This window comes from Myxine glutinosa, chromosome 5 (genome assembly GCF_964187855.1).
Source record: "Myxine glutinosa chromosome 5, kmMyxGlut1.1, whole genome shotgun sequence".
Taxonomy (NCBI): Eukaryota; Metazoa; Chordata; class Myxini; order Myxiniformes; family Myxinidae; genus Myxine; species Myxine glutinosa.
This window is the reverse complement of record NC_136265.1, coordinates 89582586-89654305: the sequence shown is the minus strand read 5'-3', so window position 1 is coordinate 89654305 and position 71720 is coordinate 89582586. Positions and strand designations below refer to the sequence as shown.

Here is a 71720-nt window from a genome sequence, read left to right as displayed (position 1 = left end):
TTCAATGCAGCAGAATTTTTTTTTGTGGGCTTCCCCAGATCTGTGCCTCGCTCGACACAATCCTGTCTCTGAGCTCTGCAGGCAGTTCCTTCGACCTCATGGCTTTGTTTTTGCTCTGATATGCATTGTCAGCTCTGAGACCTTATATAGACAGGTGTGCGCCTTTCCAAATCATGTCCAATCAATTGAATTTACCACAGGTAGTCTCCTATCAAGGTGTGGAAACATCTCAAAGATGATCAAGAGAAATGGGAGGCACCTGAGCTAAATTTCAAGTGTCATAGCAAAGGGTCTGAATACCTATGTCAATGTGATATTTCAGTCTTTTCTTTTTAATAAATTTGCAAAACTTTCTAAAATCCTGTTTTCTCTTTGTCATTATGGGATATCGAGTGGAGATTGATGAGGGAAAAAATGAATATAAATGATTTCAGCATAAGGCTGCAACATAACAAAATGTGAAAAATGTGAAGGGGTCTGAATACTTTCTGAATGCACTGTACATACAGACATACAGAAGGACAAACACTGTTCTGGACGGCTTTGCCCTATGGGCTAACCCGTAAAAAAACAGAAGAGTTGGTCCTCAGAAAGAAAATACACCAAGTCCTTCACAAGACTGTGTGTGGTAAGTATTCTATGAATATCATCTTGTTTTGTATTTATTTAATATGTGTCTCGACCGTCTAGTCATGTTTGTTGGACTCCACAACTCTCTCAATCCAACTCTCTGCGAATCCTGAACTCATTCCCTTCTTTCCCGCTCTTTTCCCCTCACACTCTTCCTTTTTATCTCTTCTTCATCCACCTGATTAAAGTTAATTTCTGCAAAACTCTTCCTCCACATTTCTAGCTTGGCTTGTTGGATTTCAAGCCTCTCCAGGAGGGGAGTTTTCAGTTACCCAGTTTCTTGTAGAACGCTCGCCAAGACGCTTAAGCACTCCAGCAAGCACTCCATTCGAATCCGCCGATAAGGAACGGCCGGCTTGGCAAGCTGCTTGGTAAGTGTCGACTTTAAATAAAAAGACAATGTCCAATGATTCATATATGATATCGGCTTGTTCTTGTCACCTAACAAACCCATCTACCAAGTTTTGTCAGATGTCCACAACTTGTTTAGATATCATGCTGTATCGTTTTTTGATTAAAAAATCAAATTTAAACCATAATTAATTAAATGTTTTGATTAAACCACAATCACTTAAAAATTCCTCGGATTCGGATGTTCCCCAAAATCGAATATTTTCTTCCTCGTCACATACCCAACGTCTCCACTAAGTTTGGCCCAAATCCGTCCACAACCTTTCGAGATATCATGCTACATATCGTTTTTGGCCTGTCACTCAATGGTGAAGAAGAATCGCATTAAATTTTCAAAATCATCTAATCCGGATCCGAATTAGAATCTTCACACCAAAATTGAATCAATTCTTCCGTGTCACACACCCGACCTATCCACCAAGTTTCGTCCGAATCCATCCACAACATTTTGAGATATCTTGTTCGCAGACAAACAGAAGTGTAAACACAAGCTCCCCTTCAGTGGCGCAGGTGAGTACAGCAGAACAAGTTCTTACTGTGACGTCGACATGTACAAAAGGCACTGTATTCTCTTTTTTCACTGTTTTTGATTGCTACCCTTCTGAAATTAATCATAGCCGGCGAAGCCGGTGTTGTGAATGAACGTGTATGTATTATGTTGAAAAGCCAGATTTTGCTGGATCCGTTGAGAATTTCGAAGCTTTGACGCACCAAATCGCTCCATGGAGGCCGCCATCTTGCGGATGCGGAAGTATGCATAAAAAAATTGCGAAAACGTTCAATAGGAGTTTGTTTCACCCGTCTTTTTTTGATTCACAATCTTATGCACCTCTAATTTGTAATTAAAATACTTTTATGTTAAAAAGCCAGATTTTGCTGAATCCTTTGAGAATTTCGAAGCTTTGACGCACCAAATCGCTCCATGGAGGCCGCCATCTTGCGCATGCGGAAGTATGCATAAAAAATTGAGAAAAAGTTCAACAGGAGTTTGTTTCACCCATCTTTGTTTGATTCACAATCTTATGCACCCCTAATTTGTAATTACAATACTTTAAGACCAACCTCGTTCCCCGGGCCCGCACGGGCCCTGGTTATCTTCAACGAAAATCGTCACCAAACACCGGAACCAATGAGATTCGAGCATTTGAAAAAATATTTCAAAAACCAAATCGCTCCATGGAGGCCGCCATTTTGCAGATGTGAAAGTATGCATAAAAATTTCTAAAAAGTTCAATAGGAGTTTGTTTCACCCGTCTTTTTTTGATTCACAATCTTATGCACCTCTAATTTGTAATTAAAATACTTTAAGACCAACCTCGTTCCCCGGGCCCGCTCGGGCTCTGGTTATCTTCAACGAAAATCGTCACCAAACACCGGAACCAATGAGATTCGAGCATTTGAAAAAATATTAAAAAAACCAAATCGCTCCATGGAGGCCGCCATCTTGCAGATGCGGAAGTATGCATAAAAAATTGCGAAAAAGTTCAATAGGAGTTTGTTTCACCTGTCTTTTTTGGATTCACAATCTTATGAACCTCTAATTTGTAATTAAAATACTTTAAGACCATCCTCGTTCCCCGGGCCCGCTCGGGCCCTGGTTATCTTCAACGAAAATCGTCACCAAACACCGGAACCAATGAGATTCGAGTATTTGAAAAAATATTTCAAAAAAGCTCATTACCGCGTTTCGAAGGCTGAAAACGGCGTCAAATATTCTAAAATTGACGAAGAATTATTTTTTAGAAATTTCGCGGCCGTATGGGGTAGTTTTTCATGGCCGGAAATATCCGAAATTGAGACGGAATTCACTGAATTAATCAAGAAGGAAATTTTATAAATCTGAATCTCATCCAGAATGCAAATGGTGTCATTTTGAACGAGGTATGGTACCTACTACACCTACCTACTACCAACTACCTAACCTACTGATGCCATAGTGATGGGTAAAATAGTGGCAAGAGGCTTTGGCTTCGCCGGCTCATTGCGGCTTTGCAGTCGGGTACTAGTAGCCGGCGAAGCCGGTGTTGTGAATGAACGCGTACGTATTATGTTGAAAAGCCAGATGTTGCTGGATCCTTTGAGAATTTCGATGCTTTGATGCACCAAATCACACCATGGAGGCCGCCATCTTGCAGATGCGGAAGTACCGTATGCATAAACAATTGCGAAAAAGTTCAATAGGAGTTTGTTTCACCCGTATTTTTTTGATTCACAATCCTATGCACTTCTAATTTGTAATTAAAATACTTTTACGTAGTGTGTTCAAAAAGTATCCGACCTTTATTTTTCGTGCGTAAAAAAAAAGAAGCTAGGGAGGCGTTGATTGGTGCACGTATGTAGGCGATCCTAATGCGCACGCATGAATTTTTTCCCACCTGCAGAAGCTGTCATTCGACGGCAGACTGCCGATGAGTGAGGACATGTAAGTGAGCGCCGTCGGATTTTCGTTTTTGACAAAATGACGGAAAAACCTGAACAACGCTACTGCATCAAATTTTGTGTTTTTTGGCCTCGGGGATGTTGAATGCTTCCATTGTGATGACTGTAACTTGGTTTCTGGGTCGTACCCATAAACCCAGGACTCATCGCCAGTGATCACTGTGTTGAGGAAGCTGGGATCGCTGTTCACAGTCTCCAGCATGTCCTGTGCGATCTCCAAACGGAGTTGCTTCTGCTCAATCGTTAGCAGCTTTGGTACGAACTTCGCTGAGATTCTCCTGAAGCCCAAATCCTCCTTCATAATGGAATGAACGGTGTTGAATCTTGCAGATCGTTTCCACTTGGGAATCGCCAAGCTTTACACAAAATTTGATACAGTAGCGTTGTTCAAGTCTTTCCGTCATTTTGTCAAAAACGAAAATCCGACGGCGCTCACTTACATGTCCTCACTTATCGGCGGTCTGCCGTCGAATGACAGCTTCTGCAGGTGGGAAAAAATTCATGCGTGCGCATTAGGATCGCCTACATACGTGCACCAATCAACGCCTCCCTAGCTTCTTTTTTTTTACGCACGAAAAATAAAGGTCGGATACTTTTTGAACACAGTAGTATGTTGAAAAGCCAGATTTTTCTGGATCCTTTGAGAATTTTGAAGCTTTGACGCACCAAATTGCTCCATGGAGGCCACCATCTTGCGGATGCGGAAGTATGCATAAAAATTGCGAAAAAGTTCAATAGGAGTTTGTTTCACCCGTCTTTTTTTGATTCACAATCTTATGCACCTCTAATTTGTAATTAAAATACTTTAAGACCATCCTCGTTCCCCGGGCCCGCTCGGGCCCTGGTTATCTTCAACGAAAATCGTCACCAAACACCGGAACCAATGAGATTCGAGCATTTGAAAAAATATTTCAAAAGAGCTTATTACCGGTACCGCGTTTCGGATGCTGAAAACGGCGTCAAATATTCTAAAATTGACGAAGAATTATTTTTTAGAAACCTCGCGGCCGTAGGGGATAGTTTTTCACGGCCGGAAATATCCGAAGTTGAGACGGAATTCACCGAATTAATCAAGAAGTAAATTTTATAAATTTTAATCTCATCCAGAATGAAAATGGTGTCATTTTGAACTAGGTACGGTACCTACTACACCTACCGACTACCAACTACCTAACCTACTGATGCCATAGTGATGGGTAAAATAATGGCAAGAGGCTTTGGCTTCGCCGGCTCATTGCGGCTTTGCAGTCGGGTACTAGTAGTACCATGAAACAATTCTGTTTAAAATTTGGTGCTTTTGTCCGGCCTGTAACGGTACCTTACGGAAAGGTATCTGGTCATATATAACAACCGGACACCCACCAATAAACAACAACAACCTTTCAGTGGCGTTGAACTCTGAAAATACCACTGATCTCTATACTAACTGGATTGGAGGCTCGACGCCAAATCAACGCTAATCGGCCCGTTCGCTGTGAAGTCACCGGAAGTAGCTTTGTCGCCATATTGGTTCCCCCACAAAATCTGCGTCCGTTATCAAAAGACAATGCCTGCGATATTTTATAAAATAATTTAATCGAAATTTCAACAAAACATTCGATTCAAATTGACTTTAGACAGCAAGTTCCTGTGAGGAAAGATGCCGTCCTGTACACATGTTGCTATTTTATATTCTGTAATTATAATTTATCATAATTTGGCAATATCCTGACATGTCTTGGAGGAGAATAACAAAAATATTTACTATGACCATGATGTTTCTCTGCCCAGAAGTATAACTCAGAAGTTTGTTTTCACTATACTCTTCTGATTCTGATTCTTTGATAAAAAAAACAAAACAAAAAAAAAACCACCTTTAGAGGCCATTTTTCCCCGCAAGCGGGGGTTGGCCTTTTTCGGGAACTGTGGTTGTTGTTGTTTTTCGGTCCCCTTTTTGAAGCAATGTTTTACGGCCGGATGCCCTTCCTGACGCCAACCCTTTTTGCCGCCTTTAACGACAAGCAGGGAATTACCAGTGAACTGGTACTCAAATTAGCCGACCTCGGAAGGATGACAGGCTGAGTCAACCCCCCTGGCGTTAATTCAGCGATTGACCGGGATTCGAACCCAGGATCCTAGGATCCTAAGCCGGCACCCTAGCCGCTAGCCCAACACCATGGACTCATCTGATTCTGATTCTGATTCTTTGATAAATGGAAGCAATTTATTTTCAATGGTACTCACTTCAGTAAGAATATTGTGCCATGTGGAATGAAAAAAACAAAACAAAACAAAACCAACACTTGACCACAAATATGGTACGTATACAAGTATTCACATACCAATTTATTTTGCAGATCCATGTTATTGAAGCAAGGAGGAAGCTTGTAAGCAAGGAGGAAGCGGACAACGCGGTAAGTTGTAAGAGTCTTTATTCAAGAGCTCCACTGTAACACTGGAGCGTTCCGGGCTGCGCGCCCGGTGTATATCCCGCGGCCACGCTTACCCCTCGGGCGTGGCCGCCGCCCACTTGGCGCGCGGAATGATGTCATCACGCCAGTGAGCTTTCGTGTCCGCCACCCCCCAGAATTCCCACGCACCTGGAGGGCCAGTTTGCGGGGCAAACGGATGACCCGGCCGAAGCGCCCTCTGGCGACTGGCGGCGTCCGGGGTGCAGGGATGCCAGCTGGGATGCCTCCGGCTGCACCCGGGATGGGTGCAGGCTCGGGGGGCGGCGTGCCGGTGGGGCTGGGCGGTGCCGGGGGTCCGCCCGCCGGGGGGCGGCCCCGACGCGGGGGCAGAGCCACCGGTGGTGGGTGGTCCACGTCGAGGTGGGCCGGCTTGAGGCGGTCTATGGAGACACGGTCAGGAGTGCCGCCGATGTCCAAGGTGAAATGTTTCACCCCGGTCTCCAGCACGCAGAAAGGCCCGTCATACGGGGGCCGCAGTGGTGTCCGGTGGGCGTCGTGCCGGACGAAGACGTACTCCGTGGTGCGAAGCTCCGTGGCGACGTGCGTAGGTGGGTGCCCGTGGTGCGCCGTGGGCACCGGGGCGAACCTCTGGGCAGTCTCCTGCAGCGCGGAGCGCTCCGTCGTTGACGCCAAAGGCACGGCCTCCGGCCACCGTGTGGTGCGGTCCATCATGGTCAGGACGTGGGTGAAACCCCGCGAGGGGGGCAGAGGTCCCACCAGGACCATGGTGCCGTGGAGTCGGGGAGGAACTCGCCCGGCACCCGCAGCGGTTGCCCGAAGACCAACTCCGCCGCGGATGCGCGCAGGTCGTCCTTGGGCGCCGTCCAGAGGCCCAGCAGCACCCAGGGGAGCCTGTCGACCCAGCCGCCGTCGCGGAGGGTCACCCGGAGCGCGGCCTTCAACGAGCGGTGGAACCGCTCGCACAGGCCGTTAGCCTGGGGGTGGTAGGCCGTGGTGCGGTGCAGCTGGACCCCGAGCCCCCGCGCGTCCGCCCCCCAGAGCTCCGAGGTGAATTGGGGGCCGCGGTCGGACGAGATGTCCGAGGGGGCGCCGAACCGGGCGACCCAGGTGGCGATGAACGCCTGCGCGACGTCCGCCACCATCGTTGACGCCAAAGGCACGGCCTCCGGCCACCGGGTGGTGCGGTCCATCATGGTCAGGACGTGGGTGAAACCCCGCGAGGGGGGCAGAGGTCCCACCAGGTCCACGTTAACGTGGTCAAACCGACGTTCCGGCACTGCAAACGGGGCCAATGGGGCCTGGGTGTGTCGGTGCACCTTTGCGCGCTGGCACGCGAGGCACGTCCTGGCCCAGCCGCGGACGGCCTTCCGGAGTCCATGCCAGACAAACTTGTCGGCGATCAACCTCTGGGAGGCCCTCGTGCCCGGGTGGGACAGGCTATGGATGGCGTCGAAAATCTGGCGCTGCCAGCCCAGGTGGCGATGAACACGATGAACATGATGGGGCACGATGGGGCGAGGCCGCCCGAGGGAGACGTCGCACCAGAGGGCCGTGCCCGCGCCGTTGAACGGCACCTCAGTGATGCGGAGGCCCATAACGGCGGTCCGCAAGGCCTGGACGTCGGGGTCGGCGGCTTGGTCCGCCGCCATCCGGGCATAGTCGATGCCGAGGTGGACCGCGTGGGCAACAGACCGGGAAAGGCAATCCGCCACCGGGTTGTCCTTCCCTGCGACGTGCCGGATGTCCATCGTGTATTCGGACACGGCCGAGAGGTGACGCTGCTGCCGGGCCGACCACGGCTCGGTGACCTTGCCCATCGCGAACACCAGTGGCTTGTGGTCGACGAAGGCCGTGAACGCACGGCCCTCGAGCAGATGGCGGAAGTGCCTGACCGCCAGGTGGAGCCCGAGCAACTCGCGGTCGAAGGTACTGTACCGGCATTCGGTCGGGCGAAGCTGCCGGCTGAAGAACGCCAGCGGTTGCCAAGCTCCACGCACCCATTCCTCGTGCACCGCGCCCACCGCGTCGTCCGAGGCGTCGGTGGTGAGGGCGATCGGTGCATCGGGCGCCGGGTGCGCGAGCATGGTGGCGTTAGCCAAGGCGAGCTTCGCGCCCACGAACGCCGCGTCCATCTGCTCGGGCCAGGTAACGTCACCTTTGCCCGGCTTCCCTCGGAGGGCCTCGTGCAGGGGGCGCAGGAGCTGGGCGATGCGGGGCAGGAACCGATGGTAAAAGTTTACCATGCCCAGGAACTCCTGGAGCCCCCTGATCGTGCGGGGGCACGGAAACCCCTTCACCGCCTCCACCTTGGCCGGCAGGGGGACGGCCCCGTGCCTGGTGACGCGGTGCCCCAAAAAGTCGATTTCAGTGACACCGAACCGGCACTTGGCGGGGTTCACGATCAGGCCGTGCTGGCCCAGGCGTTCGAAGAGCGTGCGGAGATGGTGGAGGTGCTCTTCGCGGGACGCGCTTGCGACGAGGATATCATCCAGATAGACATAGACGAAATCCAAGTCGCGCAAGACGCTGTCCATGAGGCGCTGGAACGCCTGAGCCGCATTCTTCAAACCGAAGGGCATCCAAAGAAATTCGAAAAGACCGAACGGCGTGATGACAGCCGTCTTCGGGATGTCCTCCGGCCTGACGGGGACCTGGTGGTAACCGCGTATGAGGTCCACCTTCGAGAAGAAGGACATATTCGCCAAGCGGGCAGAAAAGTCCTGAATATGGAGGACGGGGTAGCGGTCGGGGGTGGTGGCATCGTTGAGACGGCGGTAGTCCCCGCACGGTCGCCATCTCCCGCCGGGCTTGGGCACGATGTGGAGCGGCGACGCCCAAGCACTCTCGGAGCGCCGCACAATGCCGAGCCGCTCCAGTGTAGCAAACCCGGCTTTAGCAACCGCGAGCTTCGTCGGCTCGAGGCGGCGTGCCCGGGCGTAGACCGGTGGCCCAGCGGTGGGGATGTGATGTTCCACCCCATGCTTGACGGTCCCCGCCGAGAAGGTGGGCCTCGTGAGGGCCGGGAAACTGGCGAGGAGGCGGGTGAATTCCTCCGCTGCCGGAAGCGTGCAGATGAACCTGGCCGGAACCGAACCGCTCAGCAAGCCGCTCGGCGAGCCGCTCGTTGAGCCGCTCCATGAGCTGCTCAACGAGGCGGGCAGCGCGCAAGCGAGCAAGCTGAACGTCTCGGCCTGGACATGCCTTCTGTGCTTTACGTCCACCAAGAGGCCATTGGCACAAAGGAAGTCCGCGCCAAGCAGTGCCATAGGCACGTCGGCAGTCACGAACGACCATCGGAAAACCTGCCCTCCGAACCGCAAAGAAAGGCAGCATTTTCCGTATGTGCGATATGCGGCGTACCGTTGGCAGCAAGCAGAGCGGGACCCCGGCCCGCGGTCTGCTTGTCGGACGTACCGGCGGGAACGACACTCACCTGCGCTCCCGTGTCGCACAGGTAACGGCGCCCGGATAAGGTGTCCGTTATGTAGAGGAGGCTGTTTAATCGGCCGGCGCTCAGTGCCACTACCGAGGGCCGGCCCGGGCGTTTCCCGACCTGCCGAATGAGCACGGCGGGCGATATTGCCGGGCCTCGTGGCCGAACCTGGCGTGGAAATGGCACCAGGTTTGCGGCGAAGCCGGAGGCCGCGGTTTCCGTGGTGGTGGTGGGCGGGGTGTGGCAGCCGCCACGAGGCGCCCCTCGGAGTAAGGGTGGGCACCCGCAGGAGGTTCAGCGGCTATGCGGTGCGTCGCGTAGTAGGGGTGGGCACCCGCAGCAGTTTTGGGCTCGGGAGCCGCTACGGCCGCACCGAAACTCGCCTGCGTGTCCAAAGCCGCGTAGAACTTGTCGGCCTCGGCCGCGAGCGCTCGGGGTTCCGTTGTCGCAGAACCGGCCAACGTGAGGCGTACTCGTGCCGGCAGCTGGCGTCGAAATAATGCCCGGAATAGAGCGTTCGGGGTTTCGTCGCCCATGAGCGACAGCATATGGTCCATTCGGACCGACGGTCGCGTGTCACCGAGCTCGGGGAGGTCCAAGAGGCGATCGGCCCGTGCGTCCACCGTGAGGCCGAACGTGGTGAGGAGGAGACGCTTGATCGCCTCGTACCTGTCGTCGGCCGGTGGGTTCCTCAGGACTGACACGACGCGGGCGGCCTTGCCGGCCCCGTGGGAGGCGACCACGTGGCAGTCGCGTGTCTCGTCCGCCGTGATGCCTCGAAGCCTGAACTGGGCTTCGGCCTGCAGGAACCAGATCTCCACCTGAGCTTCCCAGAACTCGGGGAGCTTTATCGCTACCGCGTTGGTTGCCATGGCTGTGGCGGGTTCGGGTGGTCAGTGACGGCTGACCAGAACGTCGAGGTCACCAATGAAGCGCGGTGTTACGCGCGCTTCTTGTAAGCAAGGAGGAAGCGGACAACGCGGTAAGTTGTAAGAGTCTTTATTCAAGAGCTCCACTGTAACACTGGAGCGTTCCGGGCTGCGCGCCCGGTGTATATCCCGTGGCCACGCCTACCCCTCGGGCGTGGCCGCCGCCCACTTGGCATGCGGAATGATGTCATCACGCCAGTAAGCTTTCGTGTCCGCCACATTATGTTATCAGCCATGAAAAAGTTAATGCAGTCGTATTTCCTTTGCTTAAAATTTTTAAAGAATATTTAATTACTATTAATATTTAATATTAATATTATTTAATATTTAATTTAATTTATTTAATTATATTTAATTATTTCATTATTTAATATTTAATATTATTATTTATTACTAGCCGAAACCCATGGAACATCCACGGAAGGGAGGATGTGGTGTATGGATAGAGTGTACCATTATGGATGGCAGAGGGGATTTGCTTGTCCGAGTAAGAGTTAGGAAGAAAGATGAGAATGAAGAGTGTGTATATGAACAACGATCGCCGACCCCGGCACAAATGCATGCTCTGGATTGTCCACTCATTGGACGGCTTGCTTTCTCCTTCACCTGTCCAATCAGCGGACGGCTTGCTTCGCCTTCGCCCAGCAGACGCCAATACGATGGCGTCGTAAGATGGCGTCGTATCGGCAGTTAATCGGATGCTTTTGGGCTCCAACGTCGGCTAATTCAGATTTTTCGAGTATGGCTGTACGTGATAAACAAAGAGCGAGGTTCGTAGATCGTAAATCCATTAGTGCCGTGGGCATCGGGTCACTGGGTGCGGCGTAAAAGGGATAACAAAGTCGCGTCCTTACGCTATTATTATATAGATTAGAATATTTAATTTATTTAATATTTAATTAGAGGGAATTTAAAGAATTTAATTATCAGCATATTTCCTCCGAAAATTCCACCTTCCCACTATATTTTATTCCATTCCGAATTGATTTTAATCCGTTCCAGGGAAGAAAAAGCATTATTACAGGATTGATGAAATGCCATCGTGCGCTGCTTACCGCCCAATGGCTTCAAAAAATGAGCTTCCCTTCCTATCCAGTTAGTATTATATGGAGATCAGTGGAAAATACCAACGGGGGTGTATCCTCTAGCTTGGCTTGTGCAACCTTCTTTTTCCTCGTTTTTTTTTTTGGCGTTCGATATTTTTCTGTAGAATATATTTTAGCAAGATTATAGGGTGGAAACAATGACGTGTTAATACACATTGGTGGGAGTGAGATAACGATCAAGAGGGATTCGCGAGAAGCAACATAATATAAAAATGTTAGAGGAAGAAGAAGAGTCGTGCAGAGAACCGGTTTCCGGGCAGCGACAGAATCATTTTACACAAAGTGAGTTGTGAGTCGGGGAGTGTTGTGCCTGTGGAGATTTGGGGTTTTAAACATGTTCGTGAGGAGCGCTAAAGGTAGTGGTAGATTATAACATGTTTTTAACGAGATATGAGAGATCGACGATGGGTAACACCACGTGACTTGGGCCGCGATGTCCACAGAGGCGGATTCAGTGAATCATTATTTTCGGAGTTTAACTTGAGATTTAAGATATTCACAGATCGTGAAGTCAAAGTTGTTTGCTGTATCAAAGTTTATTGTACAACGTATTCTGTACGTATCGGGGCTCGAGAGAAACATTGGAGAACCGTTTCCGCACAAAGGGGAAGGTATTGGAGCAGATAAGGTATATATCTAGCTATACAGATGTTTCATATAGAGATATGAGGGTTTCTAGCAACACAGGTGTTTGAAATAGAGATATGAGGGTTTCGAGCTGTACAGGTGTTTCATATAGAGATATGAGGGTTTCGAGCTATAGTATACAGGTGTTTCATATAGAGATATGAGGGTTTCGAGCTATACAGGTGTTTCATATAGAGATATGAGGGTTTCTAGCTATACAGGTGTTTCATATAGAGATATGAGGGTTTCGAGCTATACAGGTGTTTCATATAGAGATATGAGGGTTTCGAGCTATAGTATACAGGTGTTTCATATAGAGATATGAGGGTTTCGAGCTATACGTGAATTTCAAATAGAGATATGAGGGTTTCTAGCTATACAGGTGTTTCATATAGAGATATGAGGGTTTCTCGCTTTACAGGTGTTTCAAGAAAAGATATGAGGGTTTCTAGCTGTACAGGTGTTTCATATAGAGATATGAGGGTTTCTAGCAACACAGGTGTTTGAAATAGAGATATGAGGGTTTCGAGCTGTACAGGTGTTTGAAATAGAGATATGAGGGTTTCGAGCTATGCAGGTGTTTCAAATAGAGATATGAGGGTTTCGAGCTATGCAGGTGTTTCAAATAGAGACATGAGGGTTTCTAGCAACACAGGTGTTTCAAATAGAGATATGAGGGTTTCGAGCTGTACAGGTGTTTCAAATAGAGATATGAGGGTTTCTAGCGACACAGGTGTTTCAAATAGAGATATGAGGGTTTCGAGCGATACAGGTGTTTCAAATAGAGATATGAGGGTTTTGAGCTATACAGGTGTTTCATATAGAGATATGAGGGTTTCTAGCTATACAGGTGTTTCAAATAGAGACATGAGGGTTTCTAGCTATACAGGTGTTTGAAATAGAGATATGAGGGTTTCGAGCTGTACAGCCACAGGTGTTTGAAATAGAGATATGAGGGTTTCGAGCTAGACAGGTGTTTCAAATAGAGACATGAGGGTTTCTAGCTATACAGGTGTTTGTAATAGAGATATGATTGTTTCGAGCAAAACAGGTGTTTCAAATAGAGATATGAGGGTTTTGAGCTATGCAGGTGTTTCAAATAGAGATATGAGGGTTTCTAGCTACACAGGTGTTTCAAATAGAGATATGAGGGTTTCGAGCTATACACGTGTTTCAAATAGAGATATGAGGGTTTTGAGCTATACAGGTGTTTCAAATAGAGATATGAGGGTTTCTAGCGACACAGGTGTTTCAAATAGAGATATGAGGGTTTCGAGCTATACAGGTGTTTCAAATAGAGATATGAGGGTTTCTCGCTATACAGGTGTTTCAAATAGAGACATGAGGGTTTCTAGCTATACAGGTGTTTCAAATAGAGACATGAGGGTTTCTAGCTATACAGGTGTTTGAAATAGAGATATGAGGGTTTCGAGCTGTACAGCCACAGGTGTTTGAAATAGAGATATGAGGGTTTCGAGCTAGACAGGTGTTTCAAATAGAGACATGAGGGTTTCTAGCTATACAGGTGTTTGTAATAGAGATATGATTGTTTCGAGCAAAACAGGTGTTTCAAATAGAGATATGAGGGTTTTGAGCTATGCAGGTGTTTCAAATAGAGATATGAGGGTTTCTAGCTACACAGGTGTTTCAAATAGAGATATGAGGGTTTCGAGCTATACACGTGTTTCAAATAGAGATATGAGGGTTTTGAGCTATACAGGTGTTTCAAATAGAGATATGAGGGTTTCTAGCGACACAGGTGTTTCAAATAGAGATATGAGGGTTTTGAGCTATACAGGTGTTTCAAATAGAGATATGAGGGTTTCTAGCGACACAGGTGTTTCAAATAGAGATATGAGGGTTTTGAGCTATACAGGTGTTTCATATAGAGATATGAGGGTTTCTAGCTATACAGGTGTTTCAAATAGAGACATGAGGGTTTCTAGCTATACAGGTGTTTGAAATAGAGATATGAGGGTTTCGAGCTGTACAGCCACAGGTGTTTGAAATAGAGATATGAGGGTTTCGAGCTATACAGGTGTTTCATATAGAGATATGAGGGTTTCTAGCTATACAGATGTTTCATATAGAGATATGAGGGTTTCGAGCTATACAGGTGTTTCATATATAGATATGAGGGTTTCTCGCTATACAGGTGTTTGAAATAGAGATATGAGGGTTTCTCGCTATACAGGTGTTTCAAATAGAGATATGAGGGTTTCTAGCTATACAGGTGTTTCAAAGAGAGATATGAGGGTTTCGAGCTATACAGGTGTTTCAAATAGAGATATGAGGGTTTCTAGCTACACAGGTGTTTCAAGAAGAGATATGAAGGTTTCTAGCTATAGTAGGTGTTTGAAATAGAGATATGAGGGTTTCGAGCTGTACAGCCACAGGTGTTTGAAATAGAGATATGAGGGTTTCGAGCTAGACAGGTGTTTCAAATAGAGACATGAGGGTTTCTAGCTATACAGGTGTTTGTAATAGAGATATGAGGGTTTCGAGCAAAACAGGTGTTTCAAATAGAGATATGAGGGTTTCTAGCTATACAGGTGTTTCAAATAGAGATATGAGGGTTTCTAGCTACACAGGTCTTTGAAATATAGATATGAGGGTTTCGAGCTATACAGGTGTTTCAAGAAGAGATATGAGGGTTTCGAGCTACACAGGTGTTTCAAATAGACATATGAGGGTTTCTAGCTATACAGGTGTTTCAAATAGAGATATGAGGGTTTCGAGCTACACAGGTGTTTCAAATAGAGATATGAGGGTTTCGAGCTATACAGGTGCTTCAAGAAGAGATATGAGGGTTTCGAGCTATACAGGTGTTTCAAATAGAGATATGAGGGTTTCTAGCTATACAGGTGTTTAAAATAGAGATATGAGGGTTTCGAGCTGTACAGGTGTTTCATATAGAGAAATGAGGGTCTCGAGCTACACAGGTGTTTCATATAGAGATATGAGGGTTTCGAGCTATACAGGTGTTTCATATAGAGATATGAGGGTTTCGAGCTCTTCAGGTGTTTGAAATAGAGATATGAGGGTTTCTAGCTATACAGGTGTTTCAAGAAGAGATATGAGGGTTTCGAGCGATACAGGTGTTTCAAGAAGAGATATGAGGGTTTCGAGCTATACAGGTGTTTGAAATAGAGATATGAGGGTTTCTAGCTTTTCAGGTGTCTGAAATAGAGATATGAGGGTTTTGAGCTATACAGGTGTTTCATATAGAGATATGAGGGTTTCGAGCTATACAGGTGTTTGAAATAGAGATATGAGGGTTTCGAGCTATACAGGTGTTTCAAATAGAGATATGAGGGTTTCTAGCTGTACAGGTGTTTCAAATAGAGATATGAGGGTTTCTAGGCATACAGGTGTTTCCAATAGAGATATGAGGGTTTTGAGCTGTACAGGTGTTTCAAATACAGATATGAGGGTTTTGAGCTATTCAGGTGTTTCCTATAGAGATATGAGGGTTTCGAGCTATACAGGTGTTTCCTCTAGAGATATGAGGATTTCTAGCTATACAGGTGTTTCAAATAGAGATATGAGGGTTTCTAGCTATACAGGTGTAGCTTGCTCGGCTCATTCTAGCTCACATTAGCTCGGCTTCATGCTGTGGAAACCAAAGCTTTCAGAATTGTTGGAATCTCCCGTGATGAAGCTAACTCCAAGGGCCTTTCACTCACTCACCGCAGGCAGGTTGGTGGTCTTTCCGTCTTCTCCCGACTCCTCTCTGGCCTTGCCCCCCAGCCCTGTCTGTGCTCTGTGTCCCCCAAATATTCCTTCAGGTCGCACAAGATCTGCCTGCAACCCTCTTATGGTTAAACTGCCAAAATCAAGACTTTCTGCTCACCTTCACTCATTCATTCCTCTTTTCTCCCGCCTCTGGAACAAACTCCCTCACTCTCTTCAATCCCACTGCACCCTCCAGGTCTTTAAAACAGCTGTTCACCACCATCTCTTATCCTCCCCCATCCAAAACCTTGATCTTTTCTACCCCCGCTAATTTCGGTCCCCTTGTGTTTTATACCTCTAACCTACCATGCCTCCTGCCCCCAAGCCCTCTCCCTCCCACACTTCTCTCTGCTCTCAAATGTTGTGGTTGTGTGCTTCCCCTTCTCTCCCCATCTTGTTTTCCGCTCCCTCTTTTTGTGTTTTGTTTGTCTGGTTGATTTGTTTGTGAAATAAATGTTAGCTCTTTCACGAGCCTCGATTCAGTATACAAAAAAAAGAAAAAAAAAAAGTTTTTCATGTGGCGAAACTGTCTGCATATCAGCATACCAGCATACCTGTGGCATGGATTAGGGGAGAGGCAGGTTAGTTGATACAGTAGGTTAGTTGATACAACCTTCCTCCTTGTCCTCAGAAATGAAACTTGTGTAAATGCTGCCCTCTGTTAGCTCGTTGCATTACATATCATTGGTAAGTAGGTCTAGAAGTTAGAGACAAAGAAAGGGTGTGATTCTCCAAAAAACCTGATTTGTGTCCTCCTGAGTAAAAACGCCAACAAAAGGTAAGATCATTTATTGTGATAATACGACATAGATTTCACAGGAGTTCTCAATGGTTGATTATACCTTGTGAAAGTGGCTTTCAGCATACGCTGCTTTAATTGCCAGGATAATACACATATGCATGTGGGCAACATGTGTTGCAAAAAACCCATGGATGGGTTAGATGATAGTCTGAGAAGGTTAGTTGATACGCATATCAACTAACCCAACCGACCTGTATCAACTAACCCATTCATTATTTTTTTTACAAGACAATGCTGTAGTCATTTGTAATTGGGCTTCATACACCATAATACATGTAGGCCGATATAGCCTACACTGCACATCTTTAGAATAAATGTTAGTTTCCCATAAATCGTACACTTTCTAAAATCCAATCTCACCCCTCCCCTCCAAATCTTCCCCATAACCCCTCCCCTCCAAATCTTCCCCATCACCCCTCCCCTCCAAATCTTCCCCATCACCCATCCCTTTCAAATCTCCCCCCTTGCCCCCTCCCTCCTAAACTACCCCCTCACCCCTCCCCGCCAAGACGCCCACTCGCCCTCCCCTCCTAGACTCCTGCCTCACCCCTCCCCTCCAAATCTCCCCCATATCCCATCCCTTTCAAATCCCTCCCCTTGTCCCTTCCCTCCCAAACTCCCCCCTCACCCCTCCCCTTCAAATCTCCCCACCCTCATTGCTTCTCAATTTCCCCCCTCTCACTCCCCCTCCTCAAAGCATCCTCCCCGCTTCTTCCCCCTTCCAACTCTCACCTCCATCTCCCCCAACCTTCTGCCTCGCTCTTCCCCCTGCTCAAATAACACCTCATTGTGCCTCACCCAATCACCATCAAACCTTTTGTCCGCCCCATCCTTCCCTTTCTCTGAGCTATTCTGAAATCTCTGACACACCTTCAACAGCTCTACCTACCTCTTCCACCTCTTCCACATCTTACCCTACCCCTCCTCCCCCCTGTTCTGTATCTGATGCTCCCCCTTCCTCTTCATTAACGGTATGGACACTCAAACATCCGGGGCCTTCGTTCAAACTTAACTGATCTCTCCATACAGGTTGCTTCTGTCAAACCAGACGTGATCTGCTTAACAGAAACCTTCCTCCTTTATGATGTCTCTGATTCCTTAGTATCTCTCCCGGGCTACTCCCTCCTCCGGTATGATAGACCTGAGCCTCGTCCTGGAGGCGGGGTTGCTGTCTTTATCAAAAACTCTCTTCCTCACTCGCCCTGCACTGCACTCTCTCCACCTCACCCCCAGGAATACCTCTGGCTACGGCTTCCCCTTCGCTCCCACCTCTTGTTCATATGTGTGTTGTACCGTCCACCAAACAGTGATGACTCCATCTACATCTCGCTGTCTGATAATATGGACCAACTTCTATCTACTCATCCCAACTCTCTCTTCCTCATATGTGGTGATTTCAACTGTCATCATGCCAGTTGGCTGGGTGTGGGTACCTCTCTCACCAGCCATGGCTCCTCAGCAAAGGACTTCTGCGACTCACTGGGACTGACACAATCTGTCAATTTCCCGACCCGGATCTCAGTCAACGGAACATCTTCTCTTCTGGACTTGGTTATGACTAACTTCCCTGAAAATGTCTGCTGCTCTTCTTCTGCTCCAATCGGATCATCTGATCATGTCCTTGTTAAAGTGGATATCTCTCTGACCATCCTCAGGGAGCCTGCTCAGCGTCGATGAGTCTGGCATTTCACTCAGGCCAACTGGCACGGTCTTCAAGCAGCCATCAATCATCTGGACTGGTCTCCCATCTCTACCACCTCTGACATCAACTCATCCTGGGAATTCTTCCAAAGTAAATTGCTCTCTCTCATGCACAGATTTATCCCATCTCGTCTTCAGTTGTCATACCCTTCCTCCCGTCCATGGTACACGGAATCTTGTGGTGAGGCTGTTGCCCAGAAACAACCCTGCCTTCGTCTCCTGGAAAGCAAATCCAACGGAAGGAAATCTAATTTCCTTTCACAAAGCCCGAAACAAGTGTGTGTCCACCCTCAGGAGAGCCAGGAAACAATATCTCTCCGTTCTCAAGACCGAACTCTCTTATCTGTCTCCCTCTTCCAAATCCTGGTGGCGTCTGGTCAAATCCGTTTCTGGTGTTTGTTCCCCCTCCATCCCCTCCCTTACCTCAAACGGCTACACAGCTGACTCCGCACGTGAAAAAGCTGAATGCCTCAACTCTGTGTTTGCCTCTAAATCTTGGATCCCAAACCCATCCCTCTCTGTACCCACCATACCCAGTCGTACCCTGCTGCTCCTGGACTCCGTGTCCTTTCCTCCTGACAAGGTGGAAAAGTTTCTGTCAACCCTCGACTCTGATTCTGCAACTGGACCCGACGGCATCAGCCCACGGGTCCTAAAATCCTGCTCTGCTGCTCTATCTCACCCTCTCTCTGTTCTCTTCACCCTCTCTTTTGCTCAAGGTCAACTGCCATCTGCTTGGAAATCAGCCAACATCACCGCTTTGCACAAAAAAGGTGCAAAAACAGATCCTAGCAACTACAGACCAATCAGCCTTCTCCCAATTATCAGCAAAGTCATGGAATCCATCATTGCTTCGGATATGAAATCTTTCCTCTTCTCCAATGGCTTGATCTCTGATCATCAATTTGGTTTCAGACCAGGTCACTCTACTCTGGACATGCTGCTTCTGCTGTTTCAACAATGGATGGGAGGTCCTCAATGCCAAACAGGAAATTAGAGCTGTCTCCCTCGACATATCACGTGCCTTCGACACGGTCTGGCACCCCGCTCTGCTCACCAAACTCTCCTCCTTTGGTATCCATGGAAATCTCCACGCATGGCTGGCGGACTTCCTCTCTAGTCGTCGTCAACGTGTGGCCCTGAATGGGTTTCTCTCATCTCCTCTTCCTGTTCAGGCTGGAGTTCCCCAAGGCAGTGTTCTGGGCCCCGTGCTTTTTCTGGTCTTCATCAATGATCTCTCTGACTCTCTTGAAAATCCTCTCTATCTCTTTGCTGATGACTCCACTCTCTGCCGCTCCATGCCTCTTCCCTCAGATCGGCAGTCTGCAGCCTCCTCACTCTCTGAAGACTTGGACAAAATCACAGACTGGTCAAACAAGTGGAACATGTCTTTCAATCCTGACAAATCTCACACTCTTACTATGTCTCTCCGAAAAGATCGACTGGACAACCCTCCCATCTACTTTCTCAACAATCCTCTCCAAGAAGTTCTGTCGCTCAAGCTTTTGGGTCTCACTATCTGCCATGATCTTTCTTGGGAAAACCACATTTCCAAGCTGGCCTCCAAAGCCAGTTGCTGACTGGGCATCCTCCGTCGTGCGAAGTCCTTCCTCGGCACACCTGAGCTCGTCACCACATACAAGGCTTTCATCCGCAGCTCAATGGAATACTGTTCTCCCCTATGGGCCGGTGCTCCTGCGTCACACCTAGCTCGGCTTCACGCTGTTGAAACCAAAGCTTTCAGAATTATTGGAATCTCCCGCGATGAAGCTATCTCTGAGGGCCTTTCACTCACTCACCGCAGGCAGGTATGTGGTCTTTCTGTCTTCTACCGACTCCTCTCCGGCCTTGCACCCCCAGCTCTCTCTGTGCTCTGTCCCCCAAATATTCCTACAGGTCGCACAAGATCTGCCAGCAACCCTCTGATGGTTAAACTGCCGAAATCTCGGCTCTCTGCTCACCTTCACTCTTTCATTCCTCTTTTCTCCCGCCTCTGGAACAAACTCCCTCACTCCCTTCAATCCCACTCCTCCCTCCAGGTCTTTAAAACAGCTGTTTACCACCATCTCTTATCTTCCCCCATCCAAAACCTTGATCTTTTCTACACCCGCTAATTCACCCCAGATCCACCTTGTTTGAAATTCCAACTTCTTTCCTGGAAGTCCTGGCAGTGTCCATATGTTTTATACCTCTCCCACCACCCCCTTCCCCATGCTCCCCCCCCTAAAGCCCTCGCCCTCTCTCAGATGTCTCGATGTCTCCATGTCTCTCGGTCCCTGCTCTCAAATGTTGTGTTTGTGTCCTTCCCCCTCTCTCCCCATCTTGTCTACCGCTCCCGATGTTATATGTTTTATGTGTCGGTTTGTCTTTCTGTGTGATTAATGTTCGCTCTTTCACGAGCCTCGATCTTGTATACAAAAAAAATAAAAATAAAAAAAATAAATAGAAGAGTTGTGTCCATCTGAGTTGTGAATCTTGTTCCTTTCCTGATATTTGATGCTTGCCGATTCATTTGTTTGGCAGATCTTTTTTTTTTTTTCTCTAACTTAACCTTTAGCCCTATTGTTAGATATACTTTACAATCAAAGAGCATTTTGCATAACTCAATACCACCATCTCCCTATTGCAGGAAAATGCCCCAATTCTACAAACGAAAAACTGAAAGGGCCACCAAAACTCCACCTGACGTAATGAGAAGGGCAGCTGATGAAGTGGAGTGCGGAAAATCATTACGCAGTGTAGCCCAACATTTTGGCATCGACAAAAATGACTTTACACCGTTTCATAACAAAACGCCAAAAGGATCCTGAGGCACTGAGGCAGTCACAGGATATGCTGCTGTTGCATATTCACATTATATCTTTCCATCAGAAATGGAAAAGGACCTGGGAAATCATGTGAAGATGTTAGCCGACATGTTTTACGGCCTCTTGAGAAATGCTGTCAGCTAGCTTATTAATTATGCTTCTCAAAACGAACTCAAGATGCCAGAATCTTGGAAGGAAAACAGAAAGGCTGGAAAGGCCTGGTGGTTAGGATTTAAAAAGCGTCAAAACCTGTCCATCCGTTCTCCAGAAGCTACTTCATTTGCAAGGGCCACTGCCTTTAATCGTCATACTGCTGGTGAGTTCTGTAACAACCTAGCCTGGGTGATGGATGAGAACCATTTCAAACCTGAGGACATCCACAACTTGACGATACAGGATGCACTACAGTCCAGAATCCATGTGATATTGTAACAGAGAAGGGGAAGAAACAAGTTGGTTCGGCTACATCGGCAGAACGGGGTGTTTTAGTTAGTGGTCTACACAATCAGTGCATCTGGCAATGTGTTGCCAGCAATGTTCATTTTTCCATTTCTGAAATGTTTATTGTGGTCTAAATGTGGTCTAAATGCCACCAATGTTTCTGAAAATACCATTAGTACCATTATTATACAGAAATGATGGTATGTAGCCTAGTTTGATGTGTATCTGTAATTATGTGCATGCTAATTTGTTACCATTGGCAGAAATACCATGTAAATCGATGTACCATCGAACTCATTCACCATGTAAATCGATGTATCATCGAACCCATTCACGCCTACCAAGGTGTATCAACTCACCCACTTGGTCAGGTCAGATGATACTGTCGCGCGGACCCTCCGGTTAATACCAGGGATGCGGATGGACCAAACGGATTTAAATGAGGCGACGACCAAACACGGATTGTGCTATCAAACGTGGAAAGTGAGGAAGGGAAGAGGAAGAAGCGGGAGCGCGTAACTGTGGAAGGGGAACTAACTCAAACGGGCACATGATTTGCAGGGAATGGAAAATAATACAAGGGTTTATTTGCAAAGGTCGGGACAGGGACAGCGAAACACGACGATAAATCTAATTCCTAAATTGGGATCCCACACACCAGACTTCAAATACGGCACAGAGGAGAATGAATAACCAAAAGAAAAACGTTCGTTATGTAATGTAAAATGTGGTGCGTCTTAACTGTCCGTCGTCTTGTCCCCACCGGCTCCAAGCTCCGCTGCACACCACGAGGTCCCTTGCTCCGGCACCACAGCACCGCGAAGGCCTGAGCCAATGCCCACTCCAGGCTCCTCGTCGAACGCCCACGAGGTCCGTGCACCACTCTAAGCTCCAGAAGCACCGAGCACCACTCCAAGCACCACGAGCAAACCGTCAGCCCGATGAAGAGAAGCGCAGGGACCAACAGATGTCGTATAGCGTCCAGTGACCAGCGAAGAAGAACGGCAAAAGGGGAGAGAGACCAAAGGAGAGCAATTGCGACTGCACGCTATGAAAACCCAAGAGAGCTGCTGCTCTGAGCCAAGCGCGCAAATGTCGTGCAGCGCCCCCTTTTATGGCCTGGCCTGTGACGTCGGTCTCGGCGCGCCCTCTGATTGGTCGAGTGCTTCCCGCACCGGTACTGCTTGACCCCCTCCCTGCCCAGCCAACCGTCCTCCCGCGCGTGGCCCCCGGCCTTGCCACGAGGCCGTTCCAGGCCAGCTGGAGGTGTAGCCGGCTGCGGCCCATGCGGTTGTGCCCCGAACGGGCCCTCTGCCCGTTTTCCTCAAGTCATTGCCAGGGAAGGGAATTTAATTACTGTGTGCAATAAAGGGCCATCTAAGTGTTTACAGGTGTGCGTTGCCATAAGGGACAAAGGTTTGATTACCAGGTGTGACACACAAGGGCTGTTATCTTTAATCCCTATCACTACCTAGCACACGAACATCCTGGTATGTTCACAGGTATACTCCTTAACCGACAAACCGGACAACACATGGAACTTATTACAGGGTAGATTCCCTATCACGACAGACGAAGCATGTTACCTATTCAGATCTACATGACTCTAGATATTGCTCTACCCCACCGACATAACAATACGTTTGACAAACAGTTTTTTTGTGAGCCACCATTCCAAGTTTGATAATGCAACGGATCTGGCATGCTTCACAGATATGTACAAGACCCTGATATTTCTTTTAATAATAATAATAATGCATTTATTTTATATAGCGCTTTTCAGGGAGCCCAAAGACGCTTTGACAGAGTGCAAAACATAATGCATAGCAAAACATAAAAACAATTGCAAAAAAAGTTTTGGACAATTCATGAATCCTGTCGAGATAACAGTCTTCATTATAGGCCAACATAACTGAAAAGTGTATCAACTAACCTGCCTCTCCCTTACATCTGGGCACAAATACTCCTTCATACACATCCCCTGTGCTTGTGTGTTGAGGCCTCCTCACCATTGAATATCTTCATCCTAAAATTGCTGAACACGCCAGATTTTACATAACTATCTAAACTTTTGAATGTTTTATTTGTGGTCAAATGAACATTTACATCAACATGTAATACAGTTAGAGTATTGTCTTAATAACTTGAAACATGTACAATTAATTTTGGGGGTGTCACAGGGTGTGCGTATGTGTATGGAGAATGTTTAAAGTGCTGTAACTGATTTTGGGAGAGGATAAGGTCTAATGTAGAGAGGTACTTCACATGTTGGTACTTTCTCAGATCAAGGTACTCAGAGTGGAGCAAAAATCAGGAAGAATGGTGTGTTTGTTGCCTCTCAAGGTTCACCCACCATGTACGCTCGTGTTGGCTGTGGGAAGGATTCTTATCATGTGCAACCGGAATCGGAACAGCCGACTGTGCTCATGTGTGGAATGAAGGTTGAGGAGACGGAAGGATTTCCCGAGATTCTGCAGATAAAAATAGAGGATGTGAACTCCTTTGGTCTGGAGGAGGAGCAAAGTGACCAGCCGAATGGTGAGTTGTGTGATTGACATCACTTCTGATGGGATCTGTATTTGTTTAGCACCGAATTTTATTTTATTTTGTTTTTTTGAATACATGATAGAGGTTCGTGGAAGGCTTTGAGCAGATTGGAAGGGAATAAAATGGAAAGGGGGAAATAACAACAGCAGAGTTGAAGTGAGATGAAGGGGAGGGAAGGACACATTGGGGTGAAAAATCTGCACCCAAGTTGAATAAAACACAAGAAGAGTAAGGGGGTGGGTATGTGGAGATGGAACCCAAAAGTAACAAAACAACAAACGAAAAGAGATAAGGGAGAGGGAAATAATCCCAATGACCTGGAAAAAGGGAGTGCTTTACAATGGAGTAATATGGGGATGGTTGGATGGGGGATGATCTGATATGTTGATGAACAGCTGTCATGAAGACTTGGAAGGAAGAATGGGGTTGAAGAGAATGTGGAACATGTTTGCACAGGCGGTGAAAAAGAGGAATGAAAGGCTGGATGTGTGCAGTGATTCTGGATTTTGGGACTTTCACCAGAACGGGGTTGCTGCTGGAAGGGTCATTCCATTTCAATTCACACACCTTCCCATGACCCCTCTCAGATATGCCAGGAAATTTTTCTAAAAATTCCTCTTCATGCCAAACAAAAACATCCCAAGCTTCAGCTCAATATCTCCAACAGTTTTCTAATTGTAGCCCCTCAAAATATGGGTGCCACGCCTCCGCAGGAAGAAATTGCTTATCTAATCTACTTTGGAAATTACGGACCTCCAAAAACCTTATTTTGGTTTGGCGCTAAATTTATTTTTGAAAATTTGGGGGTCCATAATATTGCTGCGGATCTCAGCGCCGGCCTTTTCCCCTTACCAAGGGTGGATTAGTCCCCTTGTCTTTGACTAGCCGACGGGACCCGGGACCTATGACGTCCTTCCCGGACAGCGCGAAGTAGGGTCTCATCAGAAAAGAGATAAGAGGATTTTCCAGAGTCGGAGGAAAGATATTTTCAGTTGATGAAAAAAAAAAAAAAAAAGGACTGGGCCCAGCACACTGCCTTGGGGTAGGTAATCCAGCCTTGACAGGGAGAGGAGATGAGAGGATTTTGTTGAGAAGCATGCGTTTGATAAGAGAGGAGAGGATGTCAGTAAGCAATGGCTTTGGATGTCAGAGTTTGAAAAACAAGATGAAGTGACAGATTGGATAGAAAGCTCAACACACGTCTGGAGAGAAAACCCTGATCTCATGTGTGACTTTGAAGGCCTCCATCTATTGTTGAGAGAGCAGAAGAATTATGTTTATAGTAGAGTGACTGGGTGTGAATCTGAACTTTTCAATGAGTTGCTGTGTATATTGAGCTGTGGATCCGTCCTCCATTGTAAAAAACAAAACAAAAAAAAAAACTTCCTCATTAGGTCAACTGTGCACACTGAAATGGCCACGCGATGAAATTCGTAAAACCATAGCATCGTGGTGAATTATTCGTGCATGCGTATTCGCCTCCGCCTAGTGTATTGGGAGATTATCATCAGGAGGTAATATTCTCCAGCTCGGTCTCATGTCACCTGCTTGGGAGGCCGACTATGTTAGTTTACATCCATTAAAAACCCAATAACATCTCTCAGCTGTCATTGGAGGAAATGATCAATGGGCTCTCACCTCATCAATCACCCCCACCTGCGACTCAGTCTCGATAGTTTGTTAACACCTGGCCCTTCCAGTTAAAGAAAGCTGAATAAAGCATCTAAGGAAAGCTACAGAAGATAAGGCCTTTGCCGTTTTGAGCTCAACGCAGGTTCTTCCACGGCTGCAGGCATTTCAAAGGAGGAAAAGTATGAAAACCCCAACTCTACAAGCTCGTATCAGCCGAGCCACTGGACTGATTTCAGCATTTATTGGCAAATCATCAGTGATTGCTCAGACGGAACGTTGTTCTGTGGAGGAACCCATGCCCTTCAATCTTCATTTTATGTGCAACACTTGGCTCTTGGTTTGTGGAATTGTTGGGAGGCTTTGCTGCTGATGTAGGTTATAGAGGAAATTAAAAAAAATTGTTTAGTGTGCCGGGAGTAACTCGCCTATTCTTTGTGAAAGACACCGTGGGATCGTAAATGCCCACTAACTAATGCTCGCAGACGAGACATTCAGTTTAATATTCATCCAAAGGACAGCACACACATTGATGAATTCACTGCTTTCGAAAAACCAAGATAGCAGTTTATACGTGGGTCGACATTTGAACTCAGACGATATAGCTCAAAGATATGCTTAAGGTATCGTGCCGTTCCAGTCCTTCAATGCAATTAATAAATCAACAAATGATTTTTCCAAAACACTGCTAAGCTTTTCTCCACTTGGTGATTCTTTTGCTCCTTTCCACTCCCCTTATCATATTGTCACATGTTTTGGCCTAATCATTGTGAATCTGTTAACCTGCCACACAGTTATTTAGTTTTCCGTGACGGTTGACTTTCGAGACAAAAAACAACCAGTCACATGTTGGATCGCAATTGTATGAACGTTGCCAATAAATGCAGGTTGGGGAGAAAATTTTCCTTATTTTGCCTTGTCTACATTTTTCTTACCAACTCTATTTTGTTGGTTGTTATTTTGCATGCTGGTGAAATCCCCACTGAAGTTGTGGTCGGGTAGGAAGCATCCCGTAACGTCGAGGCAGTTTGTACAGAACGTAAAGCTTTGATATCACAATGTTTTGACACTCCGCTATTCCCGTGGGGGGGAAGTTTTATTTTCTCTGTCCACAGAAGACTTCAAATCAATGATTTTAATGCAAAATTTATTTATTTAGCTATTTTAAGAGTGTGGAAACACCTATGCATGTAACGCAACGCTGCCTGCATTTAATAAGAGTTACTTTTTCCAGATTTATTTGTGAAAGTGGAAGTGAAAACTGAGCACGACATTGATGTTCACCTGGATCGACCCGAACCCAAATATGCTGAAGATTCTTTCTTCAAGAACCATCCCCATGAAGGTTTCTGTCAATGTCTATACGTTTTGATTCTAACAGTTTGATGATGAATGCTGGTGTGAAGGAAAAAAGTCTACCTCATTAGTATATAAATATACATATTGTTACAGACGTGGCTTGGATGTTATTTACCGAGCGGTTTTATGGTATGACCACGTCTGCACAAGTTACCCGATTGTGCCCGAACGTTGACTAATCGCGCTATGCTAGACCAATGAAGGAAAAAGAAGACACACGGCTGGAATTAATACGACACGACACCAGGGATACGGTTCTCAAAGGTTGTTATTACAATAATGCGGAAGGTTTAGATTACAGGGACAAGAGGGAAACATAGGAAGGTGGGCACTTAAACACACTTATATTAACCCCAACAGACGACAAATAAACGGGACAAGGCTCACTCACACGGGGTTTGATTGCAACGAAAGCGGGTAGCGATCGCTCCAGGTGCACCTGGGCTCAGGGCAGGATCACGTACGGTCCAGTTTAAGAGATGCGGTGGAGGTATTGCAGCGCTCGAGGGGTGGCGACTTCTCTCTCCAGGCTGGGGGCGCATCTCACGTCACATCCGGCGCGGGGCCGCGTATATCCGGCGGGGAGTGACACGCCCTCGGCTCGTTAGCTCCGCCTCGTGGAATCGGCACGTTGCTTCTCATTGGGTGCGTGGGGGGGTTACTGGCTCCGCCCCTGACGAGGAGCTGACAGCCAGCCCCTTCGTGGTAACCCCGTGGAGCGCATGGTCTGGAGCTAATCGAGCCGGTGTGAGGACGCATCCTCCCCCGCTCCGCCGCCATCTCCTCTGTTGTTGTTGTAATTGTTGGGGAAGAAGATGGAAGGAGGTATGGGAAAGGTCCTAAACTCACTACTGATGCCATATAATCACATTCTGGTGCAACGAAGAGTCATAATTAATGGAGACGAGGCCTTAACTGACATAGAATAAGAATAACTAGGAAGATGTCCGAAAGTTGGCTACGTGTGGTGCGGTGGACCTGGGCACGACATTTAATGGGGGAATAAGGGGAAGGTCGGCTCTACTGATTGTTATTTACATGCAATGGGACTAGGGAATGGGGGATTGGGGAAAGTTGGGGAGTATTGGAGAAAATAGGGGAATATTTACAAGCGGATATGGAGGCCAAATTCCATATTCGCAACATTGCACCCTTCTCTACCCTCGGGGCGTCCCGACCCGATAAATTTTTACCTACTTTAGTGTGGCACGCAATGTAGTTCCCTCTACTATTAACTCTACCCTGAGTGCGACAGTTTTACAGATATTCACAAATGAGTAAATATGTCCCCCTGCGACGTTGCACCCTTCTCCTCACAGAAACACACCCACAGGATAACCGAATCCGGAAAGAATTCTCAAACTAAACATACAGCCGGTAGGGAGCATTATTTACAAGACTACGCTGCTATTTACACTACGATCCAGGACCTGTTTTTGGAGGAACACATGCAGATGTTATGCATAGAGAGAGCGCGCTTGCCAACATCGATACACCAACCCACGAGTGCTCTGTGGCCGACGGCCTTTAATAACGTGCAGAGCACCCTTTCCCAGCATCAAAAGCACCACCCCACCACCAATCGGTGCAGTCACCATTGTTCAATGATTAAAAATAAATGCGACAACCCCTAACCCTGCAGGTGTCTCTTGCTCTTCGTGTGGCCTTCAGTGGTGTTAATTAACAGTGGTTCACCTTTATGGCATAGGTGCCACGTTGACCCATAGGTCCATCCCCGGGTGGTGCTTGGCCGCAAACGAACTGCGGTCCATTGTGGGTGGCCACAAACATTGCGGTCCATATGGTGTATCGATCCCGGCAGCAAACAGCGAAAGTGCAGGCCCACAACTGCGCAGCCAGCACCTCTCTCTCCTCTCTCTCTACCCCAAAGCCAGATCCTCGGAGGTGGGAGACAAAAGAAGCAGACAAGTGAGTAAGGTGGTAAGGGCGCAAAAGTGCACGCAATGTAAGGTGATGCACACTGGGGGCACATGGGAACCAGGTGAGACAGGTACGTTCCTATCGTACGCCCCCCCCCCACCAGGTAACCTACATGGCCCCTCCCTTACCCCTTACTGCATCCACAAAACACAACACTACCCATAAACATCTACTTTACAAATCGACAAACATCCCTACTGTCTTCCCCGTTCCTCCCATAAACCAAATTCGTCTTCTCTCCCTCCTAACCAATCAAATTTGCCATTTTCAACTCTCATCAAAATTTGCCATTTTCAACTCAACATCAAAATTTGCCATTACCAATTCATCATCAGTCCCTCCTAGGGAGGGAGAGATGGAATCACCCCAATGTCTCATCCACGTCGTGATGCGTCTCACAAATCCTCACAGCAATCTCATTTCCTGCACAAAACAAAGAAAACACAGGTGTGGAGTCATCATCATCACCACAGGTAAGTGGCTGCGTATGGTGCGACAGGTTCATTAATCCTAACTATTTCCTAAATGACTTTAACAACTTTACACTACCCGGGGTCTCTCTCCGGCCAAACCATTGGCCCTCTTACTCTATGGGTTCTAAAAACCAATTCCCATTGGCCAACCTGTGGTGCTTTTCAATTTGGGGTCTCACTCCCCCGATTCATCTCCCGGTGCCCTCGCACAATTTCTGGGCTGCGGCGTGTACCTCTCCCAGTGGGTCTACCCACCTGCACACCTCCACCACTGCTGTTGCCTCCGAGCTTACCTGCTCCTTACCCTAACCTAACTACCAGGGGAAGGCCCTCTGGCTCTCTCCCCACTCGGTGCCCTCTCTGGCACTGGGCTACCCGGGTCCATCCTCCGGATCCTCGGGCCCCATCCACAACTCTACCGGCTCCCAGAGCCCACCTGCGGCCTCACCTGGCCGACATCCTCACAGTGGTGGAGTGCCCAACCAACTACACACACTAACAGGCTACACGCCCAGCCATTTCCACAACACTAATGCACCCATCCACAACACCATTCTGCCACCGCACCACAAATGCCAATATCCAACCACAATTTACCTGTACCCTCTACCTAACACTTACACTACCCGCCCCGGGTACTCGTGAAAGGGGTCTACTCTTCCCCCATCCACACCTTCGCACCATGCACACCACTCCGTACCACTCACTCCAACTCTCTCCACACACCTGTACTTGCACACCTGTGCTCTCACACCTGGTGCCACCGGCACCCTTCTCTCCCCAAGCGCATTCGCGCTGATCCACACACTCATTACTCATACACTGCTCCACACACCTGTCCAGTTGCACACCTGTGCAATCACACCTGTTCAATTCTCACACACACAGCATCATCTCAGCTAACTACTCCCTTCTGAAACTTGCGCTTCCCAGTCGTCCCTTTAAACTATTGCGCTCCCTCGTCATTATCATCCATACTAATCTACCTGCGTCCCCACTACAGGTATCAGTCACTAACTAAACTTAACGTTACCTAATGTCATCTTCTAGATCCCTACACACAATATCCTAACCCACCCGGGCTAGTTTTCACTGCCATACACCCCATAAGCTATTGCTCCTTTGCCCCACATGGGAAGGATGGTGGATTTGCCATCCCACCACATCGGGGGTCTCTCACTACCAATTTTGCACATCAAATTGCAACAAATTAAAAATTTGCCAATCATCTGCCAATCACTGTACCATTACCAATCATCACTCTGCCAATCCTTTGCCCATCATCAAATTTTGCTTTTCTCTAATTTTGGGTCCAAAACACTAACCTCATCACCCAGTCGACTCACTAATACCTCTCGGTGCGCCAATCCCTGTCCAAAGCCCGGCTTCGTAAAGCCAAGCAATGGATGCTGGTTGTTTTGTGCCAGCGGCTGAATGCGTCCGGCACTCGGTGCAGGGAAGGAGGTTTACCCGGCCCGAGATCCCACGCACCTTCTCGGCACGGAACCATCCAATGTCCCGATCTCGACCTGCCGGAATTCCTCAACAAAAAGTGGTCGCCATGACGACTCTTTCTCTCGGGCCGCCCGCTCCGCCTAGTGGAGCACAGACGCGGCCGTTCAAAGCGAGGCCCAGCACGCACCGAGGGCCCGATTCGGCTATAAGTCGTTCTAAACTCTATCCCGTCTAACGTCGATGCTTCACCTGCATGCTTACACCCCGCAGCCCGTTCCTTGCTCACACACCCAGCCGTGCCCATGCTCCTCGTACCTTTCCTTACACACCCAGGTACACCCATTCCACTCACAGCCTTGGTCACACACCTGACCACCGAACACTTTGGCACACATTCGTTGCTCGCACACCTCACCAATACACCGCTTCGCGCCCCCTCCGCGGTCACCTCCTCTGTGACAATCACAGGTGTGCCCTCATTCGCACACCCAATCACGTGCCTCACCACCAACTCCAGCGTGCATTCCCACTCACGCTCTACCATTCCAGGTGTGCATCCTTCCATCCCAGGTGTACATCCTCGCTCACCTGTCACAACTAACTCACTCTCCTTGTCACTCTCAATACTCTCACCACCACTCTTGACAACGCACTCACCCTTACTCTTGACAGCGCACTCTTTCCCCATGCACCTGTTCGTCACACACCTTTCTCGCGCACACTCTCCAGTTACACCCTCTGTAACACTCACCACAGGTGGACACTCTTCCTTACTTCTGACAGCGCACTCTTCCCTCATGCACCTGTCCGTCACACACCTTTCTCGCGCACACTCTTGCGCACACTCTCCCGTCACACCCTCTGCAACACTCACCACAGGCGTGCATTCTTCCTTGCCTTTGACAGCGCACTCTTTCCCCATGCACCTGTCCGTCACACACCTTTCTCGCGCACACTCCTGCACACACTCTCCCGTCACACCCTCTGTAACACTCACCACACCGCGCTTCCATGTGCTCCCTCGCACACACGCTACGACCGACTCACTCTCGCCAGCACCCTCACTCCTTGGCACGCACTTTTTCCTCACACACCCCAGAGTCGGACTTCCTCGCACACCTCCTTTTTCGCACACCAGACCTGTCGCACACTTCACCAACGGCCTCTCACGAACACCCGGGTCCATCTCGACCCCCAAGCTTCTTAAATCCCCTGGCGCATCATACGCACGACCATATTGGTCACCACTTACACCGGGTCCTCTTCCTCTTCGCTTCTCCTCCATCACCTGCGAATCCCTCATCCGGTTAATGAGCACATCACGATCCAAACACAGACTTTGGACCAATTCTTTTATCTCCTCTTTTATCTCTTTGTTATCCCCTCTCCGTCGCTTCTTAATTTCGCTCACCCCTTCTTCCACTTCTTCTAATTTGTGCCTCACCTCTTTTATTCCCCGGTACGTCTCCTCAAGCTCGTCCTCCAAGGCTACCTTGACCGTTTCCATGTGCGTCCTCACCTGCCGGTCCTTCGTCTCCATTACCTCTATCACCTCGTCCAACCTCGTTGTCAGTCCCTCACGTACTATCTGACACTCTTTTTTAATTACCCCTACGTCCTTTTTCATCTCCTTCTGTGTCGATTTTAAACCCTCTATTACCGCTGTGTTCTTCTTTACCTGGTCCGTTAGTTCTTTTTGTCCCTCCGTCAGCTGTTCCACCTCCTGCGTCAGGACCTCTATGCCCCCTTGTAACTTTACAGTCCCCTTTCTCACCTCCTTTTCCATGTGCTCCTCACAGTGCCTCACCTCCTCGCGCACTCCTCCGACCTCCTCACTCACTCCTCTTCTGATCTCCTCTCCCATCACTTGCATCTCCTGCCCAGATGCCACCCTCATCTGCTCCATTTCCTCCCTGTGAGCATCCAGTTTGGTTTCTACCCCCATTCTGACCCCCTCTATCTGCTGCCCCATTTGGTTAACTTCCCTTTCCGCTTGGTCCCTCATGTCCCTCAATTTGCCTTCCATGGTGTTTTCTAACCCCTCTAACCCTTTTTGCATCCCTTCCATTTGATTCTCTTGAGCGGCCATTCTGTTTTCTACCCCCATTAACCCATTTTTCACCTCCTTTATCCCGTTGTCTAACCCCTCAAAATTTTTGTCTACCTTCTCACCAGTACCCCTCGCTTCGTCCCTCATTACCCCCATCTGGCTTCCCATTACCCCCAATCGCTCACTCCGAGCATCCATCCGGTTCCCCATTTCCTTCATTTGGCCCTCCAATCGCTCACTCCGAGCCCTCATCCGGTTCTCCAATCGCTCACTATTCTGGGCCATAAGGGCCTTCATTTGCATAAAAAACAAATTCCAATCCACCGGGGGCGCTGCCACGGTCGCTGGCGCGGTGATCAGCGAGGCGCCATTTTGCGCGCCCGCTTCTTCGTGCGTGACGGCGCTATTTTGCGCGTCTGCTACCCCCGCTGTTTCGCTCTCCTCATGTCCCTCATGTCCCTCAATTTGGTCCTGGACCGACCCTGCTTCACTCTCCCCTACCGGACCCCAGCCGTCTTGATCCGCCATAGCGCGACTTGCAAAATTCGAGTTTCGTAAAACAAAACAAATTTCGGCCGCTCCAAATTTTGACCAAATTTTTTTTTTCCTCTATTCGTTTTTTTTTTTTTCCAAAATTTGGTCGGGCCTCGAATCTCACTCCCGACACCAATTGTTACAGACGTGGCTTGGATGTTATTTACCGAGCGGTTTTATGGTATGACCACGTCTGCACAAGTTACCCGATTGTGCCCGAACGTTGACTAATCGCGCTATGCTAGACCAATGAAGGAAAAAGAAGACACACGGCTGGAATTAATACGACACGACACCAGGGATACGGTTCTCAAAGGTTGTTATTACAATAATGCGGAAGGTTTAGATTACAGGGACAAGAGGGAAACATAGGAAGGTGGGCACTTAAACACACTTATATTAACCCCAACAGACGACAAATAAACGGGACAAGGCTCACTCACACGGGGTTTGATTGCAACGAAAGCGGGTAGCGATCGCTCCAGGTGCACCTGGGCTCAGGGCAGGATCACGTACGGTCCAGTTTAAGAGATGCGGTGGAGGTATTGCAGCGCTCGAGGGGTGGCGACTTCTCTCTCCAGGCTGGGGGCGCATCTCACGTCACATCCGGCGCGGGGCCGCGTATATCCGGCGGGGAGTGACACGCCCTCGGCTCGTTAGCTCCGCCTCGTGGAATCGGCACGTTGCTTCTCATTGGGTGCGTGGGGGGGTTACTGGCTCCGCCCCTGACGAGGAGCTGACAGCCAGCCCCTTCGTGGTAACCCCGTGGAGCGCATGGTCTGGAGCTAATCGAGCCGGTGTGAGGACGCATCCTCCCCCGCTCCGCCGCCATCTCCTCTGTTGTTGTTGTAATTGTTGGGGAAGAAGATGGAAGGAGGTATGGGAAAGGTCCTAAACTCACTACTGATGCCATATAATCACATTCTGGTGCAACGAAGAGTCATAATTAATGGAGACGAGGCCTTAACTGACATAGAATAAGAATAACTAGGAAGATGTCCGAAAGTTGGCTACGTGTGGTGCGGTGGACCTGGGCACGACATTTAATGGGGGAATAAGGGGAAGGTCGGCTCTACTGATTGTTATTTACATGCAATGGGACTAGGGAATGGGGGATTGGGGAAAGTTGGGGAGTATTGGAGAAAATAGGGGAATATTTACAAGCGGATATGGAGGCCAAATTCCATATTCGCAACAATATATACACACCCACACAGGTTGAACCCCCTAACCTGACTGGGAAGCAAGGCACAGATTGACTCTCACCCCAGCAATTGCTGCACAACCTGTTAGCAACAAGTGTAGCCTGCCACGCTGACACAATGACACATTGTCTCTGTTCTGCTCCTCGACAATTATGAGGTTTGCAGTCAGGAACATTAAATTTGACGAAGGAAGCACACTCACCCTATGCCATGACACTGACATCATGCACATAAATTATACCAACACATCACCTCCAAACTAGGAGGCATCCGCGTGGTACTCAAGTCTTTGCAGACTGAGATTAAAGCTCTACGGTCACAAATAGACAAAGGCAGAGATGTCGATCTAGATTTCGCCCTTGTTATGGGCCTCATGGGGCCGCCTTTTTTATAATCAAAAAAGGTTAAAAAAATAAAACATTTAAACAGCTTTGGACGTGCAGCTTGACACCATGGCCAAGGCACACCGTCTATCAAGACTGTCCCATTGGCATACACATGCACCTCAACCCAAAGGCTGAAGCACATGGTCAATCAAAACACATGCATCCTGACCCCAAAGGGCCAGAATGCATGGTCATACAATTGGACCCCTCCTCCATAGGAGTGAGTCCCCACAACTTCAACACCATGCCGTCCTGACCAGGGCTTATTTTTCCCTCATCAGGACAACATACTGCAAATTGTTTATTTGTGACCAATCTAAGCCATTAATATACACAGGTTGAACCCCCTAACTTGACTGGGAAGCAAGGCACAGATTGAGTCTCACCCCAGCAATTGCTGCACAACCTGTTAGCAACAAGCTTCAACCTTGACTGACGACTGTCAATCAGCCTGATAGGGGCGGGGCCACAAAACACATTTGACCGTATGTACTAATTAGAATGTTAGATTGTCTATAAAGTATGTACAGTGCTGTACCATTACAATGTGAGTACGTCTATAAAGTTTGGACGACGACATTTATAAACTAGTACGCACTTATACACCAGAGCATACCTCGGCAAGGGTGAACAGTTTACGTTTTGTATCACATCAGTTTTGTCATAAGTCGTCCACAACTTTTTGAAATATGATTTTTATCGTTTTTGGCCCTATCACTCAATGGTGAAGGATCACTTAAAAAAATAAAAAAATACTTGTATCGAGATCCGGATTAGAATCTTCACCAAAATTGAATAAATTGCATGAAGAAACATAGTTAGACAGCACTCAGCAGGAATGTCGACCCGTATCACTCTTTCAGTAATCACCATTCACGTGATACATTTTTAACAAATGCGCGAAATGTTGCTCTCCGTTGTTCGACCAATGAAATCCAGCACGACGTGAACGAGCCGATAGTCTACCAAGACATGAGTACCATACGGATGCCTCTTAGTTTGGAGGTGATTTGTAGGTATAATTTATGCACATGACGTCAGCGTTATGTCATAGTATCAGTGTGCCCCTTTCATTAAAGTTAATATTCCTGACTGCAAATCTCCTAACTGGTGATCAGCAGGGCAGAGACATTGTGTTTGTGTGGCAGGTGACACTTGTTGCTAACAGATCATGCAGCGATTGTTGTGATGAGACTCGATCTGTGCTTAGTTGCCTTGTCAAGTTAGGGGGTGCCATCTGTGTTTATTCGAGGCTTAGCTTGATCCCAAATATACGATCGGCAGTATGTTGTCCTGATGAGCCCATGGTAAGGGCGAAATCGAGATCGACATCTCTGCCTTCATCTGTTTGTGATCATAGAGCTTTAATCTCAATATGATCCACCACCAACAACAACAACAACATGCATTTCAAGGCCATTTTCCCTGCTAGAGCGGGGTTTAGCCTTGCGGTCCCCCTGACAATCTTCTCCATTTTGCCCGCATTTCTTCTTCCACCATCTTCAGCCAAGTCTTTCTCGGTCTTCCCCGTCCTCTACTTCCTTCTACATTCATTTCCATCACTCGTCTCAACCAGTCACTTTCATCCTTCCTCAACACGTGACCAAACCATCTCAACCTGTTTCTCTTCACACGTTCATTACCCATGTCTCACTCCCATAAATCATAACACTTCTCACATATGCAGCATACACCTTTCCCTTCAGCTTCAACGACACTCCCCTCCTCATCAGCACGCCACTCAGTTCCCCAAACTTCTTCCATGCACATCTCACTCCAGCAACCGTTGCCGAGTCTGATCCACCTTCTCCATTCAGCATGTCTCTGAGGTAGCAAAATGTTTTCACACCTTCCAGCTTCATGCTGTCTCCAAGATCCAACTCAACATTTCCTCCATCTGCAGCTCCCTCTGTGCACACCTCACACTTGAATGTAGCTGCCACACTGGTTAATGACCCTCTCAGACCACTACATTTTTGATGAACCCACTCAGCGCACATTGTACATTGAATGGAGTTCACTCCGACCGCCTTCCTGCACACAGCACACGGCCACTTCCCAGTTCTTTCCACCTCACCACATGCTTTACCACTTGCCATTACCGTTGTCTTTTAAATATTCACCTTCAGACCTTTTGTCTCCATACATTCCTTCCACTTGTTCACCTTTTCCTTCAGTCCATCCATACTTTCCGCAATCAACACCAGATCATCTGCATACAACAACTCCCCCCACGGTAAACCCTCCTTTACGTTCCGAGCCAGCACATCCATCACAGCTGCAAATAGTGGTGGACTTAGTACCGACCCCTGATGCACTCCCACCTTCACCTCAAACTCACCACTGTTTCCGTCCTTCGTCCTTACAGCTGTGCACGCTCTTTTGTACATTGCCATCACCACTCTGATCAACCATTCCTCCACTCCTAACTTCCTCAATCGTTACTTCGCGTGGAACCCCATCGAATGCTTTCTCCAGATCAACAAACCCAAGAAACAACTTCTTCCGCTTCTCCATGTACTCTCCTGCAACTGCCTCACAATAAAAAGCACGTCTGTCGTTCCTCTTCCTGGCATAAATCCAAACTGCATTTCGTCGATCTTCACTTTCTTCCTTATCCTCCTCTCCAACACCCTTTCCAATACCTTCATTCCATGCTCCAATAACTTTATCGCTCGATACGAGCCACAGTCCAGAGGGTCACCTTTCCCCTTGTGTAGAGGGATGAGGGTACTCAGTTCCCAAGCCACTGGAATGCGGCCTTCTTTCACCACCAGATTACAGATCTCTGTCATTCTCTTCACACCCCAACTTCCTGCTGCCTTCAACATATCTCCCACAACTCCCGTCGGCCCTCCCACTTTTTACTCTTCACTGCTTTTATCACTTCTTCAACTTCCTTCTCAGTTATCTTCTCTGCCGGTCCTAAAACTGGGGTTTTTTTTTTTGTTTGTTTTTTTTTTTTGTATACTGAATCGAGGCTCGTGAAAGAGCGAACATTTATTTCACAAACAAATCAACCAGACAAACAAAATATACAAAAAGAGGGAGTGGAAGACAAGATGGGGAGAGAAGGGGAAGCACACAACCACAACATTTGAGAGCAGGGAGAAGTGTGGGAGGGAGAGGGCTTGGGGGCAGGAGGTGTGGGAAGGGGAGGGGGGGGGGGAGAGGTATAAAACACAAGGGGACCGAAATTATCGGGGGTAGAAAAGATCAAGGTTTTGGATGGGGGAGGATAAGAGATGGTGGTGAACAGCTGTTTTAAAGACCTGGAGGGTGGAGTGGGATTGAAGAGAGTGAGGGAGTTTGTTCCAGAGGCGGGAGAAAAGAGGAATGAAGGAGTGAAGGTGAGCAGAAAGTCTTGATTTTGGCAGTTTAACCATAAGAGGGTTGCAGGCAGATCTTGTGCGACCTGTAGGAATATTTGGGGGACAGAGCCCAGAGAGGGCTGGGGGGGCAATGCCAGAGAGGAGTCGGTAGAAGACGGAAAGACCACCAACCTGCCTGCAGTGAGTGAGTGAAAGGCCCTTGGAGTTAGCTTCATCGCGGGAGATTCCAATGATTCTGAACGCTTTGGTTTCAACAGCATGAAGATGGGCTAGGTGTGAGGCAGGAGCACCAGACCAGAGGGGAGAGCAGTATTCCATAGAGCTGCAGATGAAAGCGTTGTATGTGGTGAGGAGCTCCGGTGTGCCAAGGAAGGACTTCGCACGACAGAGGATGCCCAGTCGGCGACTGGCTTTGGAGGCCAGATTTGAAATGTGGTTTTCCCAGGAAAGATCATGGCAAATAGTGAGACCCAAAAGCTTGAGTGACAGAACTTCTTGGAGAGGATTATTCAGAAAGTGGATGGGAGGGTTTTCCAGTCGGTCTTTTCGGAGAGACATCGTAAGAGTGAGAGATTTATCAGGATTGAAAGAATGTTCCATTTGTTTGCCCAGTCTGTGATTTTGTCCAGGTCTGCAGAGAGTGAGGAGGCTGCAGACTGCCGATCTGAGGGATGAGGAATGGAGCGACAGAGAGTAGAGTCGTCAGCAAAGAGATAGAGAGGATTTTCAAGAGAGTCAGAGAGATCATTGATGAAGACCAGAAAAAGCACAGGGCCCAGAACACTACCTTGGGGAACTCCAGCCTGAACAGGAAGAGGAGATGAGAGAAACCCATTCAGGGCCACACGTTGACTACGACCAGAAAGGAAGTCCGCCAGCCATGCGTGGAGATTTCCATGGATACCAAAGGAGGAGAGTTTGGTGAGCAGAGCAGGGTGCCAGACCGTATCGAAGGCACATCAAATGTCAAGGGAGACAGCTCTAATTTCCTGTTTGGCGTTGAGGACCTCCATCCATTGTTGAGAAAGCAGAAGCAGCATGTCCAGAGTAGAGTGACCAGGTCTGAAACCAAATTGATGATCAGAGATCAAGCCATTGGAGAAGAGGAAAGATTTCATATCTGAAGCAATGATGGATTCCATGACTTTGCTGATAATTGGGAGAAGGCTGATTGGTCTGTAGTTGCTGGGATCTGTTTTTGCACCTTTTTTGTGCAAAGCGGTGATGTTGGCTGATTTCCAAGCAGATGGCAGATGACCTTGAGCAAAAGAGAGGGTGAAGAGAACAGAAAGAGGGAGTGAAAGAGCGTAAGAACATGATTTTAGGACCCGTGGGCTGATGCCGTCAGGACCAGTTGCAGAATCAGAGTCGAGGGTTGACAGAAACTTTTCCACCTTGTCAGGAGGAAAGGACACAGAGTCCAGGAGCAGCTGGGTACGGTGGGTACAGAGAGGGATGGGTTTGGGACACAAGATTTAGAGGCAAACACAGAGTTGAGGCATTCAGCTTTTTCACGTGTGGAGTTAGCCGTTAAGCCGTTTGAGGTGAGGGAGGGGATGGAGGGGGAACAAACACCAGAAACAGATTTGACCAGACGCCACCAGGATTTGGAAGAGGGAGACAGATAAGAGAGTTCGGTCTTGAGAATGGTGAGATATTGTTTCCTGGCTCTCCTGAGGGTGGACACACACTTGTTTCGGGCTTTGTGAAAGGAAATGAGATTTCCTTCCGTTGGATTTGCTTTCCAGGAGACGAAAGCAAGTTGTTTCAGGGCAACAGCCTCACCACAAGATTCCGTGTACCATGGACGGGAGGAAGGGTATGACAACTGAAGACGAGATGGGATAAATCTGTGCATGAGAGAGAGCAATTTACTTTGAAAGAATTCCCAGGATGAGTTGATGTCAGAGGCGGTAGAAATGGGAGACCAGTCCAGATGATTGATGGCTGCTTGAAGACCGTGCCAGTTGGCCTGAGTGAAATGCCAGACTCGTCGACGCTGAGGAGGCTCTCTTAGAATGGTCAGAGAGATGTCCACTTTGACAAGCACATGATCAGATGAGCCGATTGGAGCAGAAGAAGAGCAGCAGACATTTTCAGGGAAGTTTGTCATAACCAAATCCAGAAGAGAAGATGCTCCGTTGACTGAGATCCAGGTCGGGAAATTGACCGATTGTGTCAGTCCCAGTGAGTCGCAGAAGTCCTTTGCTGAAGAGCCATGGCTGGTGAGAGAGGTGCCCACACCCAGCCAACTGGCATGGTGACAATTGAAATCACCACATATGAGGAAGAGAGAGTTGGGATGGGTAGATAGACGTTGGTCCATATTATCAGACAGCGAGATGTAGATGGAGTCATCACTGTTTGGTGGACGGTACAACACACATATGAACAAAAGCTGGGAGCGAAGGGGAAGCCATAGCCAAAGGTATTCCTGGGGGTGAGGTGGAGAGAGGGCAGTGGAGGGCGAGTGAGGAAGAGTTTTTTATAAAGATAGCAACCCCACCTCCAGGACGAGGCTCAGGTCTATCATACCGGAGGAGGGAGTAACCTGGGAGAGATACCAAGGCATCAGAGACATCATGAAGGAGGAAAGTTTCTGTTAAGCAGATCACATCTGGTTTGTCAGAAGCAACCTGTACGGAGAGATCAGTCAAGTTTGAGCGGAGGCCCCGGATGTTTGAGGTCCATACCGTTAATGAAGAGGAAGGGGGAGCATCGGGTCCAGGACAGGGGGGGGGGGGGGGGAAGGGTAGGGTAAGATGTGGAAGAGGAGGAAGAGGTAGGGAGAGCTGTTGAAGGTGTGTTGGAGATTTCAGAGATTTCAGAATAGCTTGGAGAAAGGGAAGAATGGGACGGACAAACGGTTTGATGGAGATTGGGTGAGGCACAGTGAGGTGTTATTTGAGGAGGGGGAAGAGCGAGGCAGAAGGTTGGGGGAGATGAAGGTGAAAGTTGGAAGGGGGAAGAAGCAGGGAGGATGCTTTGAGGAGGAGGGGTGAGAGGGGAGTCTAGGAGGGGAGGAGCGAGGGAGAGTCTCGGAGGGGAGGGGTGTGGTGGGAGTTTAGGAGGGAGGGGAGGGAAGGGGCAAGGGGGGAGATTTGAAAGGGATGGGTGATGGGGAGGATTTGGAGGGGAGGGGTGATATTGGATTTTGAAAAGTGTACGATTCATGGGAAACGAACATTTTTTGCAAAATGAGTTTGAGACCTTCGAGTCAAAAATACGTTTGAGGACACTGAAGGAGGGGTGGAGTTCTGGATAGTTTAGGGAATGTAGAAAGGAGGAACTGTAAGAGATGGTATTATATATATTTTTTGGAATGAATAGATTTGGTGAGCAAGACGAAAGCATCCTTTTGTAGGAAAAGAAGAAAAGGGTGTTATAATATATGAGAGAAAATAGTTGTTCAGGGGAGAGATTATACATTTCTATCCACGTGATCACGTGATCGCGAACGAAGAACGAACAAACAGATAAGAACAACAAATAAACGAATAAGACCTGGGAAGGAAATATTTTTTTTGGGTTTTTTTTTTTTGAGTAGAGATATTAAACAAGGAGGTATGGGGTGAACGACTGGGACGAAACAGAGAACGAAAATAATTGCAGCGCCTTCGACGAATCGCTGAGAGAAAAACAAAACCACAAGTTCGGAGACGGTACGGTAGCCAAGCCTACGAGTACTAGGCCTCAGAATACTCGATACGCATTCACCGACGATTGTGTATACATGTACGAAAAATTAGCACCGAAAATTTTCCAAAAGATACGCTATAGGAACATACACCGAAAGATAGATACAGTCTCGACAAAAACACAATTGAGAAAGATCACTTAGCTTCGAAAGCGTGAGCGCATGGAACAGCTTCGAAAAGACGTGACCTCGCTGGGTTATACCCCCATTCCACTTATGCCGATCGACCCCGATCTGCACAACGGGAACGATCCTATTTGGAACGGGATCAATCGGCATGATCGTAAACGGAACGTCTTCGATCTTTGTCGATCGGGACAAAAAAATAGATCGGGGTGATTTTTTAAACATGTTTAAAATTTCCATCCCAATCTGAAATAGCGGGACTGATCGTGATTACAGCGTGAATGCAACGTAGTCCATCGGAATGATCGTAGTTAGAACGGCTTGATCGTAGTTAGAACGGCTTGATCGTGATTACAGCGTCGTTGCAGCGGGAGGATTATCTTGTGCCGTTTCGACGACGATCGTTACCTATCCGTCCCGCTCCAATGCCGATCAAAGCCACTGTATATAAATCGCTTCCGGATTGCATCAGCCTCATCAAGTATTTCGACACGACAACATCGCTCGCAATATCTCCGATCAAAAATGGCACCGAGGACCAAGAAGAAGTCTACGAAGAAGACGATTGTTGTTACCCCCCCAGAGGAAACTGCACCTGTTGAAGCTGCCCCTGAGCGTGAGCCTGAAATGGAGAAAGAAGAGGCAGAAGAGGAGCTGCCTTTAGAGCCTGTTGAACAAGAAGAGAGTGCTCCCACGAAGAGGCAGAAGAAAGACCGGCTCCACGTGAACTGCACAGACCAGGAGGAAGAAGAGATTGCGGACTTCCTCGAAAAGAACCCGGTCCTCTACGATAAGAAGATGAAGTTGTGGAGAAACACTCAACATAAGGATAACATCTGGAAGACGCAAGCTGAGAAAATGGAGCGTGAAGTCCTGCTGCTGAAGACCTGGTATGACTCCATCCGCACGAGGTTCGGCCGGCTGAAGAAGACCAAGTCTGGCCAGGGCGCCGTCCAGCTCAGTGAGAGAGACCAGTGGATATGGGGCCGGCTGCAGTTCCTCCAATCACACATCGGCGAAGTGAAGAGGAGGCCCATGGCCAGTGTAAGTATATGTCCTTTGTTGCATTAATGAATTTCTCGACTTTGTTATGAACATGTATACCACCTTCCTTATTAGTGTATGTACTTATAATTTGTTCTTCTGTTCACAGCTCACAGCCATAGCCACAGACACAGGCACCAGTGATGCTGCAGTGGTGGTCATCAGCAGCCCGACTGAGTCCACACCCACCTCAACCATCGCTTCATCCACCCGAGGTAGGAGGCAGGCAGATGCAGACGCTTTGATGGAGCTAGACCAAAACCAGGCCCAGATCACAGACTTGGTCAAGCAGCTCCTCGAACAGATGAAGCCAGCCAAGAACAGCGAAAGGTTCAAGTTCTGTGAGTATATCTACGAGGTCCTGGAAGGTCTGAGTCACGAGGTGTACAGGAAGGCTTCAAGGGAGATCTGGGACTGCCTCCAGCGTGCCCGTGACGTCGACGACAACAGGCAGACCCAGCCTCAGCCTGGATTTTCGCAGCCTCAGCCTGGGCCTTCTCAGCAGTACCCTCACCAGTGGCAACCGGATCCCAGCCAGTGGCCAACTCAGCCTGCAAGCCAGCCACAGCACCCTTTTAGTGTGTGGCAGTCTCACCCAGCCTGGCTTCAGCAGAACTTCCAACCCATCTCCAACCCCTCCAACACTGCACCCCACCGAGGCAAACAGATCACGCAGTTGCAAGCTCCGACACCAGGCAGTGCACCCATCACCAGCACCCCATTGGCAGCAGGAGATGCATCCCTAGATTCATCATCCCTCCACCCGAATACCTGTCTCAGCAGTTTGCTCTGCCAGATCCGCCAAGATGAGGAGAAGGAGAAGGAGGGAGATGGAGACACTGCTAATGATCTATGAGTCTTTGTGTTTTGATGATGTATGAGTGAAAGTGATGCTTTGTGTTGAATGAAGAATAAAAGTTGAAAAAAGAACACTTTTTGTCAACGTTGTTAAGTGGAATTGATAACTGCATGAGCCAAATTGCATTGCCCAATAACCCCATGGTCTAAAATTAAAAGCGGTACAAGTTAAACAAATATTATTAATGATCAATTTTACCGCTTTTAATTTTATGACCTTTTAATTAAGTGAATGCAAACTTTGATCCCCTCTACCCAGCAAAAACTTGTCAAATTTTTAGCTTTTATTTTGAAGACCTTTCATTTTGCAGGTTGTAGGGCCTTTCTCAGCCTGGTATCTTCTTTCTCAATCCTGGGGGTGATTCTGTGGAGGATTTCATCAAAGAGAGCAGGTGGCATCCTCACAAAGTTCTGGAAAGAGTTGATGTCCTCCAGCCTCAGTTCATTCATCAAGCGGTCGTAGTGCCCAAACTGCAATCTTCTTTCTTCTGTCAACCATGGCCGGACCCAGAACTGAGGGGCTCTTCTTCTTCTTCTCGTTCTTCTTCTCACTTGAGCAGCTCTTCTTTCATTAATTGCATATTGTTGGAGAAGTAGAGCGAGCTGCAGACGGCCATTTCTCTGATGTTGATCCATGGCTGTCTTCGACGATACTGATGATCGGCAAGCAAATCGGGCCCTATTTATACGGATCGGGACCTGAAATCTGCTTTTTAGTCGGCTTAAAGACGGGAATAGAGCGTAGTTAGATCGGTTTGGTCGGGAATGACGTAGTTGAAACGGCAATAGATCGGCAGCATCGGCGTTGGATCAGTTTTAGATCGGCGGCGATCGGGAATGCATCGTGTCAGAGCGGCGGCAATCGCGAATGCAGCGTGGTTACAGCGTACGCGAGCGGGAACACAGCAGCTCTAAACGGCTTCGATCGGGTCTTCAGGGACCCGATCTACCCACGATGAGCGTGGTTACAGCGTAGTGATCGTAATCGGAGCGTACTTAGGACGTAGATACAGCGTAGATGACCAGTTTTTTCCCAAAGTGTCCCGATCGCTCCCGACCTGGAGATCGGGGCTAATCGGGGCCAATCGGCATAAGTGGAATGGGGGCATTACTCTCTATGTTGCCGTCCCATTTATTCTCTGCATTCAACAGTATTTCCATATATCTCTTCCATCTTCCTTTAATTCCATCTGGGTCCACAACGATTTGTCCCACTTCATCCTTCAAGCAACTCACCCCCATCACATCACACATCTCTTTCGCTATCTGCTTTGCAATCCTGAATACCGCTCTCTGACCCTCTTCCGAATCCAAGCGTTCTCCGAACATTTTCCTACATGCCTCCTGTGCCTTTGCTCCCTCTTTCTTTGCAGCCTTCTTGGCTGCCTTATAACTTTCATGGTCTGCTTTTTCTGCCCCCGTACCCTTCGCCTTCTGCCACTCCTTGAACTTCTTCCTCTTCTCGTATGATCAATATGATCTCGTACCTCAATATGATCCACCACCATTGCTGCATATATTTTGACAACGATTATGTCATCAGTGATGTGGTGTGGCAGCCACATTGGTTTGAAGGAAAATATTTGAAACTAGAACGGCACTCGGTAGAGCGCATACCTCCGCCAGGCTGAATAGTTTGTTTTGTATCCCACTGATAGGCCGGATCTGGATTCGGACCTGAACCTTAAATCTAATCGGCTTGTTCTTGTTACCTTACTAACTCGTCCACCAAGTTTGGTCAGAACTCATCCACAACTTTTTTAAATATCATGTTATATATCGCTTTTCTCCCGATCTCTCAGTGGTGAAGAATCACTTGAAAATTAAATAATTATCGTATCCAAATCTATATTCAGATTTTCACCAAAATCTAATGGATTAGTCCTTGTCACACCTCCAACCTTTCCACCAAGTTTCGTCCAAATACATCTACAACTTTTTGAGATATCCTGTTGTATATCGTTTTTTCCCCCATCTCCCAAAGGTGAAGAATCACTTAGGAAATTCTAGTAGCCGGATCCGAATCCGGATATTCACCAAAATCTAATCATTTAGTCCTTGTCACATACACTACCTCTGCCAAATTGCATTTGAATCTTTGAATCAACTTTTTGAGATATTCTGTTCACAGACAGGCAGACAGACACATAAAGGAATAGACAAGGGTGAAAACATAACCTCCATCCACCTTCGGTGGCGGAGGTAAATATTTGTCTGAAACCGATTAACCTATCTATGTATGATCCACTACCCTTATGAATATAATAATGCTGATAATGGTAAATTGCAACAATGGGATGTGAATATGTCTCATAATTATTACGTAGTATTGGAATGCGAGTACAGGACGTCTATTAATTACATAGTATTGGAACATGAGTTATACATCTATTAATTACGTTTCACTAGAATGTGAGCTATATGTCTATTAATTACGTACTACTGAAATGTGTGTACGTCTGTTGATTACGCACTGTTTGAACATGACTATGCCTTTTAATTACTTCCTATTGGAATGTACCTTTTCGACCTTTAAACTCTTTAGACCACTTTGTACCCGTCAGACTCCTTATATATTTTAGGACCTTATAGACAGGATAGCCTGGCGTTGGCTTAGTGGTTAGGGTGCCGGCTTGGAATCCTAGGATCCTGGGTTCGAATCCTGGTTGATTGCTGAATTAACGCCAGGGGGGTTGACTCAGCCTGTCATCCTTCCGAGGTCGGCAAAGTGAGTACCAGCTTGCTGGGATGAATGATCCCGGTGTGTACCCCGATTCAGAATAGGCACACTGTATCCCTGCGCATCGTAAGAGCGTGACCAAGGGTTGGCGTCAGGAAGGGCATCCGGGCATAAAAACATTGCCTCAAACAGGGAACCATGATTGTTATGGGGCCCGCAAGGCTAACCCCCGCTCTAGCGGGGAAAATGGCCTTAAAACGATCATTCATTCATTCATTCATATTCATAGACACTTTAAACCTTTTTAGACCCTTCAGATATGTCCACCCCTGAGATCGGTGTCTTCCAAACTTTTTTGTCCACGACCCAAAATTTGAAAACGAATTTTGGAATTGAATTATATACTTGAACACCGTGGAACACAAATCATCTTCTTCTTATCACTTCAAAGAACCTCCAGTTTTGTAGTACTTGGGCATGTTAAGTATGCTGGTGCATGAGGGTGGTGTGTAATGAAACAAAAAACCAAATACTGCATTGGAGTCGTCAGAAGGAACAAAAAAAAAAGGTAAAGAGCAAAGATGGAGTCATCAGGAGGAACCTGGACAGGATTTGGGTTTCAGCCGCTACTCCTCCACCCTCAATCCCATCCAAGTGCAGCCAAGTGATCCTTCCAGGAAAAAAAAAATTCTGCAAGAATTCACTTCTCCGAAGATAGATAGATAAAGAAAGAGAGGAATAAAGAATAAGCAAGAATTAGAATGAATAAAGAGGAATATGAAAAAGTAGAAAGAAATGTGAGAGGAACAAAGATCCCTAACTCCTAGCCCGAATTCCTAGCCCTAACTCAACTCATAGCCCTAACTCCTAAGACGGTCGTGCTGAACTTCCAGATATTTTTAAACGATCTTTGCAATCACTATTTTATTAAATGTGGTGAATACTTATACATGAAGTATACTTGTATAAGCAGACCCAAAATACTTACACCCTGCCCAGGGCAATGTGCTCTATGAACTCCTTTGTTTACTTAAGTACAGGGTGATTGAAAAGTAACACCCTATTTTAAAATATTTATAGATTATTTATTTATTGTAATAGTTTTCTCAAATTTTTAGTGTTTGTTCCTTAATGTATGAGAATTTAATCTGTGTTGGTTTTTTTTCAGATTATGTTTTGTTTGAAATTCGGAAGCCCTACAAACGGCTGGACGTCTTACCCTGCAGGAGCGTGCCCAGCTAGTGGTATGAAGATTGGTCTGATCTCTTTTAAAAATATCCTCTGGTCTGATGAAGCGGTATGTCACATCGGTGGGTTTGTGAACCGTCACAACTGCTATTACTGGGCAGGAGAAGATCCTCGTGTTATTTCTGAAAAAACGCAATATCGGCCCAAGGTAACGGTGTGGTGTGGAATGACTTCGGAAAGGATTGTAGGTCCCTTCATTCTTCGCGATACCATGAATGCCAAAAGGTACCTCACCATGCTGCAAGACGAAATCTGGCCAATTTTATCAGTGCTTCGGAGAATGTTGAAGATTTGATTTTCATGCAAGATGGCGCTCCTCCACATTTTGCTATTGTTGTTCGTGAATGGCTGAATGCCCACTTCCCTGGGAGATGGATGGGTCGTCGTGGTCCGTATGAGTGGCCAGCCAGGAGCCCTGACTTAACACCATGTGACTTTTTTATTTGGGGTTGGGTAAAAGAGCAAGTCTACTGTACCAAACCAACGACTTTGGAAGAACTTGAAGGGCGAATACGAGAAGTTATGTCTTCCATCCCACAAGAGTTCCTGGTGAAATCAGTTGACGCGGTTCCCGGGCGGGTTGAGAAGCTGGTGGCGAATTCTGGTGCCCATATCGAATTTTAAATAAAACTTCATGATATACGCTTTCTTCCCATATCCATTTCTTGTAAAAATTATAGTTAAGAAATAAATTATAAGTATTTTAAAATAGGGAGTTACTTTTCAATCACCCTGTAGTTTGTTTCACCTGCATTTATAAAAGCTGTTAACTTAAAATAACAAACACTTATCACTTGTCATTGATACAACAACAACAACAACATGCATTTTAAAGGCCATTTTCCCTACGAGAGCGGGGGTTAGCCTTGCGGTCCCCATGACAATCTTCTCCATTTTGCCCTATTTTCTGCATCTCTCCTTGTTAACCCCCTTGCCCGCATTTCTTCTTCCACCATCTTTAGCCAAGTCTTTCTCGGTCTTCCCCGTCCTCTACTTCCTTCTACATTCATTTCCATCACTCTTCTCAACCAGTCACTTTCATCCTTCCTCAACACATGACCAAACCATCTCAACCTGTTCCTCTTCACAGCCTCAATCACAGGCTCTATTCCCATCATCTTTCGCAATTCATCATTTGTCTTCCTCTCTCTCAACGATACTCCGCACATCCGTCGAACCATTCGCATTTCCACCCTTTCCAACCTTCGTTGCTGCTCTACGTTCATTACCCATGTCTCGCTCCCATAAATCATAACACTTCTCACACATGCAGCAGCATACACCTTTCCCTTCAGCTTCAACGACACTCCCCTCATCATCAGCATGCCATTCAGTTCCCGAAACTTCTTCCATGCACATCTCACTCGAGCAACCATTGCCGAGTCTGATCCACCTTCTCCATTCAGCATGTCTCCGAGGTAGCAAAATGTTTTCACACCTTCCAGCTTCATGCCGTCTCCAAGATCCAACTCAACATTTCCTCCATCTGCAGCTCCCTTTGTGCACACCTTACATTTGAATGTAGCTGCCACACTGGTTAATGACCCTCTCAGACCACTACATTTTTGATGAACCCACTCAGCGCACATTGTACATTGAATGGAGTTCACTCCGACACCCTTCCTACACACAGCACAGGGCCACTTCCCAGTTCTTTCCACCTCACCACATGCTTTACCACTTGCCATCACCTTCGTCTTTCCGATATTCACCTTCAGACCTTTTGTCTCCATACATTCCTTCCACTTGTTCATCTTTTCCTTCAGTCCATCCATACTTTCCACAATCAACACCAGATCAGCTGCATACAACAACTCCCACGGTAAACCCTCCTTTACGTTCTGAGCCAGCACCTCCATCACAGCTACAAATAGTAGTGGACTTAGTACCGACCCCTGATGCACTCCCACCTTCACCTCAAACTCACCACTGTTCCCGCCCTTCATCCTTACAGCTGTGCGCGCTCTTTTGTACTTTGCCATCACTACTCTGATCAACCATTCCTCCACTCCTAACTTCCTCAATGCCCATGTCAATACTTTGCGTGGAACCCTATCAAATGCTTTCTCCAGATCAACAAACCCAAGAAACAACTTCTTCCTCTTCTCCATGCACTTCTCCTGCAACTGCCTCACAATGAAAAGCGCGTCTGTCGTTCCTCTTCCTGGCATAAATCCAAACTGCATTTCGTCGATCTTCACTTTCTTCCTTATCCTCCTCTCCAACACCCTTTCCAATACCTTCATTCCATGCTCCAATAACTTTATCGCTCGGTACGAGCCACACTCCAGAGGGTCACCTTTCCCCTGTATAGAGGGACGAGGGTACTCAGTTCCCAATCCACTGGAATGTGGCCTTCTTTCACCACCAGATTGCAGATCTCTGTCATTCTCTTCACACCCCAACTTCCTGCTGCCTTCAACATATCTCCCACAACTCCTGTCGGCCCTCCCGCTTTTCTGCCCTTCATTGCTTTTATCGCTTCCTCAACTTCCTTCTCATTTATCTTCTCTGCCGGTCCTAAAACTGGGTTACTCTCTATGTTGCCATCCCATTCATTCTCTGTATTCAACAGCATTTCCATATATCTTTTCCATCTTCCTTTAATTCCATCTGGGTCGACAACGATTTGTCCCACTTCATCCTTCAAGCAACTCACCCCCATCACATCACACCTCTTTCGCTATCTGCTTTGCAATCCTGAATACTGCTTTCTGACCCTCTTCCGAATCCAAGCGTTCTCCAAACATTTTCCTACATGCCTCCTGCGCCTTTGCTACCTCTTTCTTTGCAGCCTTCCTGGCTGCCTTATAACTTTCATGCTCTGCTGTTTCTGCTCCTGTACCCTTCGCCTTCTGCCACTCCTTGAACTTCTTCCTCTTCTCGTCAATCCTCTTTCCAACTTCATCACCCCACCACCATGTTTCCGAATCCCTCGGTGGTCCTTTTGTCCATCCACATACCTCACCAACGGCTCCCAACAGACTAGCTTTCATTGACATCCAACCACTTTCAAGCTCAACCACATCATCCTCGACCCTACTCAGCCTCTCTTTTAATGCCTCCCTTACTGTCACCTCTTTCAACCTCCACACCTTCATTCTCGGTTGGTACTTCACCCGCCGAGCTCTCCTTGCACCTTTCACCCTTATGTCGCAGACAACCAAGTGTCGCTGTGAAACAGCCTCCTCTCCCGGGATGTATCACCTTTGTGTCCCGGAGGTGCCCCCTATCTCGCCTACGCACCATCAGGTAGTCAACGGTTGTCGTCGACCCACCTGACGTGTATGTAACAAGCTTATTATCCTCTTTCTGGAACTGAGTATTACAAATCAGCAAACTCCAAAATCCTTTCACCTTCTCCATTTCTCACACCATATCCGTAACCCCCATGAACTCCGTCAAAACCATCCATACTCCTTCCCACATGTCCATTTAGGTCTCCTCCTACCACAACAACTTCCTCATCTTTCACGTTTTCATCAGCTTCTCTATCACACACCAGAACTTGTCCTTCTCTTCATCGCTTTGACCAACCTGCAGAGCATATCCCGAGATGACGTTCACCAAGAGCTTTCCAATCATCATTTTCACCATCATCAACCTATCACTCACTCTTGTCACACTCACCACACTGTCCACAAACTCCTCAGAAAACAGGACACCAACACCATTCATGCACTCCAGGCACCCTTACCACATAAACTTGTATTTCTGTCCCTGCCTACCCTTCACACCACTTCCCTTCCATCTCGTCTCTTGCACACAAAATATGTCCACTCTTCTTCTGACAAATACTTCCACCACTTCTCCTGATCTCCCTGTCATTGTCCCTACATTCCATGTCCCAAACCTCAGAAACCGATCTCCTCTTCGGGCTGTACCCTGCCCATATGTAGTTGTAATTGTCATGGTTCTCTTTTTGAGGCAATGTTTTTATGGCCGGATGCCCTTCCTGACGCCAACCCTCTTAGTCGTTTCTTACGACACACAGGGATACGGTGTACCTATTCTAATCCGGGGTATACACTGGGAAACGTTTAAAACATGGAAATTCTGGAGGGGAGGGGGGGGGGGGGGCGTCAGCATCACGGCTTCGGTTTAAACATATTTAAATAATATTTTAACAAAACCATGAAAAACAATCTGGGATAAGTCTCTAAGTGAGAACGTGGATTTGAGAAAGCAAGGAGCAGAGGTGGAAGAAAAACGAGATTTAGGGGGCGGGGCACAAGTCGAGACGAGGAGGAGAGTGAACAAGCACGTGTCCGGGAGGAGAGAAAGAATTAATATAGAATTTTTTTTGTTTGTTTATTTGTTTGTTTTGTTTTCAAAACGCTGGACAAAGAGTAAATGTTCGTGAGAGGTAGGGGGGAGAAAAGAAAATCAAAGAAACAAGCAAATACTATGAAGGAAAGAACCCATAATCACAAAACACTGATGGGGGGGGGGGGGGGGGGAGGGAGCCCGGAGAGACCAGGCCGCACGAGGCGCGAACACAAAAACGACTAATTACACACAAATTTGCAACAACTACAAAACCAAAACCAAATAGAAACGCACAATAACACATACACAACAAAATACCCAGCGGAAATTTGACAAAGAAATGAACGGGAAAACACTCAAACTTTGATGCCATGGAGAGATCGAAGCAAGCCTCGTCGCTCGAGGGACCGGAAGTGCCGGAAGTCCTTGTCATTGATATTGTCATATCATTTGTCATTGATAATTAGATGAATTTACTTGAAAGTATGATTATATTATGGAAAACCCAAAACTTTTGCACATTTCTGTATATTTACATCAATAATTTTAATTTTTTTTTTACTTTTCTGCAGTTGAACAAATACCTATGTATGTGTTTGGGTGCATTTGTTAGGTCTTGCGAATCAGATTTTTTTTTTGACAGGTCATGTGTTGTATTTACAGGTGAATCCACTGAATCTTCAAGGGAGACTGCACCTACCTTTATGAACGGCACAGACACACTCCCGCAGGAATCGCCAAATGAAACCAACCAGAGGACTTTTTACCAACAAGACAAACCCAAAGAAGAAATGTTTGCACAGAATAATTTTCACCAGACTCACAAAGGAAAGAAAGCTGAACATCGATACAAATGCACAAATTGTGGAAAATGTTTCAGTCGCCTAGACAACCTTAAAATACACATGAGAGTTCACAGTGGAGAATGCCCGTACAGATGCGAAGTTTGTGAAAAATCTTTCAGTCATTCATTTAACCTTAAATTACACATGAGAATACACAATGGTGAACGCCCGTACAAATGCACAAACTGTGGAAAATCCTTTATTCATTCATCCCACCTCAAAACACACATGGCAATTCACAGTGGGGAACGCCCATATGAATGCACAAATTGTGGAAAATCTTTTCATCAGTCATCTTACCTAAAATTACACATGAGAATTCACAATGGAGAACGCCCATATGAATGCTCAGTTTGTGGAAAGTCTTTCAATTGGCCATCCAGCATGAAAACACACATGAGAATTCACAATGGAGAATGCCCGTTCAAATGCGCAATTTGTGGAAAATCTTTTAATCATTCATCCCACCTTAAAAGACACATGGCGATTCACAATGACGAACGCCCATACAAATGCACAATTTGTGGAAAATCTTTCAATCGGTTATATTACCAAAAATTACACATGAAAATTCACAATGGAGAGCACCCATACACATGCACAAGTTGTGGAAAATCTTTTAATCGGCCATCTCGCCTAAAAAAACACGTGACAATTCACAATGAAGGACACCCATGTGAATGCACAAGTTGTGGAAAATCTTTTAATCAGCCGTCTCACCTTAAAACACATATAAGAATTTGTCATGGAGAACACGAGTCATCATAAATGACCAAGGACACGACACTAATGCCTTTGCGGAAATGGTGGGATTGAGCCAATTGGAAAAATGCTGGGTTTGTGGGCTAGAAACAAAAAGTACCAGTCACCTCCTTTTGGGATGTAGAAAACTCATCTCACTCATCAAAGTTGTACACAGAAAGACATGACAGCATCTGTGGAGTAATCCACTGGCACATCTGTAAACATTTCAACATTCTGGTTCCGGATCAATCATGGAAACACAAACCAAATCTGATCCTTGAAATGTAACATGTTGTGCTCACGCATGACAAGATGATTCCATCAAGTGTGGACATTGCAGGCAGAGCATTGCGACTGGACATAGTGCTCAAGCAAAAAATGGAAAAGACTGCACTGCTGATTGAGGTTTCAGTTCCCAATGACTGACGAAAATGATGTTAGTGGAGGTTGAGGAAATATGGCACCACAACCACTAACTAACACAATCACTAACATCATTTCAACGTGGTCGGACACTCAGGGACCTCTTGGTAAAGCAAAGCACCCACAGCCCCACAACAAACAAACTAGGATCCCTGGCTTCTATAAATGCACAGAAAACAAATGTATTATTCACAAGCATTTACTAGAAGGAAACCAATTTTGTAGTTCTAGCACTGGACAAAAATTCCCCATCACCTCCTATATGAACTGCAAATCTACATGGGTCATATACCTAATCACTTGCCAAAAGTGCAACAAACAATATGTTGGAAAAACTGAGAATACACTCTACACACGATTTAATAACACCCGGTCAGAAATCAACAACTTCCACACCAGTCAGGGCAAATCTCTACCTTACACGAAACACTTTAATCAACCGGATCACTCTATAAATGACATTCAAATCTCTGCCATTGAATCAATCACAAATCGATCACACACCACGATTTTGAAACGTGAGTCCTTTTGGATGCATAAACTTCAGACAAAAATCCCTCATGGCATAAATTTTGATGATTAAAGAATGTTCCTACATCAACCCAATCAAATCATTAACCGTAACCCATTCATTCATTCATTCATACATTCACCCATTCATTCATTCTACCTTTATATGTCATTTATATAAATATATAAATATATTATATGAATATAAATGGTATATGAATATATGCTTGTGTGTTTATGTATGTATGTATCTCTATATTTGTATATGCACGTGCACCGGAACTGTAACGCAAACGGTAACTGTAAGCTGCGCTTCACTTCCGTTGAACTTGGGGACGGTGAGTGAGCTTTGGCATGGCTCTTCCTTTTGTATGCATTTTCTACACATATCACACATCTTACACACATATCACGATACATGATACATACTTGACTGATATACATGCCTGTTGTTTTTGTAGACTAAGAAGAAGACCTTTGTTGGTTGAAAGCTTGTCAAATTAAAGATCGATGTCCTGAAGCTACGTCCGCGTCTGATTTAACCTCCCAATTATTTATTTAATGCAAATGAGACGCCCTGCTCGTACTGTGGAGTTTCTACTATTTCTCACAGTTATATATATATATATATATATATATATATATATATATATATATATATATATATATATATATATATATATACACACACACACACACACATCTTCAGTTCTCCAGCTTTCAATGAGCGCACGTAATGACGTTACTGCCATGTACATATGCTCTGCCTGTCAAGCTCTCAAGAGAACCCTCCGACAGAGCAGAATTTTGATCTTAGTTCAGATACTGTCATCAGTGTATGTAAAACTCACAGTTACCGACCTGGTTTCGCCCTTTTGGGGCTCGTCAGGGCAACCGGGAGATGTATCTGAATTAAGATCAAAATTCTGCTTTGGCGGAGGGTTCTCTTGAGAGCTTGACAGGCAGAGCGTATGTACATGGCAGTGACGTCATTACGTGCATGTGCTCATTGAAAGCTGGAGAACTGAAGATATATTTGGATTGGTTGCTCCCGGCTGCATCCAGGCGATTCCATATAATGAGTGGATACCAGAGATAATGTGCTGTGTGGCAGACGGTACTTATCGCTCCCATTAAGGTACAGCATAGCTGGATGGGATACCTTAATGGCGGTTCACAACTGATGGTATGTAATCGCATAGTAACTGATATATATATTGTTATGGAAACGGAGGACGGCGCTCCACTTAGCAGGGGGGGGGGGGGGGTTAATCCCCCTTCTATTTGCACTGGCCGTCTCCGATCCTGAAGCTACCCCGCTCCCCTGTGGGGCGGGATTGCCCGAAGTGATTGGTCAAGGGATTCCCGTCCACCTCCGGCAATCCCTCCACAAGGCAGGTGGGTAACTCCGCTCGAAACCACGGGCAAGATGTTATTTGCCGAGCGGTTTTAGCAGCCTGCGGTTCGAACCATTAGCAAAGACTAAACCCGATTCATATGCGTTGGCCGAAATCGCACCACAGGAACTCAATGTGGAAATCTCTAAAGTGACCGAATGTGAAGAAGCAAAAGGGGTAAAGAAAGAACACTGGTATTTATTACTAATTATGTACAAAACCAAAGAAACCAAGGGAGAAGGAAAGAAACGAAAGTAACTTACAGAAGAAGAAGAAGAAGAAGACACAGTGCAATTCTTAAAACCAGCTTAACTTATTCCCCAGACAGAACAAACAAGACAAACTCACGTACACAAAAGGATGGAATGGCAGGGATGATATGGAGGGATGAGAAGGTTCAGGTCCGTGCAAACGGCAGGGATGGAGGTGACGGCCCCGACTCCTCGCACTCTGGTTCACAGAACGGGCGACAGGGAGATCCGAGGACCGTTGCACGTCGAGGTTCGCGTGCCCGCACTTGTTGTTGTTCAGAGTGCTGGTTGGTACCGCGAGCAGGGCGTGCCGATTCTCATTCGCCTTGTGCTCCTTGGTCATGCGTCTCGCTCCACAGAACTCGTCAAGCTCTTTCCTCCACAGAACTCTCAGCTCCTCCTCAACTGAACTGAGGTGGGGGCTCCGCGCGACGGGTTATATAACCACGCCCATGGAACTTTAACGAACCTCCTCGATCGTTCTCTCTCCGCCCTCTCAGGCCAAACCCCTCGTTCTTGGTTGGTTGATCGGGGCTGGCTCACTCCTCCTCCTGGGCCACACCCTTCTTCCCCGAGTTGACCGCGTGTTCAATGGAGGGCGAATGCAGTTGGCAATACAGTTGGCAATTGCGGTTGGCAATACAATCGGCAATGGAGGTTTTGGGCAATTGAGAGGGGATCTACCTTATGATTTGGTGCAACGCAGAGTCAACTAATGGAAAACAGAGCCTTAAACTGGAACACATAATAATGATATAACTATTGAGGGATCCTATGGTTCTCTATGTGTGTGCGATGGACTAACGAAAAGGACGACCTTTGATCTTTACATGAAACGGAGGTATTTACAAGAATCATTACATTTACAAAAACTACAAAAGGGGGTATATTTACAATCATTTACACCAGGGGCGGGCAACCTTTTCAGAGTGAGGGCCAGATGAGACTTTTGGAAGGAGATCGCGGGCCGGAGTGAAAAACGAAATCTCAGAATTACTATATTTTGTTTACATGAATAGATTGTACAAAAATTGCATTGAACACTCTACAAATCAATGAGACTGCTGGTGCTGTTTGCCATGAAGAAGTATTTCCATGTCTGGCTCGATGGTTGAGGTAGACAACAGAAGAATGTCATTGAGGTGGCGGTCCGAGAGTTGGGAGCGAAGGTGAGACTTCGTGTACTTCATTTTCGAGAAGAGCTGTTCACAGCAGTAGGTGCTGCCGAACATGGCCACAATGCGTTGGACATGGGCAATGTATTTTTGAAAATTGTTAGAAGGGAGAACGGTGTCGCGGAAGAAGGACAATGGAGAAGAGGTGCGGAACTTCGCCTTCATTTCATCGTTGCACTGCAGCTCCACCAACTCCATCTGTAAGGAGGCAGGGGCGTCTTCCACGGGGAAGTCAAAGGGAGCAGTGAAAAGCTTGAAGTCCGCAGCCAGCACCCTGACTCCTGCAAAACGGGAAGCAAATTCCTCACGTAGAGAGTTGACGACACTAACGCAAGTGCCCAGGTCCACATCGTCAGGGGCACATGCAGCAAGGCGAGGAAAATGCACAAACTGACCAGAAGCCAATTGAGCCTCCCACAAGCGCAGTTTAACCTCGAAGGCAGTGATGTGCGCGTACATGTCTGTCACGAGAATGTCTTTGCCTTGCAGCTTTATGTTGAGGGTGTTCAGGTGCGCCGTGATGTCCGTGAGCAGGGCCAGGCAAGCTAGCCACCGCGGATCAGAGAATTGATCAGCGTGGGGAAGGTTCTTCTGACGTAGAAAGGTGGCAATCTCCTGCTGTAGGTCGCACACCCGAGACAGCATGGCCCCACGACTCAGCCAGCGTACCTCACAGAAGTAGAGCAGGTCGTTGTAGTGCACGTTCACCTCGTCCATCAGTGCCTGGAACTGACGATGGTTAAGGCTGCGGGAGAGGATGGAGTTGACGACCTTCACCACGACAGACATGACACCAACGAGGTTGGCAGACTTAGCGCACAGGGACTCTTGGTGGATGATGCAGTGCAGCTTGTTAATGGGCTGAGTGTATCCGGCGGCTGCACAGTGACGCACTAGCAGCGAAGCGGCGCCCTTCTTCTCACCAACCATCGCCGGGGCACCGTTGGTCGTCACACACACAAGACGGGAGAGGTCCAGGGAGTGCTGATCAACACACAGAAGCACGGCGTCGCAGATGTCTTTCCCAGTGGTGGTGTCGCGCAGCGGGACAAGCTGGAGGAATTCCTCACACACTTGAAAGTCAGCGGTGACGCCACGGATGAAAACGGACAGCTGGGCCGTGTCCTTTGTGTCGGTGCTCTCATCCAGAGCGAGGGAAAAGGCGACGAAATTTGAGCTGCGTGTTTTGAGTGAGTCGTGCACGTTTTCCGACATATCCTCGATGCGGCGACGAACGGTGCGGGACGAAAGGCTCACGTTCTCAAAGGCGGAACGCTGCTCTGGACAGACGGAGTCCACTACAGCGAGGAGGCATTCCTTGATGAAGTCCCCATCCGCGAATGGCTTCATTCGGCGAGCAAGGATGCGGGAGACTTCATAACTGGCGCGCGTCACCTTTTCGGCCTCAGTATTCTGCTTGCGGAAGAGTGAAGTTTGTTTCTCCAAGTTGCCTGATAGTCTAACCATGGCGTCCTTCCTTTCGGTGGCAGACACCGACGCGAAGTTTGACGAGCGGTGCTCTGTCTCCCAGTGGCGGCGCACGTTGTACTCTTTTAGGACAGCCAAAGTCTTCAAGCATATGAGGCACTGGGCCTGTCCAAAGCGCTCGATGAAGAAGTACTTCTCCCACTCAGGGTTGAAGATCCGACGCTCGAGGTCCACTTTCCTCTTCTTAACACGCTGGGTCGCAGACATGATGAGCTGAAAAGGAAGAAAATTAGGTATATCCGCAATGAATAAATGATGTAACAGCAAGCAATCTGGGGCACAAAAAATCTCGGAAGACGAATTGTACAGATGAATGTATTTATTTTGCGCGCACGTGGCCAACGCTGAATATGACACAGTTTCACCGTAAAACTGAAATACAGGAAATGAATCAGTCTGCATACTTTTTTTTTTAAAGAGTTCGTTTTCCTTTTAAACAAAAGTTCGTCAATTTCGTTTTCCTTTTAAACAAAAGTTCGTCAATTTCTTTTTTCTTTTACAAACAGAAAGTTCGTTATATATTTTTTTTCTTTACAAATAGAAAGTTCGTTATATTTTTATTTTTACAAATTAAAAGGGAGAATAAAATTATTTAAACGCAGCAAATGAAAGATAATAACATGTTCTAACAAACAAAACAAAGCAAATTGAAAGAAAGTGAAAATTGAAATAGGTTTAGAGAACTCTGCGTCGCTTACCTCTTTGTTGCAAGTTATTTGTCCCAGACACCAACGTTTGTCGCAAGCTGACTGAATCGGAAGGACGTCCGTATCACATGCCGGCTGATTTGAAAAGACCGCCTATCAGCAAGCAGGCGGTGTCTAGGCAAGACAGTTCCCCGTGCGCATGTCTTCCGGAAGAGGACGGTGCTGAAGACAAAATGTCCCTTTCTTGAATTCAGACCGGCTAAATATAAACTCTTACATTTACAAATGATATGAGTTTTACTGGGAGGTCCGCGGGCCGGATTGCAATAATAAAGCCTAGCAGGGTGGCGGGCCGGATGCTAAGCCTTCGCGGGCCGGATGTGGCCCGCGGGCCGGGGGTTGCCCGCCCCTGATTTACACACACACAGTGCACGGTTTCCCCAAAACCGTTACTATATATATATATACTAGGGCATGCCCGTACTATATCTATATCTAAAATTATATCCCCCCCCTCTATTTACATGAAATGGTTTGGTCCAAAGCGAACGGCTTGCGAGTACGGTGACAATCCCCCCCCTCTATTTACATGAAATGGTTTGGTCCAAAGCGAACGGCTTGCGAGTGCGGTGACAATCCCCCCCCCCCCCCCCCCCTCTATTTACATGAAATGGTTTGGTCCAAAGCGAACGGCTTGCGGAGTTTGGTAAAGAAATCGCCATCGCGTGCACAAAGGCGCAGGAAAGCGAAAGAATCGCAAATTAGTTTTAATTAGTTTTAAAACATAGTTTAACGCCCGAGCGAGTTTAACGCAATCGCAAATCGCATCGCAAAGCGAAAGAATCGCAAATTAGTTTTAATTAGTTTTAAAACATAGTTTAACGCCAACATAGCGCCAACATAGTTTGCCGACGGGAAATAAATGAATACGCTCTCAAATGTGCCATCCGAGGCAGAGTCTGTTCGCCACGTTCGGCACACGTGATAGCTCGCTGCTCTCTGATTGGTTGAATCGTTTTTTGGACATAGCTCGGTAACTACTTCTGCGATTAATTTAAAACCTTGAAAAGGCACATCCTCGGGTCCCCAGCAATATACCTGGCAAGTTTCAAGTATATCGGACCCGTGGTTGTCGAGAAACAGCGGTCACAGACAAACAAACATACAAACATACAAACATACACACAGAGATTGCTGGAATTATAGATAGACTAGGGCATGCCCGTACTATATCTATATCTAAAATTATATCCCCCCCCCTCTATTTACATGAAATGGTTTGGTCCAAAGCGAACGGCTTGCGAGTACGGTGACAATCCCCCCCCCTCTATTTACATGAAATGGTTTGGTCCAAAGCGAACGGCTTGCGGAGTTTGGTAAAGAAATCGCCATAGCGTGCCCAAACGCGCAGGAAAGCGAAAGAATCGCAAATTTAAGGAAATGCCCGTACTTCCATAGGAAGAGAAAAAAAATGAAAAGGAAAAACATTCCAAACCGCGAGGGAAAACAACACGGCACGTCAACACAACAACGTGTCCTGTGATTGGCCGTACGTGGCTGCCAGTAGCTGCCCCCCAAAAAAAGCTTTCACCGTCCGGCGACTGAATTTAAGGGGAAAAATAAAACGCTCTTCGCTTAAAACAACGCCCTTCGCTCTTTTTTTTTTTTTTTTTTTTTTTTTGTATACAAGATCGAGGCTCGTGAAAGAGCGAACATTAATCACACAGAAAGACAAACAGACACATAAAACAAATAACATCGGGAGCGGTAGACAAGATGGGGAGAGAGGGGGAAGGACACAAACACAACATTTGAGAGCAGGGACCGAGAAACATGGAGACATCGAGAGATCTGTGGGAGGGAGAGGGCTTTGGGGGGGAGGCATGTGAAGGTGGGGAGGCATGTGAAGGGGGGGAGGCATGTGAAGGGGGGGGGGGGTGGGAGAGGTATAAACATATGGACACTGCCAGGATTTCCAGGAAATAAGTTGGAATTTCAAACAAGGTGGATCTGGGGTGAATTAGTGGGGGTAGAAAAGATCAAGGTTATGGATGGGGGAAGATAAGAGATGGTGGTGAACAGCTGTTTTAAAGACCTGGAGGGAGGAGAGGGATTGAAGGGAGTGTGGGAGTTTGTTCCACAGGCGGGAGAAAAGAGGAATGAAAGAGTGAAGGTGAGCAGAGAGCCGAGATTTCGGCAGTTTAACCATCAGAGGGTTGCTGGCAGATCTTGTGCGACCTGTAGGAATATTTGGGGGACAGAGCACAGAGAGAGCTGGGGGAGCAAGGCCGGAGAGGAGTCGGTAGAAGACAGAAAGACCACCTACCTGCCTGCGGTGAGTGAGTGAAAGGCCCTCAGAGATAGCTTCATCGCGTGAGATTCCAATGATTTTGAAAGCTTTGGATTCAACAGCGTGAAGCCGAGCCAGGTGTGAGGCAGGAGCACCAGCCCATAGGGGAGAACAGTAATTGTCCCAATTTACCAGATTCAAACCTTAACCAGATTCAAACCTTTACCAGATTCAAGCCTTTACTAGATTCAAACCTTTACCCATTTCAAACCTTTAACAGATTCAAACCTTTACCAGATTCAAACCTTCAAAGATTCAAACCAAACCTCTGACTGAATTGGGACAATGTTTTTATGTTTTTAATTGAATTACTATCCGTAATGGCGCACGCTCTCACGGGAGCTCCGGAAGGTCGTATATCGCAGTTACGATGAATCGCAAATTAGTTTTAATTAGTTTTAAAACATAGTTTAACGCCAACATAGCGCCAACATAGTTTGCAAACGTGAAATAAATGAATACGCTCTCAAATGTGCCATCCGAGGCAGAGTCCGTTCGCCACGTTCGGCACACGTGATAGCTCGCTGCTCTCTGATTGGTTGAATCGTTTTTTGGACATAGCTCGGTAACTACTTCTGCGATTAATTTAAAACCTTGAAAAGGCACATCCTCGGGTCCCCAGCAATATACCTGGCAAGTTTCAAGTATATCGGACTGGTAGTTGTCGAGAAACAGCGGTCACAGACAAACATACAAACATACAAACATACACACAGAGATTAGTGGAATTATAGATATATATATATATATTTACATATATATATATATATATATATATATATATATATATATATATATATATATATATATATATATATATATATATATATATATATATATATATATATATATATATATATATATATATATATATATATATATATATATATATATATATATATATATTGTCGCGATCCCGGCTGTTAAATGCTGCCAGCCCGGAATACTGACGTTAATGTCCGGGCTTCAAGTAGTCCACGGGCTGGACAAAGAGAACTCAATAAACACAACTGTGTTTTAACCGGCCTCTAGGGGTAGGCACGATGATTTATTGGCTCGATCTCAAAAACAATGGATGGTAACAGAGTGGAATACACAGCACAAAGCCTGCAGGAACTGTCGGCACCAGAAGCTCCAAACACGACACAGGCAATATGACTCACAGTTCCAATCTACGATATCCGGGAATCACTCGTTCTCTTCCGGAGTTACTCACTCTTAAAATACAGAACTATAAACGATCAGCACAACTCGGCTGTCGTGAGGCTTAAAAAATCCCCGTTTTTCTATTTTCCACTCGACCCTTCGAGCCACGTCCGTCGCACAAGATGGCGGCCGGCTCTCTCACCGTCCACCAATCGCGTGCCGAATCGCCACCCAATCGCGTGAGGCTGAAAGGAGGTCACGTGACGTGGTGGGCGGGGCACTAATTTGGTGAGAACAAGGTTGTTTCTCACAGTCCTCCCCACCTAAGTTAAAAACCCGTCGGATAGACGGCGTTTTGAAACCAGTATTTGTAGTAGGTGCAAATCACATGGCAATATGATGGCGGTAATCGTTAACAGGCTTATACAATGAACAAGGTTTATCCACAACACAATATTAAACACAATACACCACATTAATATCTACCCCACAAGAGTTACACTTCACACAAAGCACAATAGAGAGACAAGGGGGCCAAACTCAAGTTGGGGAAAGCGTTTACAGGAGGGAAAACGGACCGAGGAGCAAATAGCGTTTCCCAGAACTGGTTTTGGGCAAAGGTCCGACAAAATCAGCGGCAACAAACTGGAAAGGCTGACTGATCACAGGGAGGGGCTTTAGGGGTGCCTTGAAAACCTTCACTCCTTTTCCGAGTCGTTGACAAATGGGACAGCTAGCGCAATAGCGCTTGATGTCTCGCGACATGGCGGGCCATATGAACTGATTCTTGACCTTGGCTAAGGTCTTGGCAGCTCCGACATGACCCGAGGAAATATTGTCATGGGCCAATTGCATGACTGACTGACGATGCCTCCCCGGTACGACAACTCGGTGTCGAACCTTCCACGTCTGGGTGGAGGACATGTTCTTTGGGGAATACTTATGCATCAGCACACCTGCACCATTCACATAGTAGCCTGTTCGTCCCGGCTCGGAGTCGTCTCCCATTTCCCAGAGGATGGCAAGGGTGGGATCGAAGTGCTGATCCTCCACTAAACTGGTTACCGCAGACAATGCGGGAGTGACTTCCGGCCCAGAACTGAGGTCGCTAACCGCCTCGGAGGACTGATCCTCCTCCCCGGATTCGCCGACCGGCGAACACGTAGCTGGGGTCCCCGTGTTACAGGCGGGAGCGGTCCCTGAGGAGCACGGCACCTGAGGTTGGCTTGACGGGAGGCTCGGGTGGACTTCAACTGACGCAACGTCACCGTCAGGAACTGGAGTCGAGGCGCTAGGTTCCTCGGGCCAGAGTGAAGATATGTCTGACTCCGCCACTCTCTCCGCCTGTTTACTCTGGGATCTAGTGACCACCCCACAGGTCAGAGTCAATGACTCCTCCCTGGCCATGGCATCATTGCCAATCAGCAAGGAGACCCCGGGTACCGGGTAGGAGGGTACCACCGCACAGGTCATTGGACCCGTAAAAATGTCACTCCGGACCTCGAGGAGGGCAAGGGGATACCGGCCAGGAACCTGGTTAATGCCCCGAAGGATGATATACTCGCCGATATAACGCATCTGAGAGGCCGGAACTACCCCCGCCCGGAGAACACACAGTGTCGCCCCAGTATCCCGAAGCTATTGGGCCTCAAACTTCAGCACCGAATCAGGGCCACCCACTAAGGCTGTCCCTGAATAATCCTGATACAGAGGATGAATGGAATTAGCCTCGGTGGCAGTGACCTCTGTCACCGATGCCACCGTCGTGTGCGAGGGCCCAGTTGATGACCTCCACTGACCTCCCTCCGATTTAACAGCAGGGTTGCCTCGGTAGGCCGGACTAGCTGGGTTAGAGAAGCAGCGGTCTCCACCGTGCCCCACACGTTTGCAGAAATCGCACCAGGGCCGTGCCCTGGCCTGCAGCTCGCGACCGCCACCAGTGGAGGGCATCGGAGAACCCTTCCCCTCGATCCAGCCGCCGGGCAGACGGGGGGCGGTCTCGATCGCAGAATCCTCCGTATTACGACGCGACTGCGTGACTTGCAACATTTTGCACGCCAAAACATGTTTATCAATAAGGTTGACGCAGTCTGACAAGGAAACAGTGTCTTTGTCGACAAGAAACAACGCTAAGTCAGGCGGAAGCTGTTGATCGATACGGTAACGCACCAGGAGTTCCGCAACCGCTTGAGGTAACTCAACCTTGCTCCCCTTGAACCATCTCTGCAGCTGTTCCAACAAGACCCGCGAATGTTCCTCATAGGTTTGACTGGACTGACGAGTCCAACTGAAAAAATTACGCCTATAAATACACGCGGACACCGCATAGGCGTTCAAAATCTCGGCCTTCAATTTCCTGTATTTGTTTGCGTCCTCGGTTGCCATCCTCGCATATACCTCCCTCGCCTTCTCAGATAGATGGCTAACAAGATGGCCGACCCACAAGCTCTCATCAATGCCACCGGAAGCCAACAACTTCTCCGCCATCTCCAGATACGCTTCTGGCTTCGTGTCTCCCGTCCAGTCCGGCAAACGAACATGAACAGTTTCCGGGACGCTTGCAGCAGACACCTCTGCCCGCAGTCGTTCCGTCAACATTCGCAACTCATGCTCTCTGACGCGTTCAGCTTCTGCTGCCGCATGCTCTCTCTCTGCTACCGCATGCTCTCTCTCTGCTGCCGCATGCTCTCTCTCTGCTGCCGCCTGCTCTCGGTCTTCTCGCTTAATACGCTCTGCCTCTGCCCTGTCATTCTCCCTGTTATACATGTCGAGTTGTTGAACCGGAGTCAGCCCGGTCCAGAAGGTCGAACGCATGCATTTAGTCATGATGGGATCGCTTCCTAACATATCGGGTTTAGTGACCGGGTCAAGGCTGATTGCGTCGCTCACATCGCCACCCACGTGACTGTCAACATGATCAGGTTGAACTCTCACTTCTCTGGTCGACATAGCTTGGCTACGAGTTATCATAAGACAAGGCACAAAACACTGAGTCTAAAAGGAGGCTGGATCGAAATATTTCAGCAATATCTTTCACCACATGGGACGGCAATTCACCCAGGGGAGGCAAACAATATTGGGGTGGTACACGTAATTCAAACACAACGCTCTGTTGGGGAAATACGACACGAACTACACAATATCACCAACGCACATCAAATTGCCAATGAGAAAAATGCAACGTACAAATAACTCGGTTTTTTTTTTTTTTTTTTTTTTTTTTTTTTGATGATGTCGGTTTGTTTGGAGGGATCCGGAAACTATTCACTTATCCGGTAGTGAAGTACCACACAAGATAGCGTCCTATGGTGAGAAAGTTCCTCCAAGATGGCGTCTGCTGGTGAGAAGGTTCCTCCAAGATGGCGTCTGCTGGTGAGAAGGTTCCTCCAAGATGGCGTCTGCTGGTGAGAAGGTTCCTCCAAGATGGCGTCTGCTGGTGAGAAGGTTCCTCCAAGATGGCGTCTGCTGGTGAGAAGGTTCCTCCAAGATGGCGTCTGCTGGTGAGAAGGTTCCTCCAAGATGGCGTCTGCTGGTGAGAAGGTTCCTCCAAGATGGCGTCTGCTGGTGAGAAGGTTCCTCCAAGATGGCGTCTGCTGGTGAGAAAGTTCCTCCAAGATGGCGTCTGCTGGTGAGGAAACGATGAGCAGATGCAGGAAGATGTCGTCCACTGCAGAATTCCCGTCTCAGTTCGAATGTCTCTTACTTGAATAATCCTTGGACGAGCAACCCATTTGTCGCGACCCCGGCTGTTAAATGCTGCCAGCCCGGAATACTGACGTTAATGTCCGGGCTTCAAGTAGTCCACGGGCTGGACAAAGAGAACTCAATAAACACAACTGTGTTTTAACCGGCCTCTAGGGGTAGGCACGATGATTTATTGGCTCGATCTCAAAAACAATGGATGGTAACAGAGTGGAATACACAGCACAAAGCCTGCAGGAACTGTCGGCACCAGAAGCTCCAAACACGACACAGGCAATATGACTCACAGTTCCAATCTACGATATCCGGGAATCACTCGTTCTCTTCCGGAGTTACTCACTCTTAAAATACAGAACTATAAACGATCAGCACAACTCGGCTGTCGTGAGGCTTAAAAAATCCCCGTTTTTCTATTTTCCACTCGACCCTTCGAGCCACGTCCGTCGCACAAGATGGCGGCCGGCTCTCTCACCGTCCACCAATCGCGTGCCGAATCGCCACCCAATCGCGTGAGGCTGAAAGGAGGTCACGTGACGTGGTGGGCGGGGCACTAATTTGGTGAGAACAAGGTTGTTTCTCACAATATATATTGTTGCGGAGATGAGGACTGTATTTTTTTGATTGTGTGCTGTATTATTATTATTATTGTTTATTCTGCGCCCCCCCTACCTCCAGAGCTGTGTAAAGGTGAAAGGGCATCCCATAATTAGTCCACAAGCATACACGTCAGCCAAATAATAGAATACCCCTGTTTGATAGTTATCTCTTATTCTGTGTTTTAGGGTAAGGCTGTGTCTCCCATTAATTGAAGTACTCCATTGCACCAGTGAAAGAGAATAGATCCCCTTTCATTCCCATCCCCAAAATCTCCATTTCCTTTTACATCCCCTCTCGTGATTGCCAACCCTCGATTGCCAATTACCTCCCCTCCAAAACCGCCATTGACCACGAGGCAGGGTCGGAGAAGAAAGGCGTGTCTCCACCTCGTCATAGAGGGGAGGAGTGAGCCAGAGGGTCGCATGACCAACCAGGGCCGAGGTGAGCACACCGATGGGCGTGTCCTGAAGGCCGGCGGCTTGATCGCTGGAGGCGCTATAAAAGGCGCGCATGCAAGAAGCAAGAGAGGGAGTCGTCAGTTGGTCGTCAGTGGAGGGTCAGTGGTTGCGTTGGTTGCGGTAAGAAGTCGGTGGTGAGAAGTGGTAGCGTCGACTGGTCGTTGGTTGCGTTGAGTTGTCGGTGGTGAGGAGACACCAGGGCCAAGAGAGAGAAGGTTCAAGGTCAATTACCAGCAGTTGCGCCAGAGACGGCAGACGCGCCCTGAGGTGAGCCAGAGAAGCAGCGTTGACTCCACCAGGCAGCTCCAACCCGTTACCCCGCGGGGACCAGATAGCGGTGGCATCGGTGGCCGTCGAGGACCAGCCGACATCCCGTGCGGGATCAAGCCCGAACCATCTGCCCCAGCTGAACCTTCCCATTCCTCCTTCCAGCATTCATTCCTTTCCTCCACCCTTCTTGTGTACGTGAGTTTGTTCTGTGTGTCTTGTCCCTGGGTTAATTAAGTCTGTATAAGCTAGTATTTGCACTGTGTCACCTGCGTCTTATGTGTTGTAAATAAACTTGATTGCTCCTTTTTGCTTGTGTGTGTAAATAATAAATCCCATTACTCTTCTGTACGTCTTCTCGTTTTATTCCTTTTCCTCTTTGCATTTCGTCGTTTTAGTCTTTTCCCAGATTGGGCAGCTGCGGTGCGATACGGCCAAAGTTCTGGGTGAATCGGGTGAGTTGGGGAAGAATCGGGGGAACTGTTAGGTCGCGGTTGGACCATCCGCTCGGCCCATCATAACATCTAAACCGCGATCAGTAACTATATATATATATATATATATACGTATATATATATATATATATATATATATATATATATATATATATATATATATATATATATATATATATATATATATATATACTGAAACGCAAAAGAAACTTACCACCTTTGAAACCTTTAAATATCAATAAGAACACTGTGTGTAGTAAATGTGTGAACTTATTTGTGGACAATAGTGTCCTCACTATCAGACAAAACGGTCACGGATGGTCACTTGAACCTTCAATGGTCTCTTCATAGCACAGCTGTTGAACAGCCATTTTGACTGTCAGTGATTAGCCAAGGGGTACGGGATGATTTTAATGAGCTGCACGTGATGTCTTGATATTGGCTTTAAAAAGGCCAGTGCAAAATGAGCATTTCAATCAACATGCCACGATTGTCAAGGGATCAACGGCAGCATGCCCTGGGCATGCTGCAAGGCGGACTGAACTACCGTGAGGTTCACACCAGACGATATCGGCCTTGACTCATCGCTTGACTCATTGCTGAAACAAAACCTTGACTCATCGCTGAAAGCGACCTCGTTCCACTGCGCCAAGGTCCACCGCTGATGCTGCTGGCACCGTCTCTGTCAGTTGCGGCGATGGGCAGCCGTCATCACTTGGCCTCTGTATGGTCTTCTGGCAGTCAGACCGTAGTCATGCAGTCGTCTTCGTGCAGTATCATTGGAGATCCGTGGGTTTGCATGGCCCGGAGTTTCTGCCGCAGTGCGGGATGCTGGACGGAATCGATCCCGCAGGTGACTTCGGACCATCTTCCTGTCCTGCCTTGCAGTGGTGACTCTTGGCCTCCCTGATCGAGGTCTGTCATCTGCAGAGTTGTGGAGGGTGTCTCTGTCCACCAGGGCCGATATCATCTGGGGTGAACAGCCATGGCGACGTGCCACCTCACGGTAGCTCAGTCCGCCTTGCAGCATGCCCAGGGCACGCTGACATTGATCCCTTGACAATCGTAGCATGTTGATTGAAATGCCCATTTTGCACTGGCGTTTTTAAAGCCAATATCAAGACATCACGTGCAGCTCATTAAAATCATCCCGTACCCCTTGGCTAATCACTGACAGTCAAAACGGCTGTTCAAAAGCTGTGCTATGAAGTGACTATTGAAGGTTCAAGTGACCATCCATGACCATTTTGTCTGACAGTGAGGACACTATTGTCCACAAATAAGTTCACACATTTACTACACGCAGTGTTATTGTTGATATTTAAAGGTTTCAAAGGTGGTAAGTTTCTTTTGCGTTTCAGTATATATATATATATATATATATATATATATATATATATATATATATATATATATATATATATATATATATATATATATATATGTATATATATGTATATGTATATATATATGTATATATGCCGGGTTGGGACTTAAGACTTGGGACTCAGAGGACTCAGAGAAGGAGCAACGGATATATTTATTAGAACTCGTTATACACAAGCTTGCGGAAAACAGGATGTCGCAGGAAGCTCACACAAAATGACCAACTCCACAACAAGATGCTCTGAAAATGTTTGATCAGGGCTTCATTATATATATGAAAGATAGGGGTGTGGTTTAACATCAGGACAGGAGACAAAGGGTGGACTTACATGGCCCCCACCTCAGTCCCCTCCTGTTGTCCAGTTAGTTTAAGGAAGTCCGAGGCTAGGCGAGGGTTATGCCCTTTGATATCATAATCATTGAAGCTTGAAGGGAAATCATTGAGGTTTGAAGGGAAAGAAGGAGATAAGGAGTAGACAGCCTTAAAGCTGTCATCAAGAAGGATATTGAGAACATGGAGGAGTATAGCAGCTTTGCAGCTGTGACCACAGTATGGAAACAAACTCTGGATTTCGACAGGTAAAGAGAACATGCCATTACAAGGCATGAAAGTCATACAAAGTATATAATCCTTATAAGGGCATAATAGACAACAAAGTAATGTAACATAAGTCCTCTGGTTGGGAAAGTATAGAGGGAGTGAACAGTCATAAATGTGCCAACATACAGGAAATTGGCAGAGGCCAGAAAGATAGCAGTTTGCAACCAAGGCCGTAGTATGGGGAACAAGGGATTGTGCCAACACAGGGCAAAGGTTTGTAAAGCATTTAACTTCTTATAAGGGTACAGCCAGCTTTCAGAGAACATGGAAAGAATATAAGTATTAAAAGGATACAGTAAACAATCAAAACAAAACATATAATTGGTTATACTTGGTAATTGGTCAAACAGTAACAGAGCACAAAGGGGGGAGGGGCTCATGCCCCACATACCGCCCTTTTGGATCTAAGATACAATGTTCTCTATGAGCCAATCAAAAGGCCTTTATTTCAAACAAAGCAGAAACAAAAGCAAAGTAAAAGATTCATTCAACATATCACGCGAAGGCAGCCCAGTGAGCATGTAGTGCCCAAAGCACTCCACATCGCACCCAGCAGGATGATTCGCGTATGTATGTGAGTATGTAATGTGAGTCCGTAAAGACAGGGTGATCAAATAGCATGTAAAATCCTCCAAGAGTAGTAAAATAGGCAATGTAAAAGGTTCACTAAGCATACCACGCGAATGCAGCCCAGTGAGCATGTCCCGCACCCAAAGCACCTCACATCACACTCAGCAGGATGATCCGCGGGTATGTGGGTGTATGTGGGTGTACGATGTGAGTCGGGTGTATGTGGGTGTATGCTGTGAGTCCGTAGAGGCATGAAGATCGAATAGCGTGTCAAATCCACAACGAAGACTTCTGGTTCGGCCGGGGTCCACACCCAGGAGGATCTCCCGACCCACCCTTGGACCACAGAGGTGCGGCCGGGACTCCCCCCTGACTGGAGCTCGCCCAAGCATCCTCAGGCGCA

At 47.3% G+C, this 71720-nt stretch overlaps 1 protein-coding gene across 2 annotated transcripts; it reads left to right on the top strand.

Annotated features, from left to right (window-relative positions):
* Nucleotides 1-11568: 11568 nt before the first annotated feature.
* LOC137427380 (uncharacterized) lies at nucleotides 11569-55347 on the top strand. 2 transcript variants are annotated; one of them, XM_078778364.1, is made up of 5 exons: nucleotides 11569-11641; nucleotides 23816-24010; nucleotides 26883-26993; nucleotides 42790-43250; nucleotides 43360-44180. In XM_078778364.1, exons 1-5 carry the CDS (start codon nucleotides 11572-11574, stop codon nucleotides 44104-44106), a joined length of 1584 nt encoding a protein of 527 aa, XP_078634490.1. In that variant the 5' UTR covers nucleotides 11569-11571; the 3' UTR covers nucleotides 44107-44180. The 2 variants fall into 2 exon arrangements, with proteins under 2 accessions (XP_078634490.1, XP_067972942.2); XM_068116841.2 differs by lacking the exons at nucleotides 42790-43250; nucleotides 43360-44180 and adding an exon at nucleotides 52969-55347.
* The last annotated feature ends 16373 nt before the right edge of the window (nucleotides 55348-71720 follow it).

What these genes read in the sequence shown, in the direction of transcription:
- LOC137427380 (XM_078778364.1), top strand. Translation starts at nt 11,572, where the DNA reads ATGTTAGAGGAAGAAGAAGAGTCGTGCAGAGAACCGGTTTCCGGGCAG. An exon ending in ACAGAATCATTTTACACAAA is followed by an intron (nt 11,642 to 23,815) that starts GTGAGTTGTGAG and finishes TTGCCTCTCAAG; the next exon opens with GTTCACCCACCATGTACGCT. An exon ending in GCAAAGTGACCAGCCGAATG is followed by an intron (nt 24,011 to 26,882) that starts GTGAGTTGTGTG and finishes TACTTTTTCCAG; the next exon opens with ATTTATTTGTGAAAGTGGAA.